Source organism: Cryptomeria japonica, chromosome 1 (assembly GCF_030272615.1).
Source record: "Cryptomeria japonica chromosome 1, Sugi_1.0, whole genome shotgun sequence".
Lineage (NCBI taxonomy): Eukaryota > Viridiplantae > Streptophyta > Pinopsida > Cupressales > Cupressaceae > Cryptomeria > Cryptomeria japonica.
This window is the reverse complement of record NC_081405.1, coordinates 36,822,112-36,894,200: the sequence shown is the minus strand read 5'-3', so window position 1 is coordinate 36,894,200 and position 72,089 is coordinate 36,822,112.

Sequence of the window (72,089 nt, the reverse complement as noted above, 5' to 3'; positions counted from 1 at the left end):
GAAGAGGGTTAAGATGAATTAATTAAATATATTAATTTAATTAATTATTAATTGATCGTTAAATAATCAAATAAATATTAAATATTCATTTAATTAAGTGGACAGATTTATGTGACTACAGTAAGTGTTGCCGATTTGAAGTGGTAAGTGTTACTGGTTTGAAGTTGTAAGTGATACCGGTTCAAAGTGGTAAGTGTCACCGGTTTGAAGTGGTAAGTGTCACCGGTTTGAAGTGGTAAGTGTTACCGATTCGAAGTGGTAAGTGTGACCGGTTTGAAGTGGTAAGTGTTACTGGTTCGAAGTGGTAAGTGTCACCGGTTTGAAGTGGTAAGTGTTACCGGTTTGAAGTGGTAAGTGCTACTAGTTTGAAGTGGTAAGTGTCACCAGTTTGAAGTGGTAAGTGTGACTGGTTGGAAGTGGTAAGTGTTATCGATTGGTAGTGGTAGTGTTACTGGTTGGTAGTGGCAGTGTTACCAGTGGTAGAAACACTACTGGTAAGTGGTTTCTATTGCCCCGACAGCAGTACAACCATGGGTTGGTTTGACCCCCACTTAGCTTTGAGCCCTCACCGATCTCTAACCCGGTTTGTGTTAAGAACTTAAATTTTATAAATGAAATGTTTAAAGAGGTATTGCATGATGTAATGTGTTTTTCATGTGATTGTTATTATGTGGTTAATAAATTTATCAATGAAAATCAAGGCATGAATTAGAGATTCAAATGGGTAGAATTGGGAATATTGATTTGGAAATTGATTAGATGTGACTGCTAGAAAGGAGTGTTATTTTAATTTTCAATCAATGATGTTGCAAGTGTTTATGATGCTGATATTTTCAAAGATTGTCTGAGTGCGGACTTGATTTATTTTGCTATCCTTGCAGGTGTTTATTGTGATATTTTGGTCTGTGGTTCAGTCATCCTGTGGTGGTGTAATTGGTACCTTTGACCAACTGATATATGTTGGCTCCATTGTCATAACCATGTAGTGTCTTTGCCTTATGGTTAGTCAAGAGTCATTATGTCCTTGTTTGACCACTTGTTTCTGATAGTGGTGTTATGGCTGTTTGCTTCGCCATAGGGTCCTCAGGGAGTGACCATGCTTGTGTAGTGTCCTTTGAGAGAGTGGCTTTCGCTTGGGGGTTGCACCCAAAGTGGTAGGAATTACGACCTAGCAAAAGTCAGATAATAACTGGTAATCTAATGAAATGATTAGGTGGGTAGTATCATAACATTAATAAAGATAATTGTACCTGGTGCATAGGTGAGTGCTAGTACAGGGCTCATAATGTTTCGAGAAGGCCTGGAATGGAAAACCAACCACCTTGTCTTCACGAAAGGTTGGTAGGGTCCACATGAGACTTAGTTGGAGCTGGAGGTTTGGGAGAGGTTACCAAGATAGAGAGCCGGGACCTATGAGGGCCGACCAGGGTAACCATCTTAAGCTATGCGATGACACTCTCTCATTTGGTTCACTTGTGTTTTGTGATGTCAGTTCACTTGTGTATGTGAAGTTGACTCACCTGGATTCTTGTGGAGTCTTATTGTGCTATCATGGAGTCGTATTGTTTTGTTGACCATGTCATGCTTATGCTTGTTTGAGGGTCCTCAGCTATCTCCTAGCACAGCGGGGTGATTCCATTTGGGAATTACATGGTTGGGTGGTAGTGACACTTCCCATCAGATGTTCGGATTCATGCAAGGATTGGCTTCATAGGTGTTCCTGTGGTTTATGACTCATACCTCATCTCTTGTTTAGAAGATTATTGGTATTTGTAGACCTATGTGGTCATTGTATCATTGTTATGTTGATCTTATGTAACCTTGTAATTGGATGAGAACTATCCTTTATGTTTATTCAGAAGCTATGTATTGGAAGAGCAATGTAATCCTATGTTTGGATGTTTTTATCAAGTTTCCTTGATGATGTTAGTAAATTCTTATTGAAGTGGAAATTATGTTGTATCCTTTCAATCTTTCTATGATGAATCTTTATTTTCTTATGGCTTCTTGAGATCATTGGGTTAATGATGCATATGTGGATTTATGATGTTGTGAAAATTATTCTTGAAGTTAATTCTTCATTGGTAACCCTTAAGGAATTCTGGTGTAAGTCTTCCATTTGTGTTATCGTGCATGTGTGTAAATGCACTTATGATGTTTATACTTTAAAAAAAAAAAATTATTTTACCCTTGTTGTGCATTTTTCCTTCGAGGTTCCTGGCGGGGCATTACAAGGATCTTCCTTCTCAATCTACCAAATAGGATATGCATGATGAAAGAAAGGAAAATCCTCATCCACGAGATATTCCTTCATCATCTACTAATCCCTTTGTTCCTTCCAAACACACTTACACTAAAAACTTCAAATAAATATATTATATTTTTCCTCCATCTTTTTAATTAAAAGATTCTTATATAAGTGGGTTTAACATAATATCAAAAAAAGGTTTTAGAAGACAAGGACTTGGAAAATTTGAAAAAAGAATTTGAGTCCCTATAAACCCTCCTACACAAACTAGCTCAGAAGGCCTAGGAAATTATCATAAGTTTGCTATGGATGACCTCCTTAAGATTCAAGACTTCAAAGACCATCTTGCAAGACAACAAGCCATTCATGCAACTAAAAGTGCTTCTTCTTCAAAACCTCCTTTTTGTTCATATTGCCAAACTAATTATCACACTACTAATGATTGTCCTGATTTTTAGAATGGAATGAAAGGACTCATTGATGGAGGCAAAGTTAAAATAAAAGTTAGTATTTAACCAGTGACTGAGAGAGGGAGTGAATCAGTTAAAGAAATTTTCACATAATTCAACCAATCAGAATAACCAGTCTGGAACTATCTGTTCCATTGTCTTAAACATTGTGTAAATCATGAAACCAAATAACATCATAGAAAAGAGATTTTCATGCACACATACATATCACATAACATAGGTAATTATACATGGAAACACTCGGTTAGAGGGAGAAAACCACGGTGGGATAACCCACATTCTCTCTTACTGCAGTGAAGAAAGGTGCCCTGTTAAGAGCTTACAATTTGTTCTTTCTGAGAACATCACCTTGTTAGGAGTGACTGGTATCTGGTTAAAAATACCTTCGAACCTGTTAAAGTTCACCTTGCTAGAGGATTTACAATTTCATATCTGAAGTGACTCGGTTAAGAGATTTTACATAAAGAACTAGTTAAGGTTCACCCTGTTAAGGGATTTACAATGTTGAAATTGTTAAAAGGAAACAAAGATGATTTTCTCTATCTAATGACAATACCTTTATCTCATAGATCTACTCTACATACTTTATTTTGCTAATCCGTGTCGGCTTCATCATTTCATGCCTCTTTCACCTGCACTATGTTCTTCTCCCCCTATGTTCACTTTCACAGATCTCTTTTCACATGAACAACAATCTACTTAGAATCAATTTTGTGAATATATTAGCCTTTGGTTCTGATGCCAACTTTCCCTCCAAAACATCAAATTCAAAATTTTGTTACCATGCCATAAATTACTCTCCAAAAATCATTCCAGGAATATCGATCAAGACAAACGTTCATGCCGATAGGTCTATCGGTTGACTATTGGTTCAAGTGGATGTTAACTAAACATTTCCAAGTCTGTCGGTTTCAGACTCCTATTATGTTAGTGTACCGATCAAATTCTTCCTAGCTGGTTGCCTCCTATATATCAGTCTATTGACTACTTAGCCAATTATCCTCCTATGTACCGATCTGTTCACTGCTTAGTCGGTTGACCTCTTGTGTTTCGGTCTACTCACTACTTACCATGTCTACACATTGATTAGTCAGTTAACCTATGTATACCGGTCTACTCACTGCCCATAGGAATAAGAACTCTTGTTCTTTGTTGGTTATCCTTTACTTCTTTGTCGATGGACTGTGAAGACTTAGAAGATGATTTTGCCAACAATGACAACTATTTCATTCACCGGTCATACAAAATGCACCAAAATACCAACAAACTCCCCCTTTGGCATTGGTGGCAAACACTACAAAAATGTGTCGGTTTTGGCCCCTATTTCTGTGTTTCTGACCCTTGTTACTCATAATGTACAAATCTCCAAAACTCCCCCTTTTGACATCAATGGCAAAGACTACAAAATAATTTATCAAAGTAAAGAAAAAATTTCTTTGAAATTTTCTTGAGCTATTGTCAAAGAGGATTCCCATGAAGGCTTTACCTGTTTCATGGTGGTGAAGTGTCCATGCAAAACTACAACAAAGTTCTCCATATCATCAACTGGTTTACAGTCAGGTTCATTTATGAGACGTTATGCTTCTTTAACATTCCTTTGCATGAAATCAATAATTGGTGCCAAATAGCACTGTACCTCTAACAAACTAGAACCTCATTTATCTTCCTCTTCTTTTAACCTTTTGATTTCATGATTGAGTTGTTTTACCTTGCCACTAAAAATTGTTGCTGAGTTGTTAAGAGGATCAAAAGAACTTATCAAATTTTGAATTTCTCTTTGAATTTGAGTTCTTTTATCTTCTAGATGTCTGATTAAATCAGTAAAACTTGAAGATTTGACCAATAATTGGCCGACTTCCTGTAGTATTATTTTTACCTCATTTGTGTTGTTGGAGAGGGTAACTTTTCCAACTGATATTTCTTCCATTGGTTTTTCTCCTCTCTTTGATTCATATTGTCTTACTACAACCTTTTCCAGATCGATTGCCTCTAAACTGATTGTTGTTACAAGAGTGCCCAACTGATCAATGATGGGTGCATTGTCATCAACAGAAATGTCAGGAATTAGGTTAGATATAATTGTCTTGGCAGAAGTGAGAATTATTTCCTTCTTTTTCTTTGCTCTCAATTTAGCCTTTTCAGCTTGAATTTTCTATTTTTCTGAGACTTTCATCAATTGCTTGGGAGTCATTTTATTTATATCAATTACCGATTCTTCCTCTTCTTCCTCCTCTGTTTCATCTTCATTTTCTATAGTCTCTACCTGATCAGAATTGGCTGCAATGGTGAGTTTTAATTTCTTCTTTTCTCTTTCTTTTTCTAAGTCTAACTTCCTCTTTTTCGGAGGAGTATCCATCACTGCTTTCTTATCCTCTACTTTCTTCTCTTCCTCTTTACCTTTTTCTGTCAGAATAGGATTTGGTGTCAATGAAGTTTTGTGGGGTGTATCTTCATAAGGAATGCCTTCAATTTCCACTTCATCTTGATTGGGATGCTTAGATTCATCAACTTCCTTCACTGGTGTAGTGTGAACCAGTTGCTCGACATCCTTTGTCAGATTGGGAATATCTGACACAAGATTTCCTATGATGTCCTCAACTGAGAAAAAATCAAAACCTTCAATAGAGTCTTTGCCTTTACCTTTCCCTTTGTTAAGGGTAGCTACACCTTGGTCCTGTTTTGTTCCCTTTGCTATTTCTTCTTCAGCTTCCTTTTGTTGGGTCAAGCTTTTCTTCCACAAGGCAACACCTTCTTCGTGCACTGCTTCAACTTCACCTACAGCCACTCTCCCTATTCTATTTCTTATCTTAAAATGTTGAATTCATGCTTCAACCACTAGTGAAGCTTGATCAAGATCTAAATCATATTACACTTCCATGAGTGCTTTTATCATGTGTTCTTTCTAAATAGCTAGAGTTTTTTTCCATCTCCCTTCAATTTGATCTTGCAAATCTGATGGGATTATTCCATATAATTCGCTGGGAGTTCTATAAAACGTGTGCAAGTTCTAGATTAGGGCTTCCTCAATTCTTCTTTTGTCTTCTTCATGATAGAGGGAATATGTTTTCCCAACACCAGATAGAACTCCAAATTCTTTGATTCCATGGACCAATTCATCAACTGTTGGAGCTTTGTTTCTTCCACTTCTTCTAACCTCTTTAATTTCCACATCTAATTGGGTGTCAGTATTATCACCCTCTTTTTCATCCTTTTTGAGCTTCTTTTTAGCCTTTGTATCAACTTTTCCTTCACTCTTCTTCTTTCTAGTATAAGTTACTCCTACCGGTCTATCTTTACTTGGGGAAGATACAAGAGTACTTATGTCCTTTTCTTTTGTATATGTTGTTGGCTTGGTAGCTGCAATCCCCTTGGGTTTTGTCTTTGACACTTTCTTCTTTTCACCTGTTAGTTCCTCATCTTTATTAGGTTTGACCCTTTTTTGTTCACTAGTACTAGTGGAGGTAGTGGCACCGGATGCTTCACCTCCATATTTTTTGTCAAGAGTATCAATAATTCTTCTTACTTTTCTTTTCATGATTATAACCTGAAGTTCATGTTTTATTTTGGAGCTTGCCTCCTCACAAGTTCCAAAACTCTTTGCCTTCAGGTCTACTAGTTTGGATAGTAGCATGTTTACATAAATTTTAACAATGTATGTTGCAACCTCATAACCCATATGTGGAACCCAAAAGGTTCTAGGTTGAACCACTTTAATGATGCAACAATCTGTGTCTACAAGAAAGCAAATGTTGTCTTTGTACTTCTACAGTATACTGGTTGGTATTCTTTCCCTTTTGTGCATCCTGATTTGAAATTCCTTAAAGTATCCCCATATTGTTTCACCAAACCTATCTCCTAGATCCCTAATCATTTCACCTATCTGAACCATGATAGGTTTTTCTTCAGACCATACTACATTACCCTTACCAGGAAAAAAAAATTGCACATAGAAAAATATACATACCAGTACTAAGCCATATTTGAAAGATTGCTTCTTGTCCTTCTTGATTCTCTCCATGTTCACCAGAAATTGTCTTTTGATCATCTCACAAATATCATAGGTTGCATCCTCCTTGATAATTCAATAGAAAGCATGTATGGTACCGCTCGACACACTATTCATCCGACTTGATTGATAGACCCTATAACCCAGCACTGCAGAAGCAAATCTTACTTTAGCATCCACAATATGAGTGATTGTCATTGATCTACTATCACATCAAGATTTGGTTAATCGAGTGACTTCAATTGATGAAATTGTTCTTAGGGTTAGTGCTTCACCGGTTGCGCTAAACCCTATCACTCTTTGAATCACATCCTTTGTAATCTTGATCAGTGTTTGAGCTTCCAGCCACAAGAATTGATCATGTACTCTACTTAATACATACCTCACCCAGTTGGCATGAAACTGATCGGTAAAATCAACAACATTTGACAAACCCTTGGTCTTTAGAGGTAAATATTCTTCCTTCAACTAATCATTAACACAGAACCCTTTAAATTCATTTCAAATGAATTTGTCTCCAAGTTCTTCAAGATTGAAATAGAAGTAGGAGCTAATATCTTCAAACAATAATACACCGAAGGGAACAAATGATAAGGCACCGCTCATGTTGATCTCACCAGTTTCGTTGGATATATCTTGAATTTGGGTTGAGGTTATTTAATAGCTTCAACCAACATAGGAGTCGATATAGGGGCTGCCATGATGACCTTCAAACATTTTTTTTCTCAAATGGGCTTTGAATACCTTGTCCTCAAAAATACCAAACACCATTATCACTCTGCTTGAACTTTTTGCACAAATATCAATAGCAAAATTTCAATCACCTTTGGTCGTACCAGAGCTCAAGAAAGTTCACAAGGAATCAAGGTAAGTGAAATGTATTCACATTTCCTTATTTATCCATTGAGATTTATTGGTGTTATGATACAATGGTTAGTATTGAAACTTACAACTTAAAGTACACTGATTTACCTTTTACTGGTTGTTTGTTACCGATACTGATACACAAACAATTAACTCACAAGATATTTCTCAAACAAAAACTTTAGGATAAATTTTATGCATCTCAACTATGCAGATAGACATAACCTTATATTTGTTAAGGGAATTCAAAAGCAATCTTACCATTTGTGCTCCCCCTGAGCATCAATATGTCTAGTTTGAAGAGGAATTTTCATCACCGATGGATGATGACTTGGTTTCAGAACAACTGTCTCCTTTTCTTTCTTCCTTCTTAATCCATGTCCTTTTCATTTCATTCCTCACTTTTCAATTGTCTTCTTAGCTTTCAGGTCATTTTGTTCTTTCTTCTTGCCAAACCGGTTCTTGTCTTCAGACCGGTTCCTACATTCTCTGGCTAAGTGACCGATCTTATGGCAATTGAAACATACCATAACAGTTGTCCTCCATGGTCCTGCTTTTTTTCTCTAACCTATTCTCATTCTGTAATTTGCTACAACATGACCAAAATTACCACAAGTGGAACAGGTGGCATTGAACTAATTACTCCTTTTATTAAAGCTAACTAGTTTGAATGGTGATCTTGATACATTTGGCTTGAACATGCACTCTTCATATTTATGTCCATATTTATTGCATGTAAAGAAATATCCATTAAATCTTCTTCTATTTGACATGCTACTAGATTGAGATCTACACTCATAAGTAGTGTGACCATACTTGCGACAATTATGACAGTAACCATCAAAGTTGAAAGTCTTATTTTGACTAGCCGGTTTATTTCTAAAGACATTAGACTTATGACCCGATTTACCGCAATGATTACAAGAAGATTTAGAAAACTTCATACCTTTCACTCTTGAATGGTTCCCTTATCATCCTTCATCTTTTTGGATTTAGATGATTCTCCAGTTTCCATAGGACCTGTACCAGAGTAACCAAGACCGGTTGTTTCCTTTGTTCTTCTCAGAGCTTTCATTGAATTTCCTCAACTTCTTATTTCTCTCATTTGCAACTTTCAAATCACTCTTGATTTGTTCACTCTCTTTCATCATCTTCTCCTTTTCCTCTATGTTGTCATGCAAATGCTTATGTATGTATTCATTCTCCTGAGTGAGAATTCGGATTTCTTCATCTTTTTCAATCATGATTGCATAATTTTCTCTTAGGGCATCTTCAACAAGCCTTTTGGCTCTTTCATCTTTCAAAAAAGCTTCTTCTGCATCTCTTTTTCTTTCATCAGCACTTTTGTTGGCTTCCAGTAACTCAGTCATTCTCAGGGCCTGACTTTCATGTTCTCTTTTGAGATGTGTGATTTCTTCAGTCAACTTCTTGTTCTTTTCCATGAGTTCTAAGACTTCTTCATCTTCTTCAGATCCACTCTCTTCAAGGAGTTGATCTATGATATCCTAACTCTCATTTAGTTGTTGAGCTAGTTCCTTTCTTTTAGGAAGAGATTTTCTCAGTCTCTCTTTCAGCTAAGCAATAATTTCATTTGCTTCATCAATATGCTTCTGATACTGGTATTCTTCCATGATATTTTTCCTCAAGCTATCAAGCTTTACTTCAGAGGACCAGATCTCTGATACCAATTCTTAGTATTTAACCGGTGACTAAGAGGGGGGGGGGTGAATCAGTTAAAGCAATTTTCACATAATTCAACCAATCAAAATAACCGGTCTGCAACTATCATTTCCATTGTCTTAAACATTGTGTAAATCATGAAAGCAAATAACATCATAGAAAAGAGATTTTCATGCACACATACATATCACATAACATAGGTAATTATATGTGGAAACCCTCGGTTAGAGGGAGAAAACTATGATGGGGATAACCCACATTCTCTCTTATTGTAGTGAAGAAAGGTGCCCTTTCAAGAGCTTACAATCTGTTCTTTTTGAGAACATCACCCTATTAGGAGTGACTGGTATCCGGTTAAAAATACCTTCAAACCTGTTAAAGTTCACCTTGCTAGAGGATTTACAACTTCATATCTAAAGTGACTCGGTTAAGAGATTTTACATAAAGAACTAATTAAGGTTCACCCTATTAAGGGATTTACAATGTTGCAATTGTTAAAAGGAAACAAAGATGATTTGATCTATCTAATGACACTACCTCTGTCTCATAGATCTACTCTACATATTGTACTTTGCTAATCGGTGTCGGCTTCACCATTTCATGCCTCTTTCACTTGCACTATGTTCTGCTCCCCTTGTGTTCACTTTCACAAATCTCTTTTCACATGAACAATAACCCACTTAGAATAAATTGTGTGAATATATTAGCCTTTGGTTCTAACACTAACTTTCCCTCCAAAACATCAAATTCAAAATTTTGTTACCGCGCCATAAATTACTCTCCATAAATCATTCCAAGAATATCGATCAAGACAGTCATTCATGCCGATAAGTTCATCAGTTAACTATTGGTTCAATTGGATGTTAACTGAACGTTTCCAAGTTTGTTGGTTTCAGACTCCTATTATGCTAGTGTACTAATCAAATTCTACCTAGCTAGTTACCTCTTGTACCGGTCTATTAACTACTTAGCCGATTATCCTCCTGTGTACCGATCTGTTCATTGCTTAGCCAGTTGACCTCTTGTGTGCCAGTCTACTCACTTCTTACCTTGTCTACACATTGCTTAGCCGGTTAACCTTTGTATACCGATCTACTCACTATCGATAGGAATAAGAACTCTTGTTCTTAGTTGATTATCCTTTACTTCTTTGTCAATGGACTGTGAAGAGTTAGAAGATGATGTTGTGAACAATGACAACCATTTCAATCACCGGTCATACAAAATGCACCAAAATGCCAACAAGTCCTAATTCTACATTACAAGAGATAGGGTCTAATTCTATTGATGATCACAAAAGGTTTGCAACTAGAATCTCTTGGAAGTTAAAATATGACAAGAATGTTGTTTTTGTTTTTGTAAAATTAAGTAAAAAACATAAATAAGGTTATGAGCATTGTCTTTTTCATCATAGTTGTTGTCATTCTCTAGGAAAGTGTAAAGTATTTAAGGAATTTGTTCAAGAACAATTCAATAAGGCTCAAATAAATCCTTCATCTAATATTGCTCCCTTTCTTGATGAGAAAGTAGTGTCTTTGCACTCTTCTCACCCTCCACTCTTCTCACCCTCCATGTTGCTCCTCACCCTATGACACTTGCTCCCTTTCTTGGTGATTCTTTTTCAATTTCAAAAATATTGGGCTAGCAACATTGTCTATTCTGGCCTCTATACTCGAGGGTCAAGAACCTTATCCTTTTTATCTCTCTCTAAAGTATCACTATTCCCTTTATGGGTTGCATTCTTAGTATTTTGATAGCCTTTCCTATATGAAATGGTATGTCTCTTATCATAAATATTTCCTTAGGGGAATCTATGATCTTTAAGGGTTGCATTCTTAGTATTTTGATAGCCTTTCCTACATGAAATGGTATGTCTCTTATCATAAATATTTCCTTAGGGGAATCTATGATCTTTTCTTCTTTATCTCTCTTTGTCTTTGAATATTGCCTCTTCTTTATAGTTGCATTTCACATGTATAAATGTCTTTTCTTGCATTGAATATTCCTTCATATGATTACACTGTGAATTTGCTTGTGTTTATCTCTCCTTAAAGGTTGTCTAATTCTTCTCGTTGTCCTACACTTGGGGGGAAATGATTTCTTTCTCTCTCTCTCCTTTCTAAGGATCTACTTTTCCTTTGTTGAGTGGTGTTTTCTTATGATTTGATGTGATTCCTTGTGTGAAGTTGTTCTTTTCTCAAGGATTCTCTCTTATACAAGAGGTGTAAATCCTAGGTTGCAACCTTTTCTTCACTTGGCAATGCATATCCTATTATAAACTTTCCCCTTCACATTCAGTCAAAAGTGTGTCATCCTTCATCAAGAATCTCATTCACCTAAAAATAGGGGGAAGGTATGCATTCTTGTTCTCCTTCCCTTATTTTGGTAGAAGATGCTATGTTTGTTCAAGATATTCCTCTTGGAGGTAGATGTCTTTTGAGAAAAGATCTCTTCTCCTCCAAGGATCCTCTTTACACTTGTTGCAAGATATCTCTTTTTCAACTATCTTATCCTTTCTTGAAGAGTATTCCCTCTTTAGATTGGATTTATGACATTGTTCCCTAAAGGATATCTCCTTGGTGTTGAAGGTGGGTATCCTTGTTTCTAGGCTCTTTAAAAAATCAACATAGGGCTATGCTGACATATTAAGGGGAGGCACCCATATTTTCCTCCTTGTACTATATTGTACCATAATTTTGCATATCATTTTTGCATGTCTTAAATAGGGTGTTCATTCTCGAAACTAGAGAAAACAAACTCTTATATTATATGCTTCACACTTGAAACCAAACATAGCATTTGATATGTCTTAGACAGGATGCACATTCTTGAAACCAGAGAAAACATACTCTTACATGGGATGTCCTCAAAACTAGACATGTTTTTGTCTTAGATAGGGTTATACATTCTTGAAACCAAAGCAAAACTCTTAAACAAGATGTTCTTGGAACCAGATATTCACCCCTTGGCATTTGAATTTGTATTATATGTCTTAAACTGGTTGAATCATGCTCGAAACTAGAGGAAACAAACTCTTATACGAGGTGATATGCACTTGAAACCAGACATCACTTGCACACATGCACGAGGATGAGTGGAATTAGGAGAACATGGATAGACTATTCCTACTCTCCTCCCCAACATGGATCACCTAGAAAAAACATATCTAGGGGAAAGTACCGATGTCCTTTCTTGTCATTCTTCTCATGGATCATCTACAAAACACATCTAGCATGCATTTGTGCTCTCTCTTTCCTTCTTCTCATGAACTCATATCTTTGCTATTGATGGTTCATGGATGAAAAGTGCTTTTCTCCTTTTTGTGATCACTTGTGTTCTTGAGATAGCATTTTTCATGAATGATATTAGTTGTTGACACATTTTGATATCAAGGTCTCTTCTGCTAGTTGGCTTGAGGTCATATCTTTGGTCTTTCTCTTTTATGTTGTGTGTCTTTTTCCTTTTTGTCTTTGTTTGTCTTTTTGTTTTTGTTTGTCTTTTTATTTTTGTCTTGTTTCGTGTGCCCTTGCATATGTTTGAGCGAGTTAAGATCCCAATATTGGGGGCTTGATACCTCAAAATTAGTGATGTCGTATACTCCTTGTGATCATGCTCATCATTTATCTTCTTCCTCATCTCTCTTTTGTCTACTTTACCATGAGTATTTACATAGGCTCATACTCCCACTAGAGTGGGGGCTAAATATAGTGTCCCAAATTGTACTCCCTTACAATTTAGTCCTCATTTTAGCCCTCCTCTTAGCGTTCATGTCCCAAATCCAGGCTAGAACCTAATTTTGCTCATACCATTCAATTCTAGACTCATTTTCACTTTTCACATCACATGGCCCCTTGGTTCTAGCCCTAAAATTGGGTAGGACCAAGGCATGGTGCCATGGTCCTCATTGGGACTTGGGTGTTATATCTTGGTCCTCTCAATTAGGACCTTAATTTGGCCCTTCTCAACAGTCACAATGAGCTAGCAGGAATTTGATCTCCATGTTGGCCCATGTTGAAACATTAAGATGTTTTCCAATGAGCAAGTATATAAGGAGGCCTTCCCCTCTCATTTCAGAATCATAAAAGGATGGAATTAAAATCACAAGGCATCAAGCAATCAAGTATCCAAGTGTTGAATCATCCATCATCAAGCATTTCTAGAGATCTTCAAGGATGCATATTCTTCATTTTTCTATTGTGTCTAGCAACATTACATCATTCATATGAAAGCATTTGTGTGTGATTATGGTTTTATCATGTTCATGCCATTTCATATTGTTGCCCCCCACTTTGTTTCTCAAAATTGCCTATCCATATTAATAGAAAGTCTTTACTTCCTTGTCTGTCTTGCCCTATTGAAGAAGTCCTAGCATGTTGGATCTATGTTTTAAGTTCCTAAGTTCCTCTTTCACCTGATATCTTGATAGAAAGAAAGGTTAATGTTTGTCAGGCGAAAACCGATAAACATCATAGTTCCCACTTCTTATCCATTCCTGATACCCAATGTTTCCCCATGGATGGATTTTGAGGTATCAGAGGTTCTCAAGTTCCCTTTCTATCGGTCTCTAAATCAGCCCACCGAAAGACACAATTTCCAAAAAGTAAATCAAAGGAAATTTATGAAGTACCATCATTAATGATTGATTAAATGATTAAGAGAATGCAAGGGTAGCGGAATGAGCAGTGATTCTTGATATTATTACTTTTATGCAAATAGAATTAAATGCACCACCCTTGAAGATTGGCTGAAGTAATGCATGCCATCATGAACTCCCTCTGTCAAAATGGTTTTGCCTCATGATAACCAACTACCATTTGATAACCCAGACTTGAATTGGCCAGAAAAACAACAAGGAAATATCATCCAAGGGTTGCATGCTCTTGCATGGAAACACAAAACCGATTTTGCCAGATATAGAAAGGTTGTCGCCTTATTAAGAAAAATTACCAAGCAAGCCTAAACTCACAAATGACGTCCATAAGAAGAATTAGCTACTAGGAGAAATCCTGGTGATTAGTTTTTGAGACAACTTAGAAAATGGTGCTTAAGGGGAAAGGTCCGATGATACAACTAGATGTTGAGCACATGTAGGATGACATTCTTTTCAACCTGACCGACCTTTCTCGGGAGCCCATAGAAGATGAAGATGAATTTTCAATAGTCCTCTGGGTACTTATAGATTAGGAAAAAAAGGTAGAGATGATCGACAATTAGATTGCCAGTCAAAACTTTGTGCCTGAGGAAGAAGAAGTGTGAAGTTGATAACTATTTATAATATGAGTTTAGAGTTAGTTCTGGTAATTTTTGTTTTTGTCTGAAAACATGTTTAAAATGGTCATTTTCAATACTGTTACTATGGAAAGAATCATTTCTTGAAAATGAAAAAGGGGTAGATAGTAGGTGGAAAAGGGGGGAAAGTTTCTGGAAAAACAAACTTTGTGTTGTTTTTTGAATAACAAGTAGATTATGTACTTGTTTATCTCTGAATATGGAAATTTTGAAACAGTTTATCTATATAATTAGACTTTGTGCTATAGTAGATAAGTATTGTGTTCTTATTATGTGGATGCATCATTTTCAAGTTTTCATATGATGAGTTATTTCAAGACTCTTTTCCCCTAATTCGTTCATTGTTGTATAATTTTTATCTTTACATGAGTACTATATGGCAATGGTTAGTTGATAATTTTTTGGAGGGACTCTTTCATTATCTTTATGGTTGGTTACCTCGCCTTTAGAACTTTCTGGTTAAAATTTTTGCCTTTTTTCTTTCTGGTTAAAGGCACACCCCGAAAAACCCCAAATTCATATCATAAGAGGGATTTGTACCTCTAAAATTCAAAAGAAAGTTACAGAAAAACTAGCAACTTCTTCAACTACTGGTTAATGGTTTGTTCTTTGGTTTGAGGCCAAGAGTCATATTGTTATATTTTAAGGGGAACAAAATCTGTTAACCAATATATTTTTGGCGACTCCACTAGGGAGAGAAAAATTTGTACCTTCTTGCTTCAAACATATAGTAGTGCTCTTCCAAGAATGTAGGCTAGCGACTTTGTTTAGTCATAGACCCCAAAAAGATGTTTTAGTGCCAGACGAATACAAGGGATCAATTCAGATCTATAGGATGACCCACACCAACAATTGAAGCAATATTGGTTGAAGATGATAAGATAATCATTTCTTTCTGGAGTTCTTTCAAAGAAAGTGTCTTTGAGACCTAAAAGAAAGGGTTACATCCATCTAAAGATTACAAATCTGCACAACTAGCAAAAGGTTTGTGCCATAGTTATTACTAGCTCAAAGACCTTGGGAAAAAGATCCATAAGTTGCAGGTAACAATAGAAATACTAAGGTTGCTTAAAGAAGAGACAAAAGGTGAAGATCAAGGTTCTTATAATTTTATTTGTTCTTGGTAGGCAATATTTTGTGCGAACATTGATTGAGTCCAATAATTTATACCTTGAAAAAGAAGTAGTGTGAGACAAACATCATGTTGTCTTTATTCCAAATTGGTGTCTTGAGGGTTCGAATAATGACTTTCTGTGTGGAGTTGTGGATGAAGATGACCACATAATTGAAGTTCAAAGAAATGCATCCTCTGGTGACCCCAATAACATAGGAGAAGGTATGGATAACACTATAGCTACACCTTTCTTTTCTCCAGAATTAGAAGATTTCTCTTTTGACATTGATGAAGAAAAAGGGAATAATGTCCTTAGTAAGCCTGCAAAACAATTTCTGGATTACAAGCCAAAAATAGAATCTTTCATCTTTAATGATAATTCAATATCATATAAGATTGGTAAAGAGTTTGGACATTTAGAGATTGGCCAAGTATATACCTATACAGTACAACCTAAACATCTAGCATTCAGATTTCCAAAAAAGGAAGGAGAAGAAAGAACAATACAAGAAAAAGTAATATGTCCCTCCCATTTAGGAAACTCTTTTCATAAAGAAGGTGTCATGCAGACTCAGAAGATTGAGAAACATGAGGTGATGGAACTTGATAAAGATATAGATGGAATCCATTGTACCCTTAGTGATGATTTTGTCTACAAAGAAAGAGAAGAGGCCACCCCTATCCAATTTCATCCCAAGATTGTGGAGTGTAGTATTCTGAAACCACAACCAGTGACTACTTGTGTAGAGGTTGATTTATTGTGTAGTTCATAAAAAAAATTGTTTAGGTTTAGATGATTATTTTCTTTGTCTTGCTAAGACCCATGAAGTTACAATTGATGGTGAGCCATATTACTTTATGGAGGTTTTGCACAAAGCTAAAGAAGAAGTTGAAGGTAGTCCAAAAATTTATAATGAAGAATGGTTGTTTAGACATGCACGTATAAACAAGAGGTCTTTGTGTCTTTCTAGTCTAGGGATTAGCGTTGGAGCGGTCACTAAGGGGCTATTACTTTCTATCACATCCAATGGTCACAATTCATTATTATGTAGAGGCTCCTATTTATCTCAACTAGTCAATGGCTTCACATGAATAAATCTAGAAGTGCTCTGAGGTAGGGTCTTATGGCCATGTATATATTTAGATAGTTTTGGTGTGGCTAGTTTAGTTTCTCCTTGCTTTGTTTTTGGCTTGTTCATTTTTGGTTTGCACCCACTCACCCCTTTGCTCATCTACAAAAGCAACACCTTTCCTCTTGTATTTTCTAACTTTGTTGCCCAATGGGTTAGACACTACTTTGTGTATGAAGTTATGGATTCTTTGTGTCCTTCTATTCCTTGTCCCCAGACAGAGCCAGTTGTTTCTCCCTACTTTATTTTTCTAAATTATCTATCCATATTAATAGAAAGTCATTCCTTCCTTATCTCTCTTACCCTATCGGAGAATTATTAGTATGTCGTAACTATGTTTGAAATTCCCAAGTTTCACTTTCACTCGATATCACGATAGAAATAAAGGTTGATGTTTGTCAAGAAACAACCAATAAACCCCATAGTTCCCACTTCTTATTCTTTCATGATACTCGACATTTCCCCATGGACCGATATCAGGGTATTGGAGGTTCTCAAGTTTCCTTTTTGTCGGTCTTTAAATCAACCCACCATTGGGTACAATTTCCAAAAAGTAAATCAAAGGATATTTGTGAAGTACCATCATTAATGAATGATTAAACGGTTAAGAGAACGCAAGGGTACCGGCACAAGTGGTGATTCTTGATATTATTACTTTTCTGCAAATATAATTAAATGCACTACCCTTAAAGACTGACTGAAGTAACACATGCCATCATGAGCTTCCTCTATCGAAATGGTTTTGCCTCATGATAACCAACTACCATTTGATAACCCAGACTTGAATTGGATAGAGAACCAACAAGGAAATATCATCTAAGGGTTGCATGCTCTTGAATGGAAACAACAAACTAATTTTGCCGGATATAGAAAGATTGTCGCCTTACTAAGAAAAACTACCGAGCAAGCCGAAAATCACAAATGATGTCTGCGAGAAGAATTAGCTACTAGGAGAAATATTGGTGATTAGTTTTCGAGACAACTGAGAAAATGGTGCTTAAGGGTAAAGGTCCCATGCTACAACCAGATGTTGAACACATGCAGGATGACATTCTTTTTGACCCGACCAACCTTTCTCGGGAGCTCATAAAAGATGAAGATGAATTTTGAGCAATCCTCTTGGTACTTAAACAGAAGAGGAGATGAAGGCAGAGATGATCGAAAATTAGATCGTCAGTCGGAACTTGGTGCCTGAGGAAGAAGAAATTTGAAGTTAATAATTGTTTATAATATGAGTTTAGTGTTAGTTCTGGTAATTTTCATTTTCATTTGAAATCATGTTTTAAAAGGTCATTTTCATGATCGTTACTATGGATCAAACTATTTCTTGAAAACAGAAAAGGGGTTTTAGATATAAAGGGGTAGGTAGTAGATGGAAGAGGGGGGAAATTTTTTGGAAAAACAAACTTTGTGTTATTTTTAGAATAACAAGTAGATTATGTTATTTATCTTTGAATATGGAAATTTTGAAGCAGTTTATCTATATGATTAGACTTTGTGCTACAGTAGATAAGTTTTGCATTCTTCTTATGTGGATTCTTCCTATTCAAGTTTTCATATGATGAGTTATTTTAAGACTTTTTTCCCCTAATTTTTTCATTGTTGTATAATATTCATCTTTGCATGAGTACTATATGACAATGGTTAGTTGATAATTATTTTGAGGGATTCTTTCATTATCTTTATGGTTAATTACCTCTCCTTTAGAAATTTCTACTTAAAAGTTTTGCCTTTCTTCTTTTTGGTTAAAGGCACACCCCAAAAAACCCCAAATTCATATCATAAGAGGGAGTTGTACCTCTAAAATTAAGAGGAAAGTTGCAGAAAAACAAGCAACTTCTCCAAATGCTAGTTAATGGTTTGTTCTCTGGTCTAGGGCCAGGAGTCATATTGTTATATTTTAAGGGGAATAAAATATGTTAACAACCACATACAACATATATATATATATATATATATATATATATATATATATATATATATATATATATGGTTACCTTAAAGAAACAAAGAATCATTATCAATCATTACAGATTTGAGGTATATCTTTCCATCATTTATTTTAGTATTTGGAATATTTCATTCAAGGTTAATTCCTAAACCGGGGTTTGAATTAGGCAAGCCCCTATCCCAACCTATTTCCCCTTCATTCTATGTGTAGGAAATATGCACGAAGCTATGATCTTCAAGATAAGCATTATTTATAGTGACGAATCAATCCTCCATTGCAGTGCAAAAAGTTCAGATGACCAGAGCACCGGGAACCACGTTCCCAACATTTTAGGATCTCATTCTGGGGACAAGTCTAAATCTAGTTACATTTCTCAAATCCAGGTTCATGGCTCAATCTCACGACTGTGTCTTACTGTTTATGCAGTTCAATTTCAGCAATTCAACTTACAAAAGAGGGTTTATTAATTCACATCATGAACCCCCTCCCCAATCCAATCAGAATTATCAATCCTAATCCTTGTTGTTTTGTGACTAGATCTATTGTATTGGACTCTCTTTTGAATGTAAGGCTCACTAAGCAATAAAATTAGCGGTTTCTTCCTTCTATGGTGGAAACCCTAATTTTTCACCATTACACCACCAAACACAATTATGGTGATTACTGTCCAATCTAAGACATAGAGAGCACCTAAATACATCATATTACATATTTCTAGGCAACTCCAAACTATATATATGATGGAACACATCATGCAAGGTTGAAAATATGGTAACATTTGGATAAACCATGTAGCACACAACCAATCAGCCTAAACATATCATAAAACTAAAATAACTCAATGTTAATCCCCACATGCCATAGGTGACACCGAGACACAACACAACACATTCTCCAATTTTGCCATGTATCATCAAGATTCAAGCACAAGCCAAAAAATAAACTTTTGTTAGCCAAATGACTATAGTTATCCAAAAACATGACAAAATAGATAATGTGTTGTAGATGTTTAAAAATAATTAAATCAGATATTTAATTAATTTTATCCATTCTACATAATTAAATTATCTAATTATGTTAGTTCTTATTCTTCTTAGTATTAATTAAATTTAATCATGTCGCTATAGTCCAGATAATTGATTTATTCAATCATTTCTTATTCTTCTAAGGTTATCTAATTATTTATTTCTTCTAAAAACCCCTTAGTTATTAATCTAAATTAATAAACTAAATCAAGTGATTCCTACAAATCACTCTCTCTAAACTCTCATTAGCCTAATTAATTCTTTTAGAATCCCTCATAATCATGCTTAACATTATTCTTCAATTTTAAATTCTCCCACTCATTCTCTCTCCTCTTGTCAAATCCTTCTACAAATCCTACTTTCCCTCTAATCTCCTATTATCTCATCCAATTCACCTCTTAATCATTTGCTAGTGGCTAATCCCCATGATTAGCCACCAAGTCAACTCATGGCCATTGATGGCTAAGTCCACTTGTCCCCTACTCATCTTCCACCTTAAATGCACCCAATTGGGTCATTTCAAGGATTTAAAAAATCTCACATTATCCCATGCCTTTCACCTTCCCAAGGAATTTTAAATTCCATTTCTTGTCTCATCCTCCCATGCACCCAATATTTTAGGAATTTTTAATTCCCTCTTCATCTCCCAAGGAATTTTTAATTCCTTTTTATCTTCCCTATGTACTTGGGGATCTCTTCCCCATGTACACAGCGTGGAGACAAGAAATGCCTTTATGGAAAATCTCTTGGTCTCCATACTTGTCAACTCATGTCCTCTCAATCCATGTGCTCCCCTTTCCTTCAATCTCCACCCTTGATTCATCTTCAATCTCAACTGTTCATTTTGTTGTCAACAACCAAGAAGGAAGACTGAGGGGAGGAGGGGGGGTGAATCAGTCTTCACTGGAACACCAAACTTAATCACAAAACACAAATTTGATAAACTGCAGTAATAAGATAGATAAGAAAATTAACAACACAACACACAACACCAAGATTTTGACGTGGAAGACCTAGTTAAGGGGAAAACCACGGTGGGAACCTACCCATAGTAAGATGATACTCTGCACTAGTATGTGAAATATTACAATGGGGAATGCACATGCATTCAAGCATACTGCCTAGAGCTCACTGCTCAAATATAATGGCCCAAAGGGCTACAACCCTCAGGGAAGTCCCACTGACTTATAACAAGATTTAGACTATAATCTGGGAGAAATGAACTGAAAGAATAGCATCTCCAAATGCCTGATTGCAGTTCTAGTTAAGCACGGATGTCTCCCCTGCAACACCAATCTCACCCTAAAATCAACATCGAAGGACAAATCACTTGTTTAGACATAAACCTCTCTCTGATAATGCAGACATAACGTCGACACCTAAATTACATGAATATATCTCCTATATATACAAATCATCAACCTTGATAACAAGGTCGACTAAACCCTCAACCCTCAATTACTTGAGTACCGCTATGAATTCTTGGTGGAAGAGCTTCATTGTCTTGTTATTGGACATTAATCATCTCGCTATAGTCATATCTACTCTTACTTACATGACTAAATTATCCCTGATAACCTTACCCATAATGAGAAAAGAAACCTGATCTGAAACGCTTCATAGTATGTCATCATTGCTAACAATTTGTATAGGTGAGGTTTGGATAGTACTTTGCTTAGGTACCTAGAACCTGAAGAGTCTCAACATGCATTATCAAAAGTCCATGAAGGTATTTGTGGGTCTCACTCAAACGGTCTAACTTTAGCTCGGAAACTACTAAGGGTTGGCTACTATTGGCGAAATATGGAAAAAGATTCTATTAAATTTTCTAAAACTTGTGAGAAATGTTAGCTACATGGGCATCTCATACATGCTTTGACAAGAGAGCTAATACCTTTTATCACACATTGGCCTTTTCAGCAATGGGTGTTTGATCTCATCAGCCAAATCTATCATGCATCCTCTAATGGACACAAGTTTATCATAACTGCCACCGAGTACTTCACTAAGTGGGTTGAAGCGGTTCCACTAATCAAAGCAACCAAAAAACAAGTAGTTATATTCATTCTTAATTATATCATCTGCAGGTATGGAATACCTTCTTCAATTGTGACTAACAATGCAGTTGAAAAACAAGGATCTAGATGAGCTCTACGAAAAGTTCAAAATCAAATAGCATTGGTCTTCTATATATTACCCTCAAGGTAACGGACAGGCTGAAGCATCTAACAAAAATATATTGACTATCTTACATAGAACGGTCAATAAATCTAGAAAGGATTGCCATATGCAACTCAAACTGGCACTGTTGGCTTATACAAAGAGAATCAAAACACCTACAGGAGCTACACCTTTTCTTTGGTATATGGGGCTGAAGCAGTCTTGCCTAAAGAGGTTGAAATCCCTTATTTGAGTGTTTCTTTGCAAGGTCTTGTCACTAATGAAGATCAAAGAATATCTAGATTGCAAGAAATCGAATTGCTAGATGAACGTTAGCAAGTGGCATTTTATCATCTGAGAGCTTATCAAAAACGAATCTTTAGAGGTTATAACAAGAAAATTTGAAACAGAGAATTTCAAGTTGGTGACCTTGTTTTAAGAGAGAATCCTAAAAATCAATAGTTTTGAGAACAAAAGGGAAAGTTTGAACCCAATTGGTTGGGTCCCTACACCGTTACTGCAACCTTTGGCTCTGGCGCTTATCAACTCTCAACATCGAAAGGAGAACAACTCCGTGAACCGATCAACACCATCCACTTGAAGAAATTCTACACCTAGCATTCTCTGCTCCAACAATCTGTACATCTAAAAAGTCTTTAAAAAAATCAAAAAAATCATAAAAAGTCTCAAAGAAAGAAAAAAGAAAAAGAGAAAAGAAGCAAAAAAATCAAAATATGAAAGAAAAATGCCTTGATGAAAACCTTGTAAACAGGCACCTTGGTAGTAAAAAAGAAATAATCTTTGCCAAGCAGGTGAAAACCTGGTAAACATGCGCCTCTTGTACTGAAGCGCTCCATCTATAAATGCAAATTTGGCATTTCCTTCTTTATTTCTTGATTTTTTGCATCTTTTCTTTAGCTTGTATATATCCTTCGATCACTTTCGTGACACCTTGGTTCTTCTTGGAACCCTCATGGCTTGAAACCGATCAATGTCCTAGTCTTACGGTAATCAAATGATCAATTTTAATGTCCTAAGTAGTTTTACCAAGTCATCTTTCTATCGGTACTACCAGGTCATCCAATTTGAGTTAGTCACATGTTTCCTATCCACTGTAGAGTTTTACTTCTAAGTAAATACACAAATCAAGAACACCAAACACAATCACTAAAAATTGTTTGAGTTATGATTGAAATTTTCTTTGAATGTTGTCATTTAAATTGGTTTTCAATTATTATTCCCTCTGAGTAACTTGAGGAATTATATCTTGACTAAGAGGAGCAAGGACTGGGGGCATGATATTTTTCTTTTTTTTCTCCTTGTAGGAATGATTCCGATGATCTGAAAACATCTCATAAGTTGGGTGTCTGTGATAAGTGCCTTCACATGAAGGTGAACTCGCCACACATACCTCGACTTTGTTTATTTGTATGCTCCAAGGAGGTTGGAATCATTTCCTTGTCTTTATTGAGTAAATTTCTTTATCATGCAATCTGGATGCATAATTAATCTGTCATAGGATATGAATGATAAAAGAGTCATTGCGGACAAGATAATCAATATTGCATATAACAAGGAAGGAAATCTCCTTTGTCTGGTGTGTTTGCACGCAAACAACATTAAGGTCATCCTGACTCTTTATGCCTTGATGCTTATGTTCACTTGCTATATTAAAAAGGATGTAACATTCAGGTCATCCTGGCTCTTTGTGCTTTGATGCTTATGTTTATTCCTACATTTCTGCTCAATCATGATAAAAAGAAAATTAAAATCCAGTGACTCAGTTTTAGGTTGCATTCATTCTTAATTTTATACATCGCAAGTGATTTCAGCATAATACAATCTATCTCTTTGTTTTTTGAATGAGAGACTGACTTCGAAACAATCATCATTCCTTCACCAAGTGGTCAACTGAATTTATCGACATGATTGAGTTCTTGAGCATCGAAATCTAAAATCTTACATGAGATGTTCGCTGCATTCATGAGTATATCATATACAAATCCATAAGTTCATTAAGCATTCATTTGCATTCATACTATTACATGAAAAACAAAAAAATATACATTTACATCATTCATTCATCATTTTTATCATTTATTGCATATGAAAAATAAACAAAAACATCCATATTCATCGGGATTACATACATACTGAAGAGAAATGCATTCATATAGAAAAATAGCATATAGAAGGACATCTCACAAAACATCTCATATAAATCAACATAAGATCAATGAGATCGAATCATGTGTTGTATATATCTCATCAAAATATCAATGTCAAGGGGTACAAATGATACAAATTGTCATAAATAATGTCTATCAGGGCACGAATCACATAAACTAAAAAAATGGGGTATAAAAAAAAACACAGAACCTATAAAAATCTAGCTCTAGACCTCTCCCTCATTGCCTAGTGGAGGAGGAGGTTCATGTTGAACATCAAACTGTCGAGGTGCCTGTGCTCCCTCCGATCTAGCCATGTACTATGAGTAAGGGGCCACTTGTCTATTTGTTGGCACTGTTGTACTGTATGTTGCCACATAATAAGTTGCTCGGCTAGACTGATACAGAACCTCACGCCAGGAGGCAGCTAACTCTCCTCGTAATCTCTACACCTCCTGATCATGCTCTGCAACCTAGGTCTGCGTGACTGCCAGATATGTCTGGAGAGTCCTCACTCTCCCTCTCAGTGTGTGGACAATGTTTGTTGGCATCTATCCCCGAGGTATCTCCTCCTCTCCTCCCTCAGTTGGCTTATCCCTCCATTGTCGCACCTATCAAGGGGCAACTCTCTCTCCCATCTCCCCCTCACCACCAATACCACCTCTAGCCCCTGCACCCCGAGCTCCACCTCACCACATAACATGAAAATCATCACCGATTGATAGAAACCACCAAAAACTTGCACAATGATCAATGCATATCACTAAAACAAATAGGACATGACTAGGACACACCAGCAAGCATGTTAGAATGATTAGGAACAACTTCACCAACACCAATTATCAAATCTTCATCAGTCAATGTCTAAAAGATCAAGAACACGACCAATCAGAAACTATCATGAAGAAAGATAACTTGTAGGGAAACAAATCATGATCCAAAAGAAATAAAGATACACAAGACCATCCCAAGAAATATCCCAAAGCTTCATCACAAGATTGGATCACACTGGAATATACCGGAGGAACTATTAAACTCTGCAAAACAGTGATCAACAGAACAACACTACAAACCGGATCATAAGATCTTCCCAAAATGCAATCACCGGAGCAAACACAGGAATATGTTGACATCAATGACAACAACATATCCTAGCAGCAGTAATGACCAACAATATCCAACACATTCATCCTCCCTTAAATCTATAAATTGGGGTCTCCTCCCCTTCATTTTCCATCTCCAATCAAGTAATCTTATGCTACCATTTTAGCCTTAGTAATCCATCAAGAGCATCCACATTATAGACAAATTTTCATCCATAATCCATCTTTGAGCACTTATCCTTCATCCATATTCATCCCTTGTTGTGCAATTGGAGAGCAATCCACATCCCATCTTGGAGCCAATCTAATCAAGTGGAGCATTTGGGGGCATTCCACTACATCAAAGGCTCAATCTGAGGAACAAGAGAAGGTTTGTGAGGTATAATGGTGTTTTATCTTGTTTTGAATATTATTTGAATGTTTTAATGGATTAAAATAATCATTTTCCCTCACATTGATTTTCCCTTGGTTCATTTTGGCATGTTCAGTGGGACCCACGTCCTGTTTTCTAACCTTTTTTGTGAGTTTTAGTGTTTTTAGCTTGCAGGATGTCACTTCAACGCGTATGTCTGCACTTCAGCACATCTTCCCTACTACTTCAGCATGTCTGTCATGGTTCAATGCCTCTGTTTCAAAATTTGAAAAACTTGACTGCCATTTTTATGTTTTTATCAATTTAAGCAATTAGTTAAAAAAATTCATGCTTACAGGCAAATTAGCGCCTATTCAGGCAAATCAGTGCTTGTACTAAACCCAAAAGCCCACCACTTTTTAAATTTCAAAATTTTAAAACCCGGATAACTACTAGTGTTAGGTTTTTGTCCTTTGACGCTTACGTCATAACTCAGCGCATCCGTGCAGGTAAGAGTCATTCAAATTTTTGAAAAAATTTAAAAACCAGTTTTTCCCATTGTTTTTTGTTTTAGAGTTGTAGACTTACTTCAGCACTTGCATAGGTGCTGTAGTGCGTTCACCTATGGATTAGCCCCTGCATTGTATCCTTAGAGGTTTTTGGTTACTAATCATTTCTTTGAGTTTTGTAGGCACTTTTTCGTTTGTCCAAGGTCAAAAATTAAACTACTAATTTTGTTTTCTTGCAGCACACATGTCCAAGGCTCATATTTCCCACTAGTTTAGTTTCATTTTGTGCTTTCTACATAGAAAACCTTATTCATGTGGGACTAAAATAAACCATTGTCTTTGTTAGGTCCCAGGGACAACTGAGAGGGGGGGTGAATCAGTTGTCTTAATAATATTACCAAAAAACAACTTAATCAATTTACTGCTTAATACCAGTGAGATAGTCTGTTATATCGGTGGATAGTTTTAATAGATAAATGCAATACCGGTAAAGATTAATGCATGCAACTAAAAGAAAAAGTCATCCACAACACATAACACCAATATTTGTACGTGGAAACCCTGTAAGGGGAAAAACCGCGGTGGGAAACCTTACCCACAATCAGATGATACTACTACAGATAGTAAGTGTACATAAATGGGGTCTGCACATGTAGAAAGGCCAAGCGCCTAGAGCTCACTGCTCAAACACATAAGGGAAGTCACACTGACTTACAGTTGGATGGTTAAATCCAATAATAATGTACTGCACAAAATAGCATCTTCATATGCTGGATTCAGTACCGGTGTAGTTCCGATATGCTTTCACAAAAATCTAGCTTCATCTTCAAATGATGTCTACATGTGCAGCTCTGTTTAATCTCACATATACCTTTGCACAAAACCTTCTTCGCATTCCCACTTCGATCTTACAATTAAGACCTTACATTTATACCATAACCTAAGACCAATTTTAGTAGGTCGGCTCTACAAGATATTACAATAAAACATTTTATGAACAAAACAAATATTCGATGCAATAACCAAATGAACATGTTGGCTTAATTCATTTACAACAATAATTAATCATTTACATAGCGTGCCATGCTAATCTGGAAAAGATAAACCTGCCGGTGTAACCCTGGACCTATTTGTCGGTAACAACAAATATGCAAATACGAATATTCCAATAAACAATATTCCAAGATAAGATATCCAAACAATGTCTTCAACATTACCAAGTGTTTTCCAAGTCATTCCAAGTGTCGGTGATCATTATTTTCTGCCGGTGTACCATATACCAGTGACTGTGCAAAAGTCACTTGCTTGCCGGTGATTGTTGTTGGATCTCCAAAGTGCTAGAGTTTTAGTAGGTGTTGACATCAATGACAAAACCATACCAAAATACCAACAATCTCCCCCTTAGGCATTGATGGCAACACAAGATGGAAAAACCATCAAAGTGCCAAAACAAAAATGCCAAGTATAAAAACCAATAATCTCCCCAAAGTAACAATCTCTCCCCCTGAGAGTAATATGAGTTTCTTTATGTTTTTCTGTACCAATTTTTTAAAAGATAGTGTATAATGTGTTTTTCAATGTGTTTTTCCAATAGATATCTCTCCCACTTTGACATCAAATGCCAAAGTTACAAAACAATATACAAAATACCAACCAATTTCAATATACCAACTACTCCCCCTTTGAAGTAGCTTCCTCATCAAAGCCGGAGTAAAAGATTTCCTTTGTTAGTTCTACCAGTTGATGACAATCATCAACTGTCTAAGTATCTACTGGTGGGGGTATGACCCCAAGTTGATCTCTTAGATATTCAAAAGTCTCCTTAGGTAGAGGTTTAGTGAAAATATCTACAATCTGCTCTTTAGTATTCACATAAACCATTTTAACTATTTTTTCTTCAACATTTTCTTTCAGAAAGTTCAATTTCATAGAAACATGTTTAGTTTTAGAATGTTGTACCGGATTCTTTGATATGTCAATTGCTGTAGTGTTGTCACAATATATAGTTATAGGTTCCTTACAATTTACCTTTATGTCTTTTAACATTTTTTTAAGCCATAATACCTGTGTATAGTTTGTTGCTGCTGCAACATATTCTGATTCTGCTGTTGATAAAGATGTACAACTCTGTTTCTTACTTAACCAAGAAATTAATCTGCTTCCAAGGAAAAATGCTCTATCGGTGGTGCTTTTCCTGTCATCTACATCTCCTGCCCAATTTGCATCTGTGTATGCACATAATTCAAAGTTTTCATCTCTAGGATACCATAAGCCAAGATTTGTAGTGCCTTGTAAGTACCGAAAAATCCTTTTTATTGCTGATTCATGATTTTCTCTAGGATTACTTTGAAATCTTGAAACAATACATATTGCATTCATAATATCTGGTCTTGTTTGTGTTAAATACAGTAAACCTCCTATCATAGATTTGTACCTGGTTGGATTAACAGGTGTTGATTCATCTCTTAGTGATAATTTGTCATTTGTAGTCATAGGTGTACTTACCGGTTTAGAGTTCTCCATCCCAAATTTCTTTAGTATCTCTTTTAAGTATTTTGATTGACTCAAGAATATACCTTTTTCAGTCTGTGAGATCTGCAATCCTAAAAAGAATTTTACTTCTCCAATCATAGACATTTCAAATTCTTGTTGCATTTTGATGGAGAAATCCTTATATAATCCATCTTCTCCTCCAAATATTATATCACCAACAAAAACTTCTATAACCAAGATGTCATCATTAGTCACTTTATAGTATAAATTACTATCTGCATTTCCTTTAGAGAAACCAATCTTCAAAAGATACTTATCTAATCTTGCATACCAAGCTCTTGGAGCTTGCTTCAACCCATATAAAGCTTTCCTTAACCTGCAAACCATATCTTTGTCTTCTGTCAAAGAAAATCCATCGGGTTGTTCAATGTAAACTTCTTCTTCAAGAATTACATTAAAAAATGCACATTTAATATCCATCTGATATACTTTATAGTTCTTGTGAGCTGCAAAAGCCAAGAATAATCTAAATGCCTCAATTCTAGCTACCAGTGCAAAGGTTTCATTGTAATCAATTCCTTCTTTCTAAGAATATCCCTTACACACTAGTTTTTCTTTGTTTCTGATTACTTCACCATTTTCATTAAGTTTGTTTCTAAATACCCATTTGGTTCCAATAACATTTTTATCTTTAGGCTGGGGAACTAATGTCCATGTGTCATTCTTTTCAATCTATTCTAATTCTTCTTCCATAGCTTTAATCCAAAATTTATCTTCACATGCCTCATTAATTGATGGTGGTTCAATTTGAGAAATAAGACATACCTCTTCATTTTCCAATCTTCCTCTTGTCATAACTCCTCTATATTTGTTTCCTATTATTTGATCTTCAGAATGATTCAATCTTACATACCGGGGTGTCTTTGTTTGTTGTTGTTCCTTAGTTACTGTGGAATTTTCAGATGATATCGGTGTAACTGGATCTTCACTCTGTATCGGTGGATTCAGTGTAGGTTCATTTGTCAGAATTTCTGTTTCCGGTTCAAAATCCATATACCTTGAAGTTCCTCTGAATTGTTCATCAATCTTTACATTTGTGCTTTCAACAATTTTCTACAATCTTTTGTTAAAACATCTATATGCTTTGCTCTTAGATGAATAACCTAAAAATATTCCTTCATCACTTCTAGGATCAAATTTCCCATTGTACTCATCTCTTCTAATATAGAATTTACTTCCAAAAATTCTGAAATATTTAAGAGTAGGAGTAATGCCAAACCATAGTTCATGAGGGGTCTTATCGGTTTCACCTTTAATGTGAACTTTGTTGAATGTATAGACTAATGTACTTACTGCTTCTCTCCAATATACATGTTGTAGATTTGATTCAGACAACATACTTCTTGCTGCATCCAAGATAGTTCTATTCTTTCTTTCTACAACTCCATTCTACTGTGGTGTCCGGGGTGTTGATAGTTGTCTTCTGATTCCATTCACTTCACAGTAGGTATTAAATTCCTTAGATGTAAACTCACCTCCTTGATCTGATCTTAAACATTTGATTTTCTTACCAATTTCATTTTCAACCATTGCTTTGAACAGTTTGAACTTTCCAAGTGCTTCTGATTTTTCTCTGAGAAAAGTAACCCAGCACATTCTAGAGTAGTCATCAATGATTAGCATGAAATATCTATCACCTTGCAAACTTTTAGTTCTAGTTGGACCACATAAATCAGTATGAATTAAATCAAGAGCATTATTTGATTTTTCTAGAATACTTTTGAAACTAGCTCTAGCCTGTTTTCCAAATTGACATTCCTTACATACTGTGTTGTGAGGTTTGACAATTTTAGGTAAATCTCTAAATGCCTTAGTAGTACTAATCTTACCATGCAATCAAAATTTACATGACAGAGTCTCTTATGCCATAACCAACTTTCATCAATATGTGCAATCAAACATGTCTTTTCACTGTTATTCAAATGAAAGATATTACCTCTAGTCTGATTACTGGTTGCAATTTCTAAACCAATTCTGTTCATGATTTTGCATTTACCATTCTTAAATTGTAACTGAAATCCTTTTTCAACTAATTGACCAACACTCAAAAGATTATGCTTTAATCCTTCAACATAGTAAACATTGTCAGTGCTATGCTTACCATCAAGAGATATTGAACCCTTACCTTTGATTGAACAAGCTTTGTCATCTCCAAATCTTACTAGACCTCCATTGTACTCTTGAAAAGTTAAGAATTTACTTTTGTCACCAATCATGTGATGTGAGCATCCTGAATCAATGATCCATTTATCCTTAGTTTCAATTCTAGCAGCCAAGGCCTGTTCTACCGGTTGCACTACAGGTGTTGGTTGATCTTATGTTATAGCAACAAAAACCCATCCATTGTCTGTCGAATCCTCATCAGAATCATCAGTCACTCCTTCATCAGAAACATAACAAGATTTGTCTTTATTCTTCCTGAATTTGTATCTCTGATATTCAGGGTTAGGTTTGTATGCCCTTCTAGCTTCTTCTCTTAACCTAGCATGTCTATCAGGGCATCTTGAAGCCATATGACCAATCTTATTGCAGTTAAAACATTTAAAGGGTGCTTTACCTTCATACTTACTTCCAACTGGACCTTTAAGCATTTTTCTTGCAAATAGTGCTTCAAGTTGTTCAAGTTCTTCATTTTCTCTCCTGCTTTCTTCAAGTTCTTTTGCATAAAAGGCTTTCCAATCAGATTTGTCAAATGATAGTGCAGATGATGTTGATGCCTTAAAAGCTAAATCTATTTTTATAGTAGCAACAAGACCAAATTCCTCAATTTCAAAGGCTAATATTTTTCCAATCAATGTATCCCTAGTTATTGAAGTGTTGGGTATTGTTCTAAGTTCATTTATTGCAGTAACCTTCATTTTATATGCCAGTGACAATCCTCTTAAAACTTTTGAAACAATTTCATCTTCACTTAAGGTTCCTCCACAACATTTAATACCCAAAACAATTTCATTTACTCTTTCCATAAAAGCAAAAATTCTTTCATCCTCTTCCATTTTCAGAATTTCATACCTGACCCAGAAGCTTTCAAGTTTTGCAATCTTGACTGTGGAATCTCCTTCATTCAGTGTTTCCAAGTGATCCCAAATAGCTTTAGCAGTAGACCTATCTGATAATCCCATGATTTTCTGATCTGATAGAGTGCTTAAGAGTGCTTCTCTTGCCTTGCAATCATTCTCCTCATCCTTAGTCAGATGTGTCTCCATCCTGATCTTCCATATGCCATAGTTGGTTCCATCAAGTTTAGGACTATCCTTCCTAAAATAGTTAGTAGACATTGGATCTCCTCAAGGTGTTAAACTTCTACAAAAGAGGACTAGGCTCCGATACCAATTGTTAGGTCCCGGGGACAACTGAGCAGGGCGAGGTGTGAATCAGTTGTCTTAATAATATTACCCAAAAATAACTTAATCAATTTATTGCTTAATACTAGTGAGATAGTCTGTTATACTGATGGACAGTTTTAATAGATAAATGCAATACCGGTAAAGATTAATGCATGAAACTAAAAGACAAAGTCATCCACAACACAACATAGATATTTGTATGTGGAAACCCTGTAAGGGGAAAAACCGCGGTGGGAAACCTTACCCACAATCAGATGATATAGTAAGTGTACATAAATGGGGTCTACACATGCAGAAAGGCCAAGCGCCTAGAGCTCACTGCTCAAACACATAAGGGAAGTCACACTAACTTATAGTTGGATGGTTAAATCCAATAATAATGTACTGCACAAAATAACATCTTCATATGTTGGATTCAGTACCGGTGTAGTTCTGATATGCTTTCATAAAAACCTAGCTTCATCTTCAAATGATGTCTACATGTGTGGCTCTGTTTAATCTCGCATATACCTTCGTACAAAACCTTCTTCGCATTCCCACTTCGATCTTACAATTAAGACCTTACATTTATACCATAACCTAAGACCAATTTTAGTAGGTTGGCTCTACAAGATATTACAATAAAACATTTTATGAACAAAACAAATATCCGATGCAATAACCGAATGAACATGTCGGCTTAATGCATTTACAACAATAATTAATCATCTACATAGCGTGCCATGCTGATCTGGAAAAGATAAACCTGCCGGTGTAACCCTGGACCTATTTGCTAGTAACAACAAATATGCAAATACGAATATTCCAAGATAAGATATCCAAACAATGTCTTCGACATTACCAAGTGTTTTCCAAGTCATTCCAAGTGCCGGTGATCATTATTTCTTGTCGGTGTACCATATACTAGTGACTGTACAAAATTCACTTGCTTGCTGGTGATTGTTGTTGGATCTCCAAAGTGCTAAAGTTTTAGTAGGTGTTGACATCAATGACAAAACCATACCAAAATACCAACAGTCTTTTTGTGTCTTGTGCGCTTGCACACTTCATGTTGAGTGGACCCATCGTTGCACTCTAGTATCCTCTCCCCTCACCTTCGCGGATCTTGGGTGTAAGAGAACAAGTGATCAACAACACTCTCTTTTTATTTTGGTAGTTGAAGGGTATTTCTTTATTGGGGATTTCATCACCCCACAAGGGTATCTCAAATTGGGATACATTGGGGATATCGACTCTCTCGATGTGATCTCAAGTGGGTTTTTCCAAGCCACTATATAAATAAGTTGGTCAGGCGGCTGGAGTGCTAAGTGAATTCAATGTATGTGGGGGCCTTCCCTGCACCGATAATCTCAGTTAGAGCCTTAAGTGGCTTGCTTTGATAATCCATTGTTAGATTGGTGATCGCTTAGAAATTACACTAGACACTAGTTTTAGTAACCAAGATCCTAAATTTGATAGTGTAAGGGATGCAGATCGTACCCCAAAGTTACTCCTCATGTATCTACTTAGGATGAGACATAAACTCCCCATGTAATAGATCCTTGGATCTTTGGGGTAAGATAATATAGTATGCTCGATAGGTGAGTGTCATGGAGTGGAGCCAATGCTACCAGAATCTCTATTTGTTCACTTGAGTGAGGTATTGCTTATGTGAGGGGCCTATCAAGTGGTTTCCACTTTTCACCCTAAGTTGTGTTGTCTTCAAGTGTCTTCATTTGTGCTATACTTGTAAAATCAATTTGGGCTAATCTAGGCCCCCCATCACTTGCACAATCATTATTGAGTGGTATACTTGGTCAATGGATTTACTATGCTTGATGATTTATTGTCAAGAGTAGATTGATAAACAACTTCCTCATTTTCTACATTTTACAAACATTCCAAATCCCAATTCCGCACTTGCATAAACAAAGTCCAAACCTAGTCAACCTCACTTTCCATTTCATGTTCCATAAGCCTAAGTTGTACAAGCATCCTAAGAAGTCTATCCATCATCTAATCAGGAAGAAGAAACTCACCCAAGCCCAACTCATTAGATGTTGAAAGTTTTGGTACACCAATCGCAAACTCTTGCTTAAACATAGGACCTTCTTACACCATTACCATGATTACGTACATGGTCATAGCAATGATTTTGATGCTAGTGATGAACTAAGAGTTTGTGCCCTACACCAAGGATCAGGCTTGTCTTTCAATACAAACTATCATCAAAATGATGGTGCTCGGATACCTTCATACAATTTTTCATCTAAACCTATCACTTATTGAGTCATCTCCTTGTCAAGGATAATCCAATCATCACTTTCTTCTAGTCATCGTTATCACCCCTCTTTGATCTTTCATCATCTTCTTTTTCTAAAGACTTAGCACATCAATCAATCCAATAATTGAACCTTAATCAAATCAATCCTTAATCAATCGAATAAATCATCCAATCCTTCAATCAATCATCGAAATCAAATCAACCTCCCTCTAAGGTTTTGTACCTTGTGAAGTTTTATTTAGACCTCATCTTTAATCAATTAATCATTTGGATTTTGTGCTTGGGAAATAATCTCTCCCAAGTACCCTTGCCTCATATTTTGGGTCAATCAAGGCCCCAATCCTACATCTTTATTTTTCTTAGGATCATTAGTCAATCCTTAGTAGAAAGAGACTTTGATCATTATCCTAAGGTCTAAATTTCACCCAACTTGGTTATCACCTTGTTTGTGGTTTTCATTATCAACATCCCCCACCTAAAATCCTCATCCAAGGACTAAGGTACAATATTAATAAAAAAAATTCCTAATCTAAGGACCCAATCAATCATTCAGTCCAACTTCATCAAAATCAAATCAAAATCAAAAAAATTTCTAAGTCCTTTCAAGCTCTTTCTTCCAATCAATCTTCCCTAAGATTATTCTAGTATGGACATGTAACTTGATCTCAAAAGAATAAGATGATGGGACAACAATATAGAATGGTGGGCATTAGTGTCCTATGTCAAGATCCTACACAAGATCCCACACAAGGTCAAAATTTACAACCCGACATTCAAGATCCACAATCACAAGTGGACCCTAACATGGTTGATCAAGACGACCTCTCCCCGAAAGTACGAATATTCCTAGAGGATTCATACAATCAAGAAATTATGGATAAATTCATTCAACACAATACTAGTTGTCTCTTAAGGACCCTCATTGAAAATGGAGCTCACCTTCCCCTTGATTTTGATAGATCCATTCTTGATCAACAACCACAACTAGAATTTTCTACTAGCCACATCATTGCTCCTATTGTTCATCCTTGATCCATAGTGCCCGCAATATCCATCCCCATGGTTTCCATCCAACCTTCTTCTTCCTTTTTAGCATCTATACCATTATCTAGCTCAATCACATCTATTCTTCAACATGAATCTATCCCATCTCCTTCCACTCATCCACATGTCTCTATTCCTTAGTCTTCTATTCCTCTCAACAATACCACTAATTTCATCAATGCTTCTCTATCTCATGCTACCACAATCCATGGGTCATGACCAATCACCACCTCTCAAATCCCCATCACATCAGTCATCACATCTCATATTCCTACTTCTTCATCTTATCAATATAGAAGTGGTGGTGGTGTGTCATCCACCACTCACCAAATACCTGGGGCAAACATGGTCCATCATGTCCAAGACCCACAACATCATACAATCAAAGAAATTAAGGACATGAAGAACATCATCAAAAACATGAAGAAAGGGACTAATAAAAGAAAACCATATTCATTTGAGGAATTTTGTCCCTATCCCTATGATCCATCAATATTAGTCGTACCTTACCTACCAAGGTTTGAGATGCCTAAGTTCACGAAGTACGAAGGCTAGGGTGACCCCCGAGAATATGTTCGTGAGTTCCACACCTTATGTCAAGAGGTCTCCTATAGTGATCTATATCTTTGTAGACTCTTTCCTAAGAGTCTTACAGGAGATGCTCTTGTGTGGTTCTCATCCCTCCCTTGAGGTTTTATCACCTCCTTCCCGGACTTAGCAGAAAATTTTGTGGCCCACTATGCTTACAATATCGTCAATGATGTTTATGTGATGGATTGATTGTAACACAAAACAAAGGCCTAGAGAAACCTTCACCAACTTCTTGCAAAGGTGGTGACATCTCATCAAAAAAATTCAGTGGGATATGTTAGAGGAACACAAAATTGAATTATTTCAAAGAATCTGCTACCCAAACTATCAAAATCCCTGACAACTCAGTGGATAAAATCTTTCCAAAAGTTGACTAATAAAGCCTTAGCCCTTGAACATGTCTTGTTAGAGGATGGCACCCTAAAGCATTATTAGAAATCAAATCAGAACACTTCCTCTTATAACAACGATAAACTAAAATTTTGGTCTAAAAATAAGAACGTAGTCAACAATGGTGTCACTGATGCAAAGCGGGTCCAAACTGTGGCTGTTCCTCCAAAATCCACCACCACTAAAAATCAATTCAATAATCGGCAAAATAATAAAAATCAATCTCAAAGACACCCCAAAAATGTCTCCATCCAAAGGCGACCACCCTGATCTAATAATCAGACTCCAAAGGAGTATACTCCTCTTGTAGAGGCCACTGAGGTTGTTTTCCAAAAGCTAGTCTACGTCGATGCAGTTGTAATTCAGTTAACTCACCCATTTGATCCTAACCAACCCAAACCTAGGTGGTATAATAAGAATGAGTATTGTGACTATCATCGCATCAATCGACATGATACATGAAAGTGTATGAAACTAAATAATTACATCCAAGATCTCATTAATAACGATGATATTGAGATAGCAATAGCAAAACCTAGTAATAATAATGATAAACTCAAGATGTACCAAGAAACCTTCCTAAAGCATGATAAAGGAAAGGCATCATCATCTAATGTTATCAACTATGATAATACTAATCATATTGTTGGCCATTTGGTGGAATTGATTATGTGTTGCATTGATGTTTTGTCATTGATGCCAACACTAGTTTTTTGGATGTTTTACCGACACCCTTATAGTCTTGGTAGGTTAATTCATTTCTGGTTAACTTGGATCTAGTATTATGCAGTAGACTCTGGTATATTCTGGTGATGTAATTGCTTGTTTATGTTACTTATATTTATATTTGGTCAATTGGTTTTGGTCTGGTGATTGGATGCTATCCTGCTTGCTTATAAAATTGGTTTCTGGTTCTAGTGAGTGTTTCATAGGCATAAATTTTGATGGAGATCTTTGATGGATTTCATAAGTGGTGTCGATGCATCTTGTGATGGAGTTTCAGGATGTTGTTGGTGATCATGTTCAAGACTTGGCCATTGGAGATCATTGTTGTGGCATGTGGACATATACTTGGTCCCGGTTGATCTAGGTTATGGACCAACTTTAATGTAACATGTGGATAGGACCTATTTATGTATTTCCAAGATGTCTTATGTGTTGGATATTACTTTTTTGGTCTAAGGCCGACATGGTTTGTAATTATGTAATTGGTTTATTGTTTGGTGTCTAAACTAGTTGTTTATGGTCGAGGGTTTGTGTAAATAGATGTAAGATCTCATTGTAAGATCATCATGGTTAATGTAAGAGGTCATGGTAAAGGAATGTAATGTGCGAATAATGTAATATCATTCAGGTAGAGGAGTTGGTCGATCATTGGAGAAAAAATTAGGTTTATGTACGAGGATTTAGTCCTCTGGTATTGAGCTCAACCAGAACTGTACTCTGGCATAGGAGATGCTATCTTTTGTAGTTCAACACTTATCTGGATTGTAGTTTGGATTTATATGTAGTTAGTGAGACTCCTTTTGTGATGAGCAGTGTGGTCTAGGTTGTTGGCCCTCCTGCAAGTGCAATCCCCTTCATTGTAATTCACATAGTTACTACAAAAGTATTATCTGACTGTGGGTAGGCTTCCCACTGTGGTTTCTCCCTTTACCAGGTTTTCCACATATAAATCTTGGTATTATGTGGATGGATTTTATTTTTTGATTACTGTTTATACTTTATTAGTTTAACTGCTATTCTGGTATTATTGTTTTGGATTCTGGTATTAAAAGTTTAAATTTTTAATTCTTCTGATAATTTGTGACAACTAATTCACCCCCCCCCCTGCTCTCAGTTGTCTTATGGTTATTTGAATTGTCTAACAATTGGTATCAAAGCTTTGGTCCTCTCTATAGAAAGCTTAACTGCTTGACGAAAATCTTATGGCAACTAATAGTTTAAGTTCATCCAATTCTTCTGGAGCTATCTTTCGAAGGGATATTTTGAGGCTTGATGGAACAAATTACACAACATGGAAGATTTGGATGAAGACTCATCTGAGATGACTTGGCAAGGAGATTTGGGAGATCACATAGAATGGTGTCACACCCTATAATCTGGGATCTGGAAATCCTCCTTCGGTAAACCTGGAAAATGAGCTTGAGAATGATTGTAGAGCAACATAAGCCCTCTTGTGTGCACTTTCTGAACAACAGATAATGGGATTAACTGAGAAATAATTTGGAAAGGCTATATGGGATAAGTTGGATACTCTTAATGAAGGTAACCCTATAGTGAAGATTGCTAAACTTGATGGTTACCGGGTGATATATGAAAACCTGAAGATGGAAGAAGATGAAAGGATTACTGCATTCATGGAAAGGGTAAAAGATATTGTTATGGGAATTCAATATTGTGGTGGAACTTAGAGCGAAGATGAAATTGTTTCTAAAGTCCTGAGAGCCCTACCACTAGCTTACAAAATAAAGGCTACTACTATTAATGAGTTGAGAACAATCGCTAATACATATGTCAACAAAGATACCTTGGTTGGGAAACTATCTTCTTTTGAGCTTAAGGAATTTGGACCTTCTGGAGCTGTAAAGACTGAACTTACTTTTCATGCATCTACATCTACAATCGGTAAGCAAGACTAGAAAGCTTTATATGCAAAGGAAATAGAAGATATGAAGAGAGAAGATGATGAGTTTGAGCAACTTGAAGCACTATTTTCTAGAAGAGTACCTAAAGGACCGGTAGGAAGTAAGTATGAAGGAAAAGCACCTTTTAAATGTTTTGCATGCAATAAGATTGGTCATTTGGCATCTAGATGTCCTCAAAGGAATTCAAGATTTGACAAAAGAGTTAGAAGATCTTTTAAGCCTAACCCTAGATATCATAACAAATATAGATTCAAGAAAAACAAAGACAAATCATGCTACATAGCAGATCAGGAAGGCATTACTGATTCAGATGATGAACTGGAAGAAGACTCTGCTAGTGGATCCGGCACTGGAAGAGAATGTACCTCAGGAGAAGGCACTTGCTGCTAAAATTGAAGACAAGGATGAATGGGTTATTGATAGTGGTTGCTCACATCATATGATTGGAGATAAAGGGAAGTTTGTGTCTTTGCAAGAATTTGATGGTGGACTAGTTAGATTTGGAGATGACCAAGCATGCATGATTAAAGGAAAAGGAACTATATCGTTGGATGGTAAGAACAATACTGAAAATGTTTATTATGTTGAAGGTTTGAAGCATAATATTTTGAGTGTAGGACAATTGGTAGATAAGGGATTTCAATTACAGTTCAAGGATGGACAATGCAAAATCATTAATAGATCTAGCTTGGAGATTGCAAACGGTACACAGACAAAAGGTAACATATTTCATTTAAACTCCAATGAGAAGACATGTTTGATTACATAGATTGATGAGAGTTGGCTACGACATAAAAGGCTGTGTCATGTGAATTTTCATTGCATTGTGAAGATCATTTCAACTAAGGCTATTAGAGATATACCTAACATTATGAAGCCTTATAATCTTGTATGTAAAGAATGTCAAATGGGTAAACAAGTTAGAACTTCTTTTAGCAGTATACAAGATAAATCAAATGATGTTCTTGATCTTTTTCACACTGATTTGTGTGGCCTTGCTAGAATTAAAAAATTTCATGGTGATAGATATTTCATGCTAATCATTGATGATTATTCTAGAATGATGTGGGTTACTTTTTTGAGAGAAAAATATGAAGCATTTGAAAAGTTTAAAATATTTAAGGCTAAAGTGGAAACTAAGACAGAATTGAAGATTAAATGTTTGAGATTAGATTGTGGTGATAGTTCTGATACTAATATGATTAGTATATATGCCAAGCTAACAAGATGAGAGGGGGGGAGTGAATCATCATAACTTAATCTTTTATAAAAACAACAGATTCAACCTTAGTAACCTTATTAGAAAAACAGTAATGCATGCAGACCCATAAATAGATAAGATCACAAAACCTATAACACCAGATTTAACATGGAAACCAAAATAGGCAAAAACCACTGTGGGATTTTAGACCCACTAAGAAATATACTCTTCTAGAGTATGCTCAGTTAAAAGAAAATCCTGTTAAAGATTACAAACACATTGCTAAATGTGACCCGGTTAAGGGATTTCCCTTAAATCTGTTAGGATCTTCACCTTGTTAGAAGTGACCTTGTTAAAGGATTTCAAACACTCAATGAGAATGTCACCTTGCTAGAGGGTTTTACAAATAAGACTGTTAAGTCCACTCGGTTAAGATATTTTCTGTCACTTCACAAAATAACAGTAGTAAAAATGTATCTGCAACTTCACATCTAAAATGTTAAAGCAGATTTTTATTTGCTCAATACTATCTAGTCATAGGACTTATCTTGTCCCTTTGCTGGGCTCTATACTTTGTTATCAAAACAGGTCTTCAAGCTTCTATGCTCGGTAATCACTATGTAGCATCCCTGTGCATACACTTTCCCGCATACATTGTTTATCAACAATTCCCTATTTATAAACAATTTGCCAACCGCTTAATCTCCTTGATCACATTTCCCATGATCAATCATAGCCATCAAATCTTCAAACTTGACTAGGTTCAATGTATCTTTCGATCTGAAAATGTTTTACCTTGCCTTGGAACTTGCATACATTTCTTGGAACTCATGCTAGGGTATTGTGGTTCAATCTAAGCTGTAGATCTTCCTGTCGATCTTTCATTACCATAGATCCTTAACAAACTTCATGCACAGTTTAAGAATCATTTAATCAACTCCATCTCATCAGCTTCCTTCATTAAATAATGCTTTTATTCATTCAATGCATTCTGTTATTACTCGGTTGCAACTCAGTAAATACTAAACTTCACTCGGTAGACATTCCGCCTTCATTAACCGATAGCGATAACCTTAGGGTTTTACGGACTAGGTTCCTTAGGGTTTACCGACTAGGTTCTTTGCTCGGTAACATAGTATAGTATTAACCTTACAAACAATAGCATATGTAGGATATCAAAACAATCTATACATCATAATCTCATAATTGTCTAACTCGGTAATAGTTGCCCATTGAATAACTTATTTCTCCCCTTATTCTTTCTCTGTCACTCATCGACATCTTTATACTCATCAAATCATACTGCTTAAGATATGGCAACATCATACGGAATTAGAAAATCAATTTCTTGACATCAATGACAAAATAATTGTAGCTAGGAATCTGGAAATCATCAAAGCAAGTCAATATTAATCTAGCTCAATCACGAAAGCTCAAATGCAATGATAAATCCTAAACACACTCAATAAAGACATGAAAACAAGACATCAATTCAAGATTGAAAACTAGGCAAACCAAATGCAAACTTGAATGTCTCCTTCATGTGGCTCCATTGTCCTTCTTTCTCCTTCAAATATCTTTGTTGTGGATCTCACCTACTAGTGCACGAGCATGATGTGAAAGCAAGTAGACAAGATGATAGCGCAAGAATACTCGAAGCGTGATTGATTTGACCTGGTAGGGATTCGAAAAAGTGATTAGATTAGGATTGAAGAAATTCATCCAATTTATAGACAAATTGGAGAAAAGATCAAATTAGCATGAAGAGATTTGAATGGAAATTGCAAATCAAGAATGTTAATTATGACAAATTATGACAAATTTGCACTTTCTATGCAAGATTGATTGATTGCTAATTCATGACAAAATTATGACAAATTTCTATGTCAAAATTGATTGATTGTCAATTATGACAAATTATGACAAATTGAAATGTCATTCCCATGAAATTAGGAGGAAAATAGGAGATAATTGAAAAATAGATGAAATAGAAATTAGGAATTAGAAATTGATGAAAAATTAGGAAATTAGGAATTAGAAGAAATTAGGTAAATCAATTAATAATTTGTCATTTATTAATTAATTCACAAAAAGAGGAATAATTAGTAAGCCAATTAAATAAACATTTAATTGTGACACGAAGACTTAGGATAAATAAATAATTTATTAATCCTAGAGGGGGAAATGACAAACAGGGTTAAATGAATAAAATCATGAAACCCTAAAAGATGAATTAGAAAATGCAAGAATGACAATTAGGTCTTGACAAAAGATAATTGATATCGATTCGATTTGATCATGATTCTGAAAGACAAATGATTTGATTAATAAATGCGCCAATTGACGAGGAGCAATGACTAATTGATCCAAATTGACACAATTGAGAAAGACGACGATTGATGACAAATTGATCGTAAAAATGACAAAATTGACAAGAAGACAAGGATCGATGACAAAATAGATTGCAAAGCGACAAGATTGAAAATGTCAATGATCGATGACAAATCGATCAGAAGACAACAAGATTGATGACAAATTGATCAAAAGACAATGATCGATGACAAATCGATCGCATGATGACAAGATTGATAAGAGGACAAAACCCTAATTAGGATTGACGATGTCCAAAATGATGACAAATGAATACGCTTATTGATGTGATAGGATAAGATTGACCAAAATCATGACAAATATTGTTATCGACAAGACCAAATTTGAAAGCGAGACAAATGAAGAATGTGGAAGAAGGACTCGATGCTCACAAATGATAAAGACCAAGTGAGAATCATAGGAGAAATGTTAATGCGACGCAAAAACCCTAAAATAAGGCAATGTGCAAATGTTAAAGTATGATTTCGCAAGCATTGACCATTTTTAGATGTCTACATTTTGCCCCTCTTTGAGACAATGTGATTCTAAGCATTGTTTCAAAGAACAATAATGAAAATGCCCCAGACAATGATAATGACATACGCATGCCCCCTCGAGGAATTGGTTGGAAACATGCAGAAAAGAGACCAATTGATCGATAAAAATGATAGGATCGAACAGATCGACAATCGGAGATTGGATACACAAAGGACAAGCAATTTGATGATGCAAAAGATCGCAACCAGCATAAGAAGGAGAGGGTGCACGTCCATCTATGCACTGACAAAGATCTATAAATGAGGCAAAGAGAGTGAAAATTGCTCATTTGCACTAGCCAAAGAGGAGAATTTGTTGCTCTGGAAAAGGACACTTGCAGAGAGATGGTGAAAATTCCAATGACAGATCACCTTGGGGAATGTTTACGCACCTACAGATGATCAGACGACATGGGAGCAGCGGTATGTATCTCAAAAACCCATATTTTCAATTTTAAGAATTTGACTTGCTTGCAGGACATTGTGGGGCCCACAGGGAATGCACAAACTGTCTTCTGCGCTTGTGTAGGGAAAATTTTGTGCTTGTGTAGGGCACACAGATGTAGGTTATGCTACATAAGTGCAGGACTGAGCACATAGGCACAGTTGTGCTCTGGCAACCCTAATTTGGTCAAAATGGCATGCGAATGATCCCAAAAAGGGGGATAAGAATAGGACAGGTCAAAATAGATGAAAAACACCCTGATTTGGACATGAAACAAGGAAATGTAGCCCGTAGGAGCAAACCCTAAAACTAAAAAAATGTACCCCAATTGTGATGCAGAGTCGACAGTATCCATTGATCACGCGGGAGAACCGACCAGACTGCTTCATGTTACGACATAGACTCAGGAGCACGGACATAGATACATTAGCAGGACTTGGAATATACTATATCACAATCATGCCCGAGATTAGGGCAAACACAGGACTGCTTACCGTATTGGTAGAGCGATGGCATTCAGAGACCTCCTCTTTCCATCTAGCGACTGGAGAGGCGACTATGACACTAGAGGACGTATGGCGTATCCTCCACATTCTGATTCATGGGGAGATGATAGAGTATGACCCAGTGACAGGGAGAGATGCTTTGTGCAAATTATTTGAGTGCGGCACAGATGATCTGGATATCATAGAGAGGGAGATTAGCTGGGAGACCATGGCATCAGAGTATGATTGGCGATATGTGGTGATAGCATGCCTACTAGCAGAGGACAGACGAGGACATGGATTCCCTATTGGATGGGGAAGAGTGCTAGAGCGGATGGCAACAGAGGGGATGGTGTATACATGGGGACCATGTGTACTAGCTATGTTGTATTTTCAGTTGCATCAAATAGCATATCAGGGAGTGCAGACTTTGAGCTGTGGAGTCACATTGTTACAGGTATGGGCATTCGAGCACATAGCCATATGTTGATCGATTGCAGAGAGACAGGTATTACCACATCAACCATATGTGTACTGCTATCTGGGAGCATTGAGACAGGGTCCGTTTGGATACATATTGTATTGGCGACATGAGCTAGATAGACTGAGAGAGTTCACATGGAGGCCATATCATGATTGCCCTGGATGGTCAGATGATAGTGATGAGCTATCGTATTGCAGATAGGAGAGATACCTGATTGGGCGACTAGTGAATCACCAGAGAGTGATTGAGATGTACTTGCAAGAGAGAGTCAGATGACAGTTTGGAGAGAGGCAAGATGTACCTAGGAGGACTGCACACTTTGCCCGATCTCACAGAGAGACGAGTCAGTGGGGGAGTATGATTCAGCCACACATAGCATATGTTGACTTCACACAGCTACAACAAAGATAGTGGGATTGGAGATCAGATGTGGAGGACGTCGGGATGATAGAGGAGTATGAGAGATGGTTTGCATGATGACGGCCAGTGCCATTGACAGATCCTGACATTCCAGTACCTAGGAGACAGGAGGACTTCCCACTCGCTCGAGAGGAGGAGGGAGATGATGAGGATGAGGAGGATGAGGGTGGGGATGAGAATGAGGGGGATGAAAAGGATGAAGATGATGAGGGGGATGATGATTATGGGCCAGGTGTAGCCGATCAGGAGTCATTGTAGGATATACCCATAGAGCCAGAGACAACTAGGATAGAGGAGATGGAGATGTTCAGGGCTACCCTAGCGAGTCAGCATGATCACATTGCGACTTTAGAGAGACAGAATGCCATCTTGAGGATAGAGCAGGATCAGTTTAGAGTAGAGATAGCCAGACTTACAGCAGCTCAAGATACAGCAATAGCGCAGGCACAGCAAGAAGAACAGAGAGTCACTGAGTATATTGGGTTGATTAGGGATGCCAATGCACGGGAGATGGCACGGATGTTGGTAGAGACTAGAGAGGAGATACGCCATTGGAGGACACTATATGAGAGTGCAGTTCCACCAGAGCAGAGAGCATCATCATATCGGGCACGATCGAGGACAGAGAGTAGGGCACGCTCTCAGAGGTAAGTGAGCAGCATGGCAGTGAGTGGACCTATGAGACCACCACAGCCAGGACCTGGGACAGGAGGGACATCATCCTTGAGACATGGCAGGGATGAGGAGGACAGAGGGAGCACCCAGTGACAGAGGCACATGCTCCTTATAACAGATAGATGTAGTTTGACATTATGTAGTCAGCCTGTGGGCCATACTTAGGACAGACAGTCCAATTTTGTACTCTGATATTATGTGGATATATGATATGATATGCATTGATATGATGGAATGCAATGTGTTATGACTTATATTTACTTACCATGTATGGAGGACTTATGCACTGTTGATGTACCATTGTGGAACATGTATGGATATATTTTTTTATGTGTTTTTGATGCATTTATAATATGAAATGTATAAAATGCTTGATATGATGTTTGATGTAATGTAAATGTACTAACCAAATGGATGCAGGATGCAACATATGTGTGTGGGGAAATCGGAGCACTAGACCAAACTGACTATCCAAACTGACAGAAGAAATGTTAGTAAGAAGAAATGAGACAGAGGATAGTTAGAGACGAAGGAAAAACTTGCTTTCAGTAATGCACTTTGTAGGTGAGAACCTTTATTTTAATGTAGCAAAATGGATGTGTAGCATCATGGCATTGAAGGCCAAAGCTGAAATGCAACCCTTTTTGCAAAAGATAGACACATCGCAGATAAACAGCAATCACAACAAAAAAGAAAGGGACCATAAACCATCCCAATCACTCTAAATCACTCAGTGACATCATCGAGCAACATAGGAACATGATCAAAGCCAAAGATAAATCAGTAAAAAGATAAGATGCACAAATTCCAAAAAGTCAAACAAACATCTTGATCTTCATTGTCAAAAGTTGAAAGTGTTGATAGGACGATCATGTTGTCTGGTTTCAGGGAATGCGGTACCCCATCTAAGACAGGACACAGTCTGGTTTCTAGTATACTACACCCTGTATAAGACTCATGATAGTAGTGACAAGGACAAATGATTTTGAGGTTGATTGATATGACAATTTTGATCAGTTTGAATATCTAGTTTGATTGAAAAGTTCATCTGTTAATGCGTGATTTGCAGTAAAGCGCAGTGTTGGATTACGTGTCATTGGATGGATGCTCAGTGATTTGTCTTATCCACAAAAGGGATATATTTTTTTGCAAAATGCTTTTCGAGTTTTTATAATTTTATTTTTTTTTGTATTCATTTTTTCAGGACTTTATATGACTTTTTAGGGATTTTTTTTCAGGACATTATTTGATTTTTAGGGATTTTTTCAGGACATTATTTGATTTTTTAAAATTATTTCAGGACATTTTTCAATTTTTTTGAATTATTTCAAGACATTTTTCAATTTTTTTGGATTATTTCAAGACATTTTTCAATTTTTTTGGATTATTTCAGGACATTTTTCAATTTTTTTGGATTATTTCAGGACATTTTTCATTATTTTTGGATTATTTCAGGACATTTTTCAATTTTTTTGGATTATTTCAGGACATTTTTCAAATTTTTTGGATTATTTCAGGACATTTTTCAATTTTTTTGGATTATTTCAGGACATTTTTTCAATTTTTTTGGATTATTTCAGGACATTTTTCAATGTTTTTGAATTATTTCAGGACATTTTTCAATTTTTAAAAAGTTCCAGTGATTGATCATGACAAAGGGAATGCACCCAATGCACATCTGAAAGACATATATAGAGGCCAGGACCGAAATGTATGCACAAGAAACAGAGTATGCAAGACAATGATGTTGACCAATCACAGGCCTGGAACAGAACATTGGGTCAAGACAAAGATAGACATGATAAACCAGCCAAGAGAAAGCATAGCTAGAGGTCATGATAGATGACGGAGCAATGATCTCGTTATGCATGGCGCCTGATTGCCAGGTTTTCACCAAGGTACTTGCCCAAAGTGCCTATTTGCAAGGTTTTGACTAGAGGGCGAATCATTTTTCTTTACTTTTTTGCTCTTTTTCTCTTTTGTTTTTTCACTTTTTTTTGTATATTTTTTTTTGTATTTTTTTGATTTTTTTGTATTTTATGCTTTTTTGATTTTGTTTTTGTATTTTTTCAGGATCATACTTGAAGAAGTGCTGATAAAAAATTATGCCCAGTACCTACGAAGGTGCATGCTATTGACAGGATCAGACAAAGGTTCACCTTCTGGAGTGGCAAGCTGATATGCCCCTGAGCCATAGGCTGCAGTCACTATGAAAGGCCCAACCCAATTAGGTTCAAACTTGCCTTTGATGAGGTCAGTAGATTTGCATTCTTGGGGTTTGCCTTTAAAACCAGATCTCCCACTTTGAAGTGTCGCCCTTTGACCTTCTTATTATAAGAGCGACAAAGACGGTTTTGATATGCTTGCAAATGTGTCAGGGCTGTCTGACGTTTCTCATCTAACATCTCAAGCTGATGCAACCGAGAGACTCTGTGCATCTCATCATCAATCAGATGTTGCAAGGAAACACGCAAGGAAGGAATCTCCACTTCCAAGGGTAAAATGGCTTCCGCACCATACACCAAGGAATAAGGTGTTGCGCCAGTAGGTGTGCGGATAGAAGTGCGATAGGCCCATAGTGTTGGATTCAACTGTACATGCCAATCTTGACCAATGTCATTGACAACCTTTTTCAGGATCTTGATAATGGTTTTATTTGATGCTTCGGCTTGACCATTACCCTATGGATAGTATGGACTAGAGAAATGGTGTTGGATATGAAACTTTTCACAGAGTTCCTTGACATCTTTATTCTTGAAGGGACGACCATTATCTGTGACTATGGAAAGGGGAACCCCATACCGGCATATGATATAATTCAATAGGAATTTTGAAATTTGCACACCAGTTATATAGGTCATGGGGATAGCCTCGATCCATTTTGTAAAATACTCTGTGGCTGTAATGATAAACTTGTGTCCATTTGCAAATGTCGAGTGAATCTTGCCAATAAGATCCAATCCCCATTGAGAAAAGGGCCACAGAGATATGACAGAATGAAGCTCTTGGGCTGGTGCATGAATGTAGTTTCCATGGATCTGGCATTTGTAGCACTTCTTAACAAAGTCATGAACATCCTTTTCCAAAGTGGGCCAATAATACCTAGCACAAATCAACTTTTTGGCTAAGCTCAGACCATTGAAATGGCCCCCACATATACCATCATGAACCTCATGTAAAGCCATTTGTGCTTCGTCAGAATCCAAACACCTGAGGAGGGTATGGTCAAAGGAACGATGGTAAAGGGTGTCGGCAATGATGACATATTTGGCCGTCTATCGGATGAAGGCTCGGCGTTGGTTAGCGGAAAGGTTAGGTGGTAAGGTTTGGGATTTCAAATATTGATATACATCATTGTACCATGGGGAGTTAGGACCAACAAGAATGCACATCACATCTACTGTCGGAATGTCAAAAGAAGGAACCAGCAACTGTTCGACCAAAAATTCACATTTGTCCATATTGTGGGGCATATTTAACATGGAAGCAATTGTGGCCATCACATCTGGCGACTTGTTTTGCATTCTTGGAACTTGACTGAAATGGATAGCCGTGAATTTTGTCTTGAATAAATCTACCATATGCTTATAGGGAATAAGCTTTTCATCTTTTATTTCGTAGTCATCATTCACTTGTCGGATGACTAATTGAGAATCTCCATAGACTTGCAAATGTGTGATATTCTAGTGGACCGCTACTCGGAGTCCTGTGACCAGTGCTTCATACTCTGCAATGTTATTAGTACAATGAAAAGTTATTCTATAGGACTTGGGAATAGCATCACCTTGAGGGGTGACAAACAATATGCCTGCTCCAGATCCGAACTTGGTATGGGATCCATCAAAGTATAACTTCCATTCATTAGAAGATGTGAGAGAAAAGACTGATTCATCTGGAAAATCAGTCAACATGGGATGATCATCATAAATAGGAGCCTCTGCAAGTTGATCTGCTATGACTTGTCCTTTTATCGCCTTTCGCTCCATATACTCAATATCAAATTCACTGAGGATCATAACCCACTTTGCTAGGCGACCCATCAATGATGCTCTACTAAGCAAGTATTTTAGGGGATCAATTTTTGCAACCAACAATGTTTGGTGATTTAACATATAGTGTCGGAGCTTCTGTGTTGCAAATACCACTGCTAAGCATGCCCGTTCAATAGTTGAATAATTCAGCTTATAGCCTACTAGTGTCCGACTGATATAATAAATAGCTCGCTCTTTGCCGTTCTCATCCTATTGGGCCAAGATAACTCCTAGTGTCGTTTCAGTTGCAGAAATATACAATAAAAATGGCTTTCCTTCTATAGGAGGCATTAGAATAGGCGGTGACAGCAAATAGACCTTGAGAGCTTGAAAGGCTGATTGACATTGCTCAGTCCATTTAAAAGCGACACCTTTATGCAATAGATGCTGGAATGGATGACATTTGTCAGCCAACTGAGCTATAAACTGATGGATTGACTGGAGCTTTCCTTGCAGACTGCGTAGTTTATGGAGATTAGAAGGAGGAGGCATGTCCATTATTGCTTTAACCTTGGCCGGGTCGACTTCAATGCCTCTGTGAGAAACAATGTACCCTAGTAATTTGTCGGCTGTGACACCAAAGACACACTTCTTTGGATTGAGTCTGATCTTGTAGGTCTCCATTCAGTCAAAGATTGGGCTCGGGATGGCTAAATGACTATCTATTGTGACAGATTTGCATAATAAGTCATCAACATAGTCATCCATCAAAGTATGCATGAAATCATGGAAAATTGTCATCATCGCTCTTTGATATGTTGCGCCTACATTTTTAAGACCGAAGGGCATCACATTCCAATAGTAGGTACCCCAAGCACATGTGAATGCAGTCTTATGTTGGTCTTCATGAGCAATGCGAATTTGGTTATAGCTGGAGAAACCATCCATCAATGAGAGCATCTCATATCCAGCAGTCATGTCAACTATGATGTCGATATTTGGTAGTGGAAAATCATCTTTAGGGCATGCTTTATTGAGATCCCTAAAATCTGTATAGATTTTGATGCCCCCAGTTACTTTGCTAACTGGTACCAAATTTGAAATCCAGTCTGCATAATCGATGGGTCTGATAAAGCCCACATCTAGTAATTTTTTCAGTTCTACCTTGACCAAAAGAGCCACCTGGGGATGCATCTTTCTGAGTTTTTGTTTGATAGGCTTGGCATCTGCTTTTAATGGCAAGTGATGAAGGACTAATTCTGGATCAAGGCTAGGCATATCTGCATAGGACCATGCAAAGCTGATCTTCTTCTCAAGAAATAAATTGACAAAATCTATCTTTTCCTGTTTTGATAGAGAAGTAGCGAAATGAATGACCTTAGGGTTGTCAGGTGTACCCAAATTGATTTCTTCGGTCATTTTCACAACCAATGTTGATTTATCTTGACTTGATAGGGGTATGTCCACTCTTCCACCTTTGGGCACCTCCGAGAGGTTTTCACCCGCAGGTATGTCTTTTATTTTTACTTTTGCATGATCAGAGAGTGCCTACAGTTTTCACTCAAAGACCTATCTTTTTGATTTTTTACTTTTTCTTTCCTTTTTTCATTTTGATGACTAGAAGATGGAGTTGACTCCCCAAAATATGTTGTGGAATCAAGGTCAATAGCAAATCCTGCCTTATGATCACCTTGTGGTATGCCTTCTCGTAGTCCAAGGAATTCTGCAATTGCTTCGTCATTTTGAAAACAGTCCAATGTGAGTGGTTCTTGTTGGTCATGTTTGATAAGCTGGGGATAGATGAGGGGCATGTCATCATCGGTTTTAAGGAGGGAGAGGACTGAGATGGTAAAGATGTAAACATCTATGGTATCACTATCTGAACTACTTGTATCTGATTTGGAGCTTGGATCCTAGAATGACTCTATCCAAGCATTAGGACATGTTTTAGGAAGAGGAGTTATTTCATGTTTGTCTTCCATAGGCAAATTATCAGGGTCAAGGAAAATATTGTCAAGGGCATAGGAGCTAGAAGAAAAAGAACTCCACTCCCATTCATTGGAATTAGTTTCGGGTCGGGTATCCTCAGGTGTTATTTCATCATCAGAGTCACGCCCTTTTCCACACGTGGTCACTTTGGTAGATGAGGATCCAATTCGCAATGGTACAAAACCTAACCCTAAAGTTGGAGGTCGCATCTTGGGTATAATAGGTTCTAGCCTTCCATTTTTGTTCAGGCCTAAGCCACTGCAGCCATCATATCCTTTCTTTTGTAGCATAGTAAATCCTTTGCCATATTGTTCCACTGGCAACTTGACAGATGGGGTCTCAGTTGGATCCTTATAAAGCCAATCTATGACATCATCATCTAAAGTTTCTTTGTCAAGTTCACCCCATCTTGTAAATGTAGTGGGAGGCTAATATTGAATAACTACCTTAGGTTCCTTTTGCAACAAATGTGGTTTGCCATATGATTTTGGAGATATTGGTAAATTCCCGATGAGGAATTTTTGATTCATTGAATATTCTCTGCATCCTTGGTCCTGTATCTTCAATTTTCCTTTGATAGCATCTGACAATTCATTAGGATCCACATAACTATGTGAGTGGGCCTCTCTATTGACTAGGACTTACTACTGAGGGGAATCCTTTAGAGTAGCACAAAATTGAAATGGATTAGGATCTCCTGGAATTGTTATCTCAGTTCCATTGTAAGGATATTTTAAACATTGATGATAGGTGGATGGAACTGCTTTCATTGCATGGATCCATGGACGGCCAAGAATCATATTGTAAGGGAGATCAAGGTCTAAGACCTACAAGAAAGTGTTTTCTGTCACTAGACCGACTCTGATAGGCAATGTAATTATCCCTTTAGATGGGCGCTCAGCATCATCATATGCTTTGATTGTTATTCTTCTAGAAGCATCAATGCCATTTTCTATATAACCAAGGCCAATGACCACTCTCAAGGTATAAATATTAAGACTCGCTCCACCATCTATCAAGACTCATAAAATTTTGCAATTATGGACAAAGACTTCAAGGTGTAAAGGATCATTATGAGGGAGCTTATCAAGTAAGATATCATTATCAAAAAATGCGACATTTTGGGAAACAGCTAGATGTCCAATTCAGGCTTGAAACTGGTCAACATCAATGTCTATTGGGATAGTGGACTCAATTAAAGCTTTATCTAGGACTGTACGATGCATGGGGGACATTCTCAACAACTCAAGGATTGATATTTGTGCAGGTGTCTTTCCTAGATGATCCAAGAGATTATACTGACTTGCAGGAGTTGGTTTGGGAGGAGCTGCAGGAGCTCCTTTCAGGACTATTTTGGATCGATGAGTGGTGACTGTGCAAGAAGGATCTTGTCCCTTTATTCTTAGGGTGGCAACATACTCATTCGACACTCGAAAACAATTGATGACATTGTTATAACCAGTATCTGCATAATTTGCTGTTTGGGTAGAGTTTGAAGAAGATGCTTTACCCTTGTCATGATCAAGCAAAGGAGTTTTGAAAATGGTATGATCAGTGTTAGAGGTCGCATTGGGTGGATCTACCTCAATTACTCCTTGCTCTAACAAGTCTTGAATCATATGTTTCAATTGAAAACATGACGCGGTTTTATGTCCTTTTGACGGATGGTACTCACAGTATGCATTATCATTCCACCAATGTGGTTTTACCACTAGTTTTGCCTTAATATTTGGTAGCTTAATAAATTTTGCTTGTATTAATTATTTCATTACTGACTCAATAGGCTCTCCCAATGGCGTAAACTATCGAGGAGGCCCATCTCTCGATCGGAAAGGTTTGCATTGTTGGTTTTGTTGCTGGCCTTGTTGTTGATTATATTGTTGAGTGTATTGTTGAGTATGTTGTTGGTATTGTGGCTGTTGAGTAACATTGCTCACTAGTGTTTGATTTTGTTCCATAGTTGACATATTAGGAACACTCAATTTCTTGATTGTGAACAAGGGTTGATTTGCATTCACCGCTCTTGCATCAACAACTCCATCATTAGTGACATTCTTGTTTTTATACCAAAATCTATTTATGTCCCCTGAATTGTTTGTGTTGTCACTATCTTTGTTGAGCTTAATGATTCCCTTAGCTACAAGAGCAGTTTCAATATTCATCCCTTTCTTAATGAGTTTCTCTATAGTACTGGGACTTTTCAATTTGAGTTCATACATCATTTCTGGGACCAAATTTTGGATAAATAAATTCACTTGTTGTTCTTCAGGTATATCTAGGGAAGAACGACTATACAAGCTTTGCCATCGTTGTAAGAAAGTCACTAATGGTTCACCTTGCTTTTGCTTGGTGTTGCATAAGTCTAACATGGTCACGTCACTGTCAATGTTGAATGCGAAGTGAGATATAAATTTTTGAGCCAATTTCGACCAAGTCTTTATATTTCCTGGCAGATGCAAATACCAATCCATGGCTTGTCCAGTGAGACTTCATGCAAATAAGCGCATTAAATATGTTTCCTCATAACTCACTTCAGTAAATGCCACAAAAAATGCTCGAATGTGATCTTTTGGATTTCCATTCCCTTTATATTTCTCAAAATTAGGTGCTTCAAAATGCTTAGGGAATGGAGGCATGTATAAGCTCTTGTCAAATGAATTAGGACATAAATCCTGATCTGTATACAACTTCTTTGTTCCTTTAGTTTCTAATGCATCAACTTGTCATTGCAACTTCTCAAGCTATTGCGCAATTGTATCAAATTTTGGAGGTCCATCATTAATCCTGGTGGGTACTCTTTGTCGATACATCATGTTTCCGATCGGTTGTTGATGCTCTGAAATGGCCATTTTTGGTGTCTCTAGCATATAATGTTCTTGGTACATCTCTTGTTGTTGTGGTTGTGCCATGCCTTGATATTGACCTTGTTGTTGTGCTTCTTGTAGCCTAGGTTGATATTGCAATTGAGGGTGTTGTTGATATTGCACAGGCACCAATTGCGGTTGTGAAGTATGATAGCTTGTTTGTCTTGGCACATATTGCAGCACATGTTGTTGTTGATGCTGACGAATCAGAATTTGCTGACTTTGTGCCAATTGTTGTCGCGGTGTAAACCCCATCATTTGCAAAAAACTTTGTTTGGGTGGTTTTTGTTGTTTCTCCTTAAGATGGGGCATGGCACTTGCATTAACTTGTTGTGTTGTTTGTCCAAACCATTGTGATGATTGCAAGTTTGCATTAACTTGTAATGGGGCAGAAGGTGCTGCAATTTATTGTCGAATGCGATATTGTTGTTGTTGTACATTGCTTGTTTGCACATTCGATTGTACCTTTTGTGTATTACTCAATTGTTGCAAAAATTGTTGTTGGTGTAAACCACTATCCATAGCTCTTTGTGTCGCCATTATCAAAGGATCTGTCGCAATAGTGTTTGGCAAATATATTGAGCTTAACGGGACATAAGAACTTTGTTGCATCGTGGAATTGTTTTGGACATTGGTGATATCGGGCATTCCAGTCATGAAGCTTTCTTGCATCTTAGATTTTGATCCAATTTTATGCATGTAAGGAGCCACTTCTTGTTGAGGGATAGTTGTCAATATTTGCATGGTCTTCATTTGATCTTGTGTTGCAGGTGTTGTGTTGAATAATGGATTATTTATTGTCTCAAATGGTGACTTTTGAGGAATAGTCACTGTCAATGCCTTTGAAGCACGTTTACTCATCAAGGTAGATTGAGTTTCTTGTTGCGTATTTTCTTCATTTGGATGCGGAGAGAAACTTAATAGTTCACCACCTTGTTGTTTTTGCACATTGATTTGCTCACTTGAGGAGGTCACATTACTCATCATGTTAAAATATTTTTGTGGGAACATCTTAAAGACCTTGTTCAAGAATCTATCCATCTTTTTTGTCAACTTTGGATCTTGAAGGAACATATCAACATCATCAGAAGCATCAGAATCTGATGAAGAATTTGGTTGGACATTTGGATTCGTTTCTTGTTGAATGCCTTGATTTGAACCAAATCCTTGTGAAAGAGTTTGTTCCTCATGTAATGTTTGAATTTCATGTTGCAGGTTTGGTTGATTCCAATCGAAAGGTGCATTTCCTCTTGGTGTTGGTGGAACACTCCCATGTCCTGGTTTCATAGGTACAAACACTGGTTCATATAATGGAGGTGGTCCAAGTTGAACCATTCCATATGGTGGTAGTGATGTGTTCGATAAACCTTCAATTTGTACTGTTTGACTAGTTTGAAATTGTGAATTTGATATGTTGTCAATGGGTTGATACGTTGGTTCACCCATCTTCTTAGATTTTGACCTTGTTTCAACAGGCATGTCACTTATGCAAATGCAATATTTTTGGAAATTTTCAAGGACAATATATGATATGCAACTAAATGCAAACTAAATAAATGAGAATGCAATCTATGGCAGGAATGCAACCTATGTTTTTGGTTGTTTTTCAAGATTTTGACAAACTTTTTGGAATGCAAATCTTAAAGAGACCCTTAGGAAATTGAAATGATGTCTAGACCTCAAAGGACAAAAGGACAAAATGACAATGTCTCCCCTATATGCTTGGATACTAAGCTAGGTTTGACCAAATGACAATAATGACAAAAAGAGAAAAGGTTTGATAAGGTCTAGACTTCCTAACAATGACTTAGGGTTTATCAAAGATTTGGATTACTCGAGTATGACAAAACCTAGTTTTGACACTATATGCAAAGGGACAATTACTATGCAAATGACCCTAATATGATATGATAATAACCTAATCTTAATGAAGAGACCTAGGGTATGCAAATATGAATGTATGACAATGGTATTACTCTAATGCAAGAGGAAACATGCAAATGGATGACCCTTATTGATATGCAAAGGAGTATAACCTAGGTGAAACCTAACCTTGGTACTTGACAATGACTTTGCAAAATGCAAACCTAGGATGAACCTAAATCTAAGTGACATGAATGTTGAGACAAGATTTTGAAAAATGTTTGACAACCATGTTTGAAGGTGTTTTGAACTTTTTTGGATGAAATACTCTTGTGTTTAACCTTGTTTTGAATCAATTTGCCTTGTTTTTGAAATGAGACACAATTCAAATTTTGACAAACAAAGAAGACAAGATATTTCAACTTAGACTCAAGACAATCATGCTCATTCACACATTTCTTATGGTAGGCAAGGGCAGTAGGTACTTGAGAGGTAGACTCGTTATGAGATTCAAGGAGAATACATAGATGCTTGACCCCATGAGCTCCCCTCCATGGCACTCACGTTTCAAGGCAGCCAAGCATCAGTCCCCATGGAAATCTCCCCATGGCGAACTTAGTATCTCTTCCAAGTATCCGAACTTGTCCTTCTCAAGCAACTAGAAGGATTTTTGGCCTCTAAATACAAGGTGTTTAGTAAGGATTTCTGTTAAGCGTTACTCCTTGGTGTCACGCAAGCGTGATTGAGACATTAAGCCCACAAAGATACCAAACAAATGTAGTCGCGCAAGCACGATTTAGACCATGAGGTCCTACTTAGATGTTGATATCAGAAAGAGTTCAAGGGTTATCACTTCCCAAGTAACTGCAATTCCCATGTAACCCTTCCTTCAAAGCTTTCGATCATCAGGTATTTATTTATAGTGAGTTATAATGCCAAGGAATTCTATCCATACTCACTTTGGGTCATTCCCTTCTCATGATTGTCACTTGCTTGCAAAAGCAAATGGTCGGGAAGGCACGCCCTCTAAAGGTGACACACAATCAAAAACATGAGCATGGTATCGAAGATCTGGATTTCTGATCACCCTAAGAAGGATGAGAGCATACTCTCCTACTCCAATGTAAAACTCAACAATCAAAGCAAACATACATTCATTCCATCCTATTTAGAAATCATACTAGGTGCCTAAATATTAATTACAAACACAAAGTTTAGTTGTAGTCCAAGGCAACCTGCAAAACCCAAGTCAGAAGTTTGATATGCTTAGTCTTTGACTATCGAACCTGTATAAAACATGTTAGTAGTTTCATTTGTTGTCTTTGCCATGCATATACTAAGGTGCTGCATAGAGAATCAGTACCAAAAACCAAAAAAGCAGAAATAAAATGCAAAGCAAAACAATTTGTAAGTGAAAAACACTGCCTTTTACCTCTGTTTCTGGCCCTACACAAGCGCAAAATGTCTCACACAGGTGAAGAATGCTTGACACAGGCACAAATTGTCCTTGACATAGGTGCAAAATGCTTGACACAGGCGCAGATTGTCTCACACAGGCATAGAAGCTCTCAGAAAACCCTGCATTACCCTGTTTCTTGGGTTTTTAACCTGCAAATCAACTCAAAAGCATGATTAGGTGGTTATTTCATGTCGGGTTCACCAATTAATGTAGCTAGGAATCTGGAAATCATCAAAGCAAGTCAATATTAATCTAGCTCAATCACGAAAGCTCAAATGCAATGATAAATCCTAAACACACTCAATAAAGACAAGAAAACAAGACATCAATTCAAGATTGAAAACTAAGCAAACCAAATGCAGACTTGAATGTCTCCTTCATGTGGCTCCATTGTCCTTCTTTCTCCTTCAAATAGCTTTGTTGTGGATCTCACCTACTAGTGCATGAGCATGATGTGAAAGCAATTAGACAAGATGATAGCGCAAGAATACTCGAAGCGTGATTGATTTGACCTGGTAGGGATTCGAAAAAGTGATTAGATTGGGATTGAAGAAATTCATCCAATTTATAGGCAAATTGGAGAAAAGATCAAATTAGCATGAAGAGATTCAAAGGGAAATTGCAAATCAAGAATGTTAATTATGACAAATTTGCACTTTCTATGCAAGATTGATTGATTGATAATTCATGACAAAATTATGACAAATTTCTATGTCAAAATTGATTGATTGTCAATTATGACAAATTATGATAAATTGAAATGTCATTCCCATGAAATTAGGAGGAAAATAGGAGAGAATTGAAAAATAGATGAAAAAGAAATTAGGAAATTAGGAATTAGAAATTGATGAAAAATTAGGAAATTAGGAATTAGAAGAAATTAGGTAAATCAATTAATAATTTGTCATTTATTAATTAATTCACAAAAAGAGGAATAATTAGTTAGCCAATTAAATAAACATTTAATTGTGACATGAAGACTTAGGATAAATAAATAATTTATTAATCCTAGAGGGGGAAATGACAAACAGGGTTAAATGAATAAAATCATGAAACCCTAAAAGATGAATTAGAAAATGCAAGAATGAAAATTAGGTCTTGACAAAAGATAATTGATATCAATTCGATTTGATCATGATTCTGAAAGACAAACGATTTGATTAATAAATGCACCAATTGACGAGGAACAATGACTAGTTGATCCAAATTGACACAATTGAGAAAGACTACGATTGATGTCAATTTGATTGCAAAAATGACAAAATTGACAAGAAGACAAGGATCGATGACAAAATAGATTGCAAAACGACAAGATTGAAAATGTCAACGATCGATGACAAATCGATCACAAGACAACAAGATTGATGACAAATTGATCAAAAGACAAGGATCGATGACAAATCGATCGCAAGATAATAAGATTGAAAATGACAACGATCGATGACAAATTGATCACATGATGACAAGATTGATAAGAGGACAAAACCCTAATTAGGATTGATGATGTCCAAAATGATGACAAATGAATACACTCATTGATGTGACAGGATAAGATTGACCAAAATCATGACAAATATTGTTATCGACAAGACCAAATTCGAAAGTGAGACAAATGAAGAATGCGGAAGAAGGACTTGATGCTCGCAAATGATAAAGACCAAGTGCGAATCATAGGAGAAATGTTAATGCGACGCAAAAACCCTAAAATAAGGCAATGCACAAATGTTAAAGTATGATTCCGCAAGCATTGACCATTTTTAGACGTCTACAATAATAATATTAAGACAGTGAACATCCTTAATCAGTTATATCCATAGTCATCAACAACCTTCTCAATATCCTTATTGAAATGCCAACAATCTCCCTTGTCTGTTATAATGCCAGCAATCTCCCCCTTTGGCATTGATGGCAAAACCAATTGATTTGACCTTATTGATTCGGATTCAAATTGTTGTGAGACTCTGAAATTCTGAAATGGTCTTCCTCTATCATTAGTCTTCTCCCAACTTCTTTATGTAGATTTCTCCTTCGGTCAGTAGACTTCTCCCCCATTCATTAGTCTTCTCTGCCTTTGACAACAATGCCAAAAATGAAAAGAACTAAAACATAATTTCTTCTGCTAAGGAGTGAAGTCCTTGCTGTTATGTATCTACTTAGTCTCGGTTAGAACATTTTGTCTTCAATTCTTGTTCCCTGATATAGTTTCCTACACACCTTTAGAAAACTTCCTAAAGTGTGTAAATCAGCATCAACTCCTAAAAGATATTTTGTAGAGTCATCGAATTGATGCTTTCACCGAACTCAATCAGTGAATGGAAGATAGGGGTAGGACCCCTAACTAACTTTTGAGGTACTCAAAAGTGTCCCTTGGCAGTGGCTTGGTGAAGATATCTGCTATTTGTTCCTTTGTGCTAACATACTCCAAAACCACTTTCTTCTCTTGAACTTATTCTCTAAGATAATGATATTTGATAGAGATGTGCTTTGTCTTAGAGTGCATAACAGGATTCTTTGAAATGTTAATGGCACTAGTATTATCACAGAATATAGTTACTGGCTCGGTAACTTGCTCATTTATGTCTTCCAATAGTTGTTTGATCCATGCTATATTGGTACAATTCAATGTTGCAGCAACATATTCAGCTTCTGCTATTGATTGTGAAACACATCCTTGTTTCTTGCTAAGCCAACTCACTAGTCTTTCTCCTAAAAAGAAAGCTCCTCCACTTGTGCTTTTCCTGTCATCAATGTTGCCTGCCCAATCAGCATCAGTATAAAATTTTAAATCAAAGACATTTCCTTTCTGATATACTAAGCCATAATCTTTAGTGCCTTTCAAGTATCTGAAAATTCTTTTGATTGCTGTCATGTGTGTTTCCTTGGGATCTGCAAAGAATCTTGCAACTATACCTACTGCATGTGCTATATCTGGCCTACTGTGAACAACATATTGCAACTTCCCAATCATAGATCAGTAGAGTGTCTCATCAATAGATGCAGATTCATCATTCTTTGATAGTTTACAGTTGGTAGTCATAGGAGTGCTTACTGGTTTTGAATCCTCCATTCCAAATTTCTTCAAGATTTCCTTTATGTACTTGGATTGGGTAATGAAAATCTCATCTTTCATTTGTAGTATCTGTAGACCTATAAAATACTTTATCTCACCGATTAATGACATCTCAAATTCTTTGCTCATTTCATTTCCACAAAAGATAATATCATCAACAAATATGGCTGAGATCAATATTCCATTTACATCATTCTTCATGTACATATTGTTGTTTTCACTTGTTCTTATAAAACCAATTCTAATCAAATATGAGTGCAATCTCTCATACCATGCTCTAGGTGCTTGTTTCAAACCATATAAAGCTTTGTTCAATTTACATACCTGATCATTATTTTCTCCTTCAACAAATCCTTCAGGTTGTTCAATGAAAACTTCTTCTTCTAATATACCATTCAGAAATGCAGATTTGACATCCATTTGATATACCTTGAAATTTTTGTAAGTAGCATATGCCAACAATGTTCTTACTCCTTCAAGTCTTGCCACAGGTGCAAAAGTCTCCCCATAATCAATTCCTTCTTCTTGGGCATAACCTTTGCAAACTAGTCTTGCTTTATTTCTAATGACCTCGCCTTTTTCATTTAGCTTATTTCTGAAAATCCACTTTGTACAGATTACATTTTTGTCCTTCGGTCTTGGGACCAGTGTCCATGTGTCATTCGTCTTGATTTGATCAATCTCTTCTGTCATAGCATTTATCCAATCTTCACTATTAAATGCCTCTTTTACTATCCTCGGTTCAAATTTAGATATCAGACATGTGTTCTATCTCAATTTGTTCCTTGTCATCATTGGATCATTCTTATCTCCTATAATATGACTTGGTGTATGATTCCTTCTGACATACTTGGCTAATACAGGCTCGGTAGGCTCTGTATGATCTTCTTCATCACTCGATAACTAGATATTCTCTTCATTTTCTTCAGCAGTCTTCTCGGTAGGACTTCTCGGTTGAACATAGACAAATTCTTCATAATCTTCTGGTTCTTTGGAATTTCCTTCATCATTTCTTTCTGCAAATTCATCAATTTTCACATTTGTACTTTCTACTATTTTGTTAGATGATTCGATCAGACATTTAAATGCTTTGCTTCTAGAAGAATAACCTAGAAATGTTCCTCCTTCACTTTTTTGATCAAACTTACCATTTCTATCATCTTTGTGAATATAGAATCTACTTCCAAAGATTTTAAAATAACCTACATTAGGTTTCTTGTCATACCAGATTTCATAAGGTGTCTTCAAAGTTCCTTTCTTCAATTGTACTTGGTTCAGGGTGTAAATTGTTGTGCTTATTGCTTCTCTCCAAAATGTTTGTTGAACTTTCTTTTCAATCATCAGGGTTCTGGCACAGTCCACAATAGATATGTTCCTTCTCTCAACTATCCCATTTTGTTGTGGAGTTCTCAGTGTAGAGACTTGTCTTTTTATACCATGATCATTGCAGAATAAGTTGAACTCATCAGATGTAAACTCTCCTCCTCTATCTGATCTAAGACATTTCAGTTGTCTTCTTGTTTCATTTTCAACTCTTGCCTTGTACCATTTAAACATTTGAAAATCTTCTGATTTTTCTTTTAAAAACATTACTGACATCATCCTTGAGTAATCATCCACAAATAATATGAAATATTTATCACCATAATAACTCTAAACTTTCATAGGACCACAAAGATCAGTATGCACAAGATCTAAAATTCCCTAAGAAGTGTACGACTTACTTGTAAAGCTTGATCTTGTCATCTTACCCATCTAGCATCCTTGGCACATAGCATTCTTAGGTTTCTCAAGACTCGATAGACCTCTTACTCGGTGCTTTCTACTTATTTTGATCAGATTATCAAAATTTACATGACAAAACCTTTTATGCCATAACCAGGTATCATCTATCTTTGCATATAGACACTTATTCTGAGTTGAGTCAAGGTGAAATGTGTTACCTTTTGTTTGTGTCTCGGTAGCAGCTAACTTTCCATGCTTGTCATGAACTTTGACAATTCCTTTTTGAAACTCTATTCGGTAACCTATGTTGTTTAGCTATGCTACACTCAACAAATTGTATTTCAAACCTTCAACCCAATAAACATCATTACATTTTGCATTGTCAAGAAGTGTTATGGATCCTTTACCTCTTACCGGACATGGTGCATCATTACCAAATCTTACATAGCCTCCATCATAATCTTCTAATATAACAAACTTGTGTTTATCACCCGTCATGTGATGTGAACATCCACTATCTATGATCCAAGAATCATTAGTATTGATATGAGATATTAAAGCTTTCTCTTCATACCTTTCTTCATATGATCCATCTTTAATAGCCACATAAACAACTTCCTCTGTATCAGTTTCATCTGATTTATCATCATTAGATTCCTCATCAGCTATTAGGCATGTCTTTTTATCTCTTCTCCTGAAGTCTCGGTGTCCTCTATAATCATTATCTTTCTGTTTGTCATCTCGGTAATCTCTCTTTTCACTAGGTTCTTTGTCAGGATAGTTAGAAGCCATATGTCCAATTCTATCATAGTTAAAACATTTCAAAGGCAACTTTCCTTTGTACTTACCTTTTCCTCTTGGTAGCCTTCTGGCTAATAGTGCTTCAAACTCTTCTTGCTTTCTGATTTCCTCATATAGTTGGTGTACCTCCTCCATGTTTTTGTGAAATCTTTCACTTGCTCCACTATGATTTCCTTCAGAATACTTATACTTTCTATCATTGTAATCATCAGATTCATCAAGATGAAAAGAACTAAATGCAGACTCAACTTTATTTACCGATGACCCACTGTTATCAAAGTTACTTAACTCAAATGCAAGTAGCTTACCAATAGTAGCATCTAAAGAAACTGGCATATTGGGTATAGACCTCAATTCATTGATTGCAGAGACTCGAATGGCATAGGCAGGTAGTAGGGTTCTCAGCAACTTACTTGTTACATCCTTTTCTTCAATAGTTCCTCCTGCTCCTTTGATTTGATTGATAGTCTCCTTTAGTCTTGTACTATACTAGGTTATGTTCTCACCTTCATTCATTCTCATAGATTCAAGTTGTCCTCTTAGACTATCCACTTTTTCTCTTTGAACATGTTCATCTCCACTATACACAGATATGAGCTTGTTCCACATTGCCTTAGCATCAATACATCCTTCTAGATCATTAAACTCTGAGTCGGTCAATGCAGATGTTATTTCAATCATTGCTTGAATATGTTCTTGCTTTGCCTTTATCTCTTCCATTGTTAATGGATAGGTCCTCAGTGTGATGAAATCATTCTCCAGATAATAGACATCATATTCTCCAATTCCTAATAAGTGCAGCTTCATCATTTTCTGCCATGTAGAGAAACTTGACTTGTTCAGCTTCGGTGCATCCCTCTTATACATCTTTGGATCTTTGCCTCAAGTACCTTTAAACTTTTTTTTCAAAGTCCAAAGCTCTGATACCAAATGATAGTTCTGATACTAATATGATTAGTACAGATGCCAAGCTAACAAGATGAGAAGGGGGGGGGGGTGAATCATCATAACTTAATCTTTTATAAAAACAACAGATTCAACTTTGGTAACCTTATTAGAAAAATAGTAATGCATGCAGACCAATAAACAGATAAGTTCACAAAACATATAACACCAGATTTAACGTGGAAACCCAAATAGGGAAAAGCCACTATGGGATTTTGGACCTGCTAAGAAATATACTCTTCTAGAGTATGCTCGGTTAAAAGCAAAATCCTATTAAAGATTACAAACACATTGCTAGATGTGACCCGGTTAAGGGATTTCCCTTAGATCTATTAGGATCTTCACCTTGTTAGAAGTGACCTTGTTAAAGGATTTCAAACACTCAATGAGAATGTCACCTTGCTAGAGGGTTTTACAAATAAGACTATTAAGTCCACTCGGTTAAGAGATTTTCTGTCACTTCACAAAATAACAATAGTAAAAATATATCTGCAACTTCACATCTAAAATATTAAAGCAGATTCTTATTTGCTCAATACTATCTAGTCATAGGACTTATCTTGTCCCTCTACTGGGCTCTATACTCTGTTATCAAAATAGGTCTTCAAGCTTTTGTGCTCGGTAATCACTATGTAGCATCCCTATGCATACACTTGCCTGCATACATTGTTTATCAATAGTTCCCTATTTATAAACAATTTGCCAACCGCTTAATCTCCTTGATCACATTTCCCATGATCAATCATAGCCATTAGATCTTCAAACTTGACTAGGTTCAATGGATCCTTTGATCTGAAAATGTTTTACCTCGCCTTGGAACTTGCATACATTTCTTGGAACTCGTGCTAGGGTATTGCGGTTCAATATGAGCTATAGATCTTCCTGTCGATCTTTCATTACCATAGATCCTTAACAAACTTCATGCATGGCTTACCAATCATTTAATCAACTCCAGCTCATCAGCTTCCTTCATTAAATAATGCTTTTATTCATTCAATGCATTCTGTTATTACTCGGTTGCAACTCAATAAATACTAAACTTCACTCGATAGACATTCCGCCTTCATTAACTGATAGCGATAACCTTAGGGTTTTACCAACTAGGTTCCTTAGGGTTTACCGACTAGGTTCTTTGCTCGGTAACATAGTATAGTATTGACCTTACAAACAATAGCATATGTAAGATATCAAAACAATCTATACATCATGATCTCATCATTGTCTAACTTGGTAATAGTTGTCCATTGAATAACTTATTTCTCCCCTTATTCTTTCTATGTCACTCACCGACATCTTTATACTCATCAAATCATACTGCTTAAGATATGGCAACATCATACTGAATTAGAAAATCAATTTCTTGACATCAATGACAAAATAATAATATTAAGATAGTGAACATCCTTAATTAGTTATATCCATAGTCATCAACAACCTTCTCAATATCCTTATTGAAATGCCAACACATGGTGGAGAATTCACATCCGATGAGTTTAATAACTTTTGTGATAAGCATGGTATAAGAAGACAATTTTTTGCTCCCCGGACACCTCAGTAGAATGGAGTTGTGGAAAGGAAAAACATAACTATCTTGGATGTTGCTATAACAATGATGATGGAAGATAATCTACCTCATATCTATTGGAGAGAAGAAGTGAGTACCACGGTTTATACATTCAACAGAGTACATATCAAAGGAGAAACTGGTAAGACACCTTATGAATTATGGTTTGGCAATACACCTACAGTTAAGTATTTTAGAAGTTTTGGTAGCAAATGTTATATCAGGAGAGATGATACTATTGGGAAATTTGATCCTATATGTGATGAAGGCATATAGATGTTATAACAAGATATTGCAGAAAATTGTGGAGAGTGCTAATGTCAAATTAGATGAGCTAAATAGAATTCAAATCAGAGTTTATGAGAAGGAACCGGCAGTGGAAATGACTATATCTGAACCGGTAGCACCTTTACCAGAACAAAGAGTTGAACCAGTTACTCCAGAAACATCAGAGAATTCTACAGTAACTGAAGAATAGGGAAGAGGAACAGAGAGTCAGAAGGCTCCTAGGTATGTGAGATTGAATCATTTTGAAGATCAAATCATTGGGGATAAGAACAAAGGAGTGATGACAAGAAGAAGATAGACAACTCATAAGGTATCTTTAATTTCACAAGTTGAACTAGTATCAGTAATTGAGGCATGTAAAGATGAATTTTGGTTAAAAGCTATGGAAGAAGAATTAGATCAGATTGAGAAAAATAACACGTGGACTTTGGTTCCCCGACCTAAAAATAAAAATGTTATTGGAACTAAATGGGTTTTTAGGAATAAATTGAATGAGGATGGTACAGTTATAAGGAATAAGGCTAGATTGGTTTGTAAAGGATATTCTCAAAAGGAGGGAATTGATTATGGAGAAACTTTTGTACTTGTAGCTAGGATTGAAGCTGTAAGATTATTTCTTGCCTATGCTACTTATAAAAACTACAAGGTTTATCAAATGGATGTTAAATGTGCATTTCTGAATGGGGATCTTGATGAGAAAGTTTATATTGAGAAACCTGATCGTTTTTCAATATCAGATGATACAGATATGGTTTGTAGGTTAAGGAAAGTTTTATATGGATTAAAACAAGCACCTAGGGCTTGGTATGTAAGGTTGGATAAATATATTTTGAAGCTTGGTTTTACTAAAGGCAGTGCTGATAGTAATTTATATCATAAAATCATTGATGACGATATATTGATTGTTGAAGTATTTGTTGATGACATTATTTCTGGAGGTGAAGATAAATTATGCATAGAATTTTCTAAGAATATGGAGAAAGAATTTGAGATGTTTATGATTGGTGAGATGAAATTTTTATTAAGTTTGCAGATTACTCAGACTGACAAAGGTATGTTTATCTATCAAACTAAATATGCTAAGGAACTATTGAAGAAATTTGGTATGGGAGATTCTAAACTGGAAAGTACACCTATGGTTACAAGTGAGAAATTAACAAGGAAAGATATTTTTTCACCGGTAAATCCTACAAGATACAAATAAATGATTGGAGGTTTGCTTTATTTGACTCAGACTAGGCCTCACATTATGAATGTTGTTTGTATTGTTTCAAGATTTCAAAGTGATCCTAGATAAAATCATGAGATGGAGGTGAAAATGATTTTTAGATACTTGCAAGGTACATCAGAATATGGTTTGTGGTACCCTAAATATGATAACTTTACTTTATGTGCATATAAAGATGTTGATTTGGCTAGAGATGTTGATGACCAGAAAAGTACTTCCAATGGAGCTTTCTTTCTTGGGAAGAAGTTGGTTTCATGGATCAACAAGAAACATTCATGTACTTCTCTATCTACTACTAAAGCTGAGTATGTTGTTCCTGCTACTAACTATACATTTTTTATGAATGAAGCAAATGCTGAAGGATATAAAGGTGAATTGTGATGCACCAGTAGTTATTCACTATGATAACTCTGTTGCTATTGATATATCAAAGAATTTGGTATTTCATTCTAAGACAAAACACATATCTATAAAGTATAACTTTTTGAAGGAGAAGGTGGAAGCAAATGAAGTTAGACTAGTTTATTTGAGCACTAAGAATAGATTGCAGATATTTTCACTAATCCTTTATCCAAGGAATCATTTAAGTACTTGAAAGACAGATTGGGAGTTTCTGCCCCTCCACTAGAGACTTGATTGATGCGGCTTGGCATCAGTCTGACATACATTATCAGAGATATTACACATTCCAGCATTGATGTGGGATGCTACTACTTGGGGGGAGTAGTCAGCTTTGAGATTCAGAGGCTTATATTTTTGCTTTGATATTTTGTCAGATTTCTGACATTGATGTCAAAGGGGGAGAGATATTGATATTCAAAGCTATATGTAGGTGATTGTTGGTTGTCTTCCATAGGGGGAGACTTGTTTGGCATTTCTTGGTACTTAGATGTTTTTCACATCTAGTGTTGCCATCAATGCCAAAGGGGGAGATTGTTGGCCATTTGGTGGAATTGATTATGTGTTGCATTGATGTTTTGTCATTGATGACAACACTAGTTGTTTGGATGCTTTATTGGCACCCTTCTGGTCCTGGTAGGTTAAGTGGTTTCTAGTTAACCTGGATCTGGTATGATCTGGTAGAATTCGGTATAGTCTGGTGATGGAATTGGCTTGTTTATGTTACTTATACTTATATTTGGTCTGGTGATTGGATGCTATCCTATTTTCTTAGAAGATTGGTTTTTGGTTCCAACGTGGGTTTAATCAATATAACTTTTGGTGGATATTTTTGATGGATTGCATAAGTGGTGTTGGTGTAGCTTCTGATGGAGTTTCAAGATGTTGTTAGTGATCATGTTCGAGACTTGGCAGTTGGAGATCATTAATGTGGCATGTGGACCTATACTTGGTCCCGATTGGTCTAGGTTATGGACTAGATTTAATGTAATGTGTGGACATGACCTATTGATGTATTTCTGGGATTTCGTATATGTGTTGGATATTACTTGTTTGGTTTAAGGCCAACATGGTTTGTAATTATGTAATTGGTTTATTGTCTGGTGCCCGACCTGATTGTTTATGGTCGAGGATTTGTATAAATAGATGTAAGATCTCATTGTAAGATCATCATGGTTAATGTAAGAGGTCATGGTCAAGGAATGTAATGTGTGAATAATGTAATATCATTCAAGAAGAGGAGTTGGTTGATCATTGGAGATCAAATTGAGCTTAACTGGAATTGTACTCTAGCATAGGAGATTCTATCTTTTGTTGCTCAACACTTCTCCAGATTGTAGTCTCGATTTATATGCAGTCAGTGAGACTCTTTTTGTGATGAGCAGTGTGCTCTAGGTTGTTGGCCTTCCTGCAAGTGCAGGCCCCTTCACTATAATTCACATACTTACTGCAAAAGTATTATCTGACTGTGGGTAGGCTTCCCACCATGGTTTTTCCCTTTACCGAACTTTCCACATATAAATCTTGGTTATATGTGGATGGCTTTTATTATGTTATTACTGTTTATACTTTATTGGTTTAATTGCTATTCCAATATTATTGTTTTGGGTTTTAGTATTAAAAGTTTAAATTGCTAATGCTTCCGGTAATCTGTGACAACTGATTCACCTCCCCCCTCTTAGTTTTCTTTCGATTATCTGAACTGTCTAATACATATAACTGGCTTTGACTCCTTGGTGGGTCATATAGAGCCTGCAGATAACCATGCCAATTTCATCACTATTTAGGGAGCTAACCCTTCCCCTTCCCAAAATAGACCTAGGGTCACTATTCAAGGTGGTCCTTCCCCTCCACAACCGGTAAGTAGGTCCAACCCTGCTAAGATAGTCATCCAAGGCATCACTCCCTCCACTTCCCATTCTCAAAATGATTGTAATGTAACCACCAATCATGGAAGGGTAACTATCCAAGGAGCTCCTCCTCCACCTAATCCTCCCCCAATGTCATCTACCCGTCAATATGACCTCCTTGGTCACCTTGGGAAGACTCTTGCACAAATTTCTATCCTAAAGATCCTTAAGACCTCCCCTATTCACAAGGAAATTTTGGAACAAGCCCTCCTTGAATCACATGTCCTTGACAAACATCAATGCTTCTCAATTCCAAGCCCTCATTAGAAACTTTTCTGCCCAACACCACTTTTTTTTCACCTCCAATGATGCCCCCTCTAATGATGATCATAATAAACCATTACACATTGAAGCTCTTATCTAGAAACACAAGGTTAGACACATCTTAATAGATGGTGGATCTGGACTCAATCTTTGTACATACAAGTTAATAAAACAATTGGGACTTTCTGAGGACCTGGTTGACCCATCGGGAAAAATCATAATCAATTCCTATGATGATGCAGAAAGGGTTTCCAAAGACATGATCACTTTACCTCTTCAAGTGGGTCGTATTACAGTTAAAACCCAACCCCTTTCCAAGTCTTATATCTTGACCTACCTTATAACATTGTCTTTGGTTGTTTGTGGATTCACTCCCTTCAATTTGTCCCCTCCACATATCACCAATGCCTTAAATTTCCCTTCAATGGTACAGAGATCACTATCAGAGGTGACCCGCAACCTTTTAAACAGACCATTGCCCTTTAAATAGACTTGCTCCACCTCCTCCATCTGATGCATCTAAAGTTGCCTCCACTTCATCTCAAGTAGAACCTAAGGTCAAGATCATAGACAATGGTTGTAGAGAGTACAAACTTGAGGATGTCCTACTTGTGGTAAAACTCCCCTTATCTCCCAAGTCATTTGGCAAGCCCAAAGAAATAAAAAAAAAATCAGAAACCCACTATACAATGCAAAGACACAACATTCAAATAATGGAGCCCACTTGATGAAGAGAGTCTCCAGACAAATGTTTCCTCTTGGTTGTATTGAGACGAGAATGATGAACCAACAAAGATTCCCAAGAAGATGTATCCAAAAGTATCAGCCATAGTGGATAAGATGGGTTATAAAGGACACAACTTGGGGCTGGAAGAAAAAGGAATCAAAGCACCAATAAATCCCATCTCATACAAGTATAACATGGGCTTGGCTTATACTCTCGTACCTAATATCATTGTCACTGGTACCCCTTCAAATTCCTCTTTGGATGTCAAAGACTTTGATGAAGAGGAATTTCATGAAATGCCTTTTAAATACCAAGATGACATCTTCTTTGACACCCATGTCAACACCATCACCCCCATAATCCCTTCCACTCCATATGAGATTCAACTTGTCCACCCTGAGCTTATAGACTAGGACCAACAAGACAAACCTGCTTTGGACATATGTGTTGATGATAATGCTCTCATGACTCTCTTGACTATGCGCAATTTGGAAGACTGCAATAGAGTCCATGGCATCCAACTGCATGAGAATGGATACTTTGGTAGTCAAGTCAATGCCCTCAGTCGCAAAAAGGATAATAAAAAGAAAAATCATGATTCCCTGGGTGAAAACCTCCTTGAGGCACCATTGGATGAGGAAAAAGTAAAAATAAAGGGCATATTCGCAAGTGAAAACCTGTATCAGGCACTTGAAGATGAGGGAATTGACCTCCCTACCATTTTCCCCTCGCAACAAGATAGGTCAACTCTAATTATAGAGGAAACATACACTATCAACATGGCCACTAAAGATACCCCAAAGAACATGCTCATTGGTAAGTCCCTTTCAGATCAAGAGAAACAAAACTTCATTGATTTTCTCTCAAAACCAAAGAACAGTTTGCCTGGTCGTATGCTAACATGTCAGGCCTTGATCCAGGCTTGTTTCTCTCAGAAACAAAGATCAACTTTTCCTTGATGCTACACTTACTACACAAAGATACCAAATTCAAATGGTACTGCCTGTGTTAGAAATCTTTTGAAAAACTCAAACAATACCTATCATCACCTCCCATCCTCATGCCTCTTATTCTAGGACAACCACTCCTTTTGTACATATCAGCAACCGCATTGGCACTGGGGGTATTATTGGTACAAACAGATGATCAGGGAAAAGAGCATGATATATACTATATCAGTTGCACATTAGTAAGCTATGAGATCAATTATAGCCCTATCAAGAGACTATGCTTAGCACTGGTCTTCAGCACACATAAACTCTAGCAATACATGTTTAATAATAAAACAAAATTGATTGCCAAGATTGACCCTCTCAAGTATCTCTTATCAAAGGCTACTCTCATGGGGAGAAATGTTAAATGGGTCATGTCACTAAGTGAGTTTGACATTGAGTATGTAGCTAGAAAACAAATCAAAGGACAAGTGATAGCAGATCAACTGGAAGATGCTCCACTTCAAAGTGACCACCCTATCTTGCAGAATTCTTAGATGAATCCATAA